This window comes from Piliocolobus tephrosceles, chromosome 9 (assembly GCF_002776525.5).
Source record: "Piliocolobus tephrosceles isolate RC106 chromosome 9, ASM277652v3, whole genome shotgun sequence".
Classification (NCBI taxonomy): Eukaryota; Metazoa; Chordata; class Mammalia; order Primates; family Cercopithecidae; genus Piliocolobus; species Piliocolobus tephrosceles.
In genome coordinates, this window is record NC_045442.1 from 15,338,118 (window position 1) to 15,410,206 (window position 72,089).

Consider the following 72,089-nt stretch of genomic DNA (forward strand, 5'->3'; position numbering starts at 1 on the left):
CAAACAAGAATGGTGAAATTTTGGCAAAAACCACACACTCCTCTCATTTTAAGTTCCTCAAAGACAAGACTGTGTTTAATTCATCTTTATATCCCCTGGAATCTGCCCACTTTAGCACCAGATTGTCTACTCCAGCCTTCATTCACAGTAAGAATTACATAAGTATTTATTTATTTGAATGAATGAATTATACTTAGGACTTTTATAGCTAAACCTAGAGCTGATTTTAAAAATTTATATGAGGTTTATGATTAATGATGCTATTAACATGTCTTTATTTCTAATATTATAATATCTCTTCTCTAAAAAATTACTGATACAATTATTTTGTTGCCAGATTAATGCAACATCTGTACTTTCTTGGAGTGTCAGGCCAAATCCATCTCTGACCATTTGTTATTACTGGAAATTCTATTGCCTCTATCTTCAGACCACTTTAGAGATGAATTACTTAATTCATGCTGAGAACATTTCATTACTTCAGGTTGTTCACCTTTCAAAGTTCCTCAGGTATCTGCAAGAATTTGTAGTTAAAATATTTCAGGGTTGTAGGTCTTAACTTCGTTGCAAATTGACTACACATTTTTATCGTTAAATCATAAGCATCAGGTGACTTTCACATTTCTGCTGAAGGCATGTTTCTTATTAGGCTAAAGCTGTTCAGTCTGTACAATTAATGGTTCATAGCACACTAAGGAACATTTATTAATTTTCGTTTTACTTGTTTTTTTGAAGGTTACTTGTTTTTTTGAAGGGGGTTAAGGGTTCTAAGATGGACTTATTGAAATTTTAAAAGGTGTAAATAGGTAAATATTACGGTCCTTGAAAAAGTGAGACATTTTCCCCTTTAAGCATGTGATTAACATTACTAATAAAAATGTCATCAGCCTTCCCTGCCAGGGTGATGCAGTCAGAAAGACATTTCGTATGTATGTGTGTGGTTTGCTTTCCATATCTAATATGACATTTTGAGAGACAATTTAATGTAAGAAAATTACTTTTAAAAATAGATTCTTGATGCTTTGTTGTTCTTATTCAATAATGCTAAAGGAAAATTGTATCTTCCTGTACATTTACTTAAGATTTTGCCTGACTACATTTGGTAGCTTATATCAGTGTTTGAGACATAAGAATTTTGTCTCTCTTATTAGATCATGTAACATGAATACCATTCTTGTTGAAGTTTGAGTTTCTGGAAAGCAGGCCTCCTTCCTATGCTTTTGTGGATAGATCATTTATCTTACACTTAAATTTGGTTTCATTCATAAGCTAGTTTCTTAAATTATTTCTTATGCTACTACTCATAGTATATGGCATTGGTTATATATAGCAAACTAATTTTGGCATAGATCAAGCAGTACTTTTTAAACAGCCATATTGAGATATAATTGGCATACCATTATAGTTCACACATTTAACGAGCACAATTCAGCACAATTCAGTGGTTTTTAGTCTATTCACAGGGTTGTGTAATCATCAAACCGTCTAATTTTAAAACATTTTTGTCACCCCCAAAAGAACTCCCACACCCATTAGCAGTTACTTCCCACCAGCCCTAAGCAACCACTAACCTACATTTTTTTTGAGACAGGGTCTCACTCTGTTGCCCAGGCTGGAGAGCAGTGACATGATCTCAGCTCACTGCAACCTCTGCCTCCTGAGTTCAAGCTATCCTCCTGCCTCAGCCTCACTAGTAGCTGGGACTACGGGTGCACACCACCACACCCAGCTAATTCTACTTTCTATCTTCATAGATTAAGCAACATTTTAGCAACACATCTTAATTATCTCAAAGTTTTGGTGATTTCATGACCTTATTAAAACTAATCAACATAATATTCGGGTATATTTTTTCATCTTTGTACAATTTTTATCTTTAAAATGAAGCATCTGGTTTATCACAATTTCAGATCCACAGTTTAATGGCAGAAGTGTTAGGTTTGCCTGTGCTGCCCTTCTGCTTGGTTGGTACTTTAAGAGCTTTACATTTGCATCTACAAAAATGCAGAAACGTTAAGTTAGAAATATGGTGAATATTTGAATGGTTAGCACGAAACATACTCACAGCAGAACAGCTGAGGCAACTGTATCGTCCTTCCTTTTTATTCTTCAGTTTCTTCTCACTGCCTCCCAACACATAAACACACACACAGACACATACACACTCACACACTCACATTCACACACACACTCACACACACACAGTAGTCAAGGTCACATTTAGTGAGCAGAATATATCCAGTGACAACAAGAAGTAGCAATACATGTCTAGTATTGATATATTATTATGCAGACTGTAAAAATAACATGTGCTGTGTATTTTGATTACATACACATATGGCTTATTTTTAAATCATAGTGGGAGTTACGGAATGTTCTCGAGAGATTAGAAGTGCTAAAGCAGAAAACAAAACTATATAAAATAGTATTCTAGGTAGATGTTTGATTCTACTGATTTTACTCATGGCATTATCAGAAAACCTAGAGATCATTCATCTAGCTAATCATTTGTTCCTCACATATTTATTGATTAATGACAACATAAAGGGCATAGTACAAGACCCAATAACAATAAACAGCTAGAATTCAGCTTCCTCGGGAACTGTTGTCCAACTTCACCACATAAAAGAGTTGTCTTTCTTCTCACAAGGAAAGAGCTCAGTGAATCATGAATCTTTTACTTTTTCTTGAAAAACCAAAGCCTATATTTTGCAGGAAAATTCAACATAATTGGTATATACCCATCTTTTTAGGTGAATTAGGCCTTAACTGACAGATAACCCACTTTGTTCTAAAATTCAACAAACTCTCAGAAAATCTTATTCCACACAATCTTTTGAATATGTCATTTGCCATTTATATTTGATGGCCTTAAGAAAAAAACTTATAAAAAGGTATTAATGCAAGTAGATAATAAAGCTGCATTCTATAAATCTATAGCAGCTTACAGTAATCATTAAAGCATGCAAAAGCCTTTCATCTATTCAAAAATATGCAGTGCACAGAATGTCTGCTAAGGTGCATGACAAGTCAGAGTTAAATATATATTAATAAATGAATTAGCTTCATAAATAATAGCCATAATGACATTTTAGGAGACAATAAGTCTGAGGATTGTCAGAAAACGGTTGATGTATGAGCTTCACGTCTCAGTGATTCTTCAAAATGAATAGGCTTTGCGAGATAGTTCAGACCCGCGACCAGCCTATTTCCTTGAATAATTTACTTGTTGTCAATTTGTACAGCCACATTACACATGCAAATTGTGCTGCCTGTGCAAACACCACTTGGAGATGATAAAAACAAATTTACGAAGGCTATAGAAGAAGGATTTATTTCACTTTCTCACCCAGGTCAAGCAATACATGTATCTGACGATTGTGTGTACCCAATTTTGTTGTAATTATATCAGCAAATTATTCCCTATAATCTTATTATTTTTAGCAGTCTCCTTGTGCTTGGGATAATTAGCTTTCTTCACTCAGTGTAAAAACAATTCAACTTGCCAGCCAGGTAGGGCATAGCTCCATTATCTGTTTTGGGTTTAAATTTATTCCCTATATTCTTGGACACTTTGTGTAAATTAAAAATTTCATAGTCCCTAATACTGTACACGCTGTTCATTCAGTGATGAATTAAGGCCCCTAAACCTCTCCGTTTGCTATTAGATATCTCACCCACTTTATATGTTAATCTGTGCTAATGAATTCCACAACCCCTAGCCACAGTGAGATGACTAAAATTATTACCACTTACAGAGATATGCCTTTTTCATTTAAAGTTCAATTCAAATTGCTCGCATAAACAGTCTGCCACACAAAGATACCTCCTATAAAGGAGAGTTACTTACCTATAAGTAGAGTTCTCTGAAGGTAGTATTATCTTTGGATGCACATTCCTGGGTCACGTGCCCTCAGGTCTGTGGCATGAGGGGAGAGAATTCATCGCTGATGGGCAGGTTTTTCTTTCCTTGGGGCCCTTCATTAGCTCTGTGGCCTGTATTCCTGAGGGTTATTTGTGCCACACCTCTTTACCCAACCAATCCTGTCCTTAGCACAACAGACCCCAAGGAAATAGTGGGGTAACAGAACCACCTAATGAGAATTGTAGGACTGGTTATCATCAACGATGGCTGATGAACCAGAAGCAGCTTCCATCTTTATAGAAGTTACCTATAAAATAAAGTGCCCAGTAACTAAAAAAAAAAAAAAAAAAAAAAAAAAAAAAAAAAAAAAAAAAAAAAAATCCAGTTTTTTTAAACATATAATATGTAATTTAAAATCTATACTTTTTTACTTTTTGCAGAAATAGCATTTTCATTACGGAAATAATACATTCTCATTGTGGAATTCTCATAGTAGAAAATACAGATAAACAAAAAGAATAAAAGTCACACATTCCCACCAATGGTCCCACCACCCAGTGACAGGCACAACTGGTTTCTGGTATCTGTTTTTACAGACTAGTTTTCTACTTAGATACTATCTTAAGATGACAGCAAAATCACTAGTCTTATCAGGTCTCTCTTCAACCCACTCCAACCAGAGGTTCTAGGACAGGATGCCTACCTCCTTTGCCCCTATGTCTTCCACTTAACTCATTTTAAGAGTGCTGTTTGCTTTCTTTCCCTAAAGTTGAGTGATTCCCAGAGTTTTGGGTGCTGAGCCCTTTGCTCCTTCCACCTCTCTTTCCTCAACAGAATATCCAAGCAAGTTCTCATCCTGCTTTAGCCCTGATTTACTCTCTATAATTACCACCTTCTGAAATAACCTTCCAGAAATGATGCAGTAAGACACAGAGTGAAAAGCACAGTCTGAGGTCAGCCCCTGGGCCAGACCTCACTGTACCTTGTATACCTGGATTGTCTCAGTGGTACAGGTGGTGCTGCCCTCTTATTGCTGCCTCTGCATTTGATCCTCACAACTGCTGTGCAAGCTGGCAGAGCAGGTGCTGTTATTCCTGTTTTGCAGATGAACATCTAAAGTCTTGGAGGTTAAGTAACTTGCCTGGGAGAAAAGAATTGGTATCCAGGTCTTTGCAACTCCTGAACACGAGACTCTCCATTTTAACTATTGCTCTTAATTGTTGCTTATGATTTTGGAACTTAAGGCAGTTGGTATGTTTTCAGTATTTCTTCTTAAAGATGGATTCTTTCCGGAGGTAAATCTTTGGAAATCTTTTTGGTTAGGGATTCAGAGCTTCATACATTATTTTATTTTGAGGTTCCTTAATTATTTATTACCTTGAGAAGGCTATTTACATAAAGCAAATATTTTGCTTTAGGAGAGTTTATAATAGTCTACCTTTTATAGGATTCCCTGCTTAAAAGTCAAAACAACTTCTTGGGAATGAGAGTTTTCAAGTCTATGGTTAAGAAAATACTCACAGATTAACTTAATTCATTATCACACCTGGATGGAGTATGATCAGGGCCCAATTTGAGTCCTTCCCACTCTGCGCTTCTCTTTTTGCCACAGGGTCACTTACAGCATTACACACTCATGCAGTTAAGATGACAAATCCCATGTGATATATAGTATGGGAATAACATCAACTTGGAGGAACATTTAGTACATTGTTTGAAAATGTGAAGCCGTCACATGGATGATAGATTGAGCAGCCTACAATTAACCTGAGTTAATATTTGGCAGAGCCGGATGGATAGCTCTTGACATCTAATCTCATGCAGAGTGCTTTATGTTCTTCATAAATAAAGAATAATAAAAACAAATATACTTGAATTCAGCATCTTCTCTGGAACACAGTGTGTTCACCTAATTGTCTTATCTCCATTTCTGAATTGCAAATGTGAGTTTGGTTGCAGCAAGACCAAGCCCAGAAAAACGTGAAGTAGGTGAGGGTGGCTTTCTGCTTCTCATCCATCCTCATTAACTCCTTTCTTCCTCCTCCCAGTGTGCCCCGGCCCCTTCTTCTTGGGTGCCTTTGGCCTGCTAGCTCTCCTCTCCTTAAAACGACCTCCCCTGAACCCAGATGGTCATTCAGTTTCACTGCAGTGCAGTTGGATAATGAAGTTTACTGTGTTCTAGCCCCCAGGATTATTTTTGTTTCGATAGGGGAAAACCTTGGAGAAGATATTTAGGGACCAGGAAGACGTTCCCAGTGGCTATCAAATGATGTTTGGCTCCAAGTTCTCAATTGTTATGCACATCTTGGTTGTAGAATTGTTGAATGCCATGTGGAAGATCTGGGTACCTTTTTTGGTTTACTCATATACTAGATGGAGATAACAAGAAACCTCCCTTGGCCGGGCGCGGTGGCTCAAGCCTGTAATCCCAGCACTTTGGGTAGGCCAAGACGGGCGGATCACAAGGTCAGGAGATCGAGACCATCCTGGCTAACACAGTGAAACCCCGTCTCTACTAAAAAAATGCAAAAAACTAGCCGGGCGAGGTGGCGGGTGCCTGTAGTCCCAGCTACTTGGGAGGCTGAGGCAGGAGAATGGCATAAACCCGGGAGGCGGAGCTTGCAGTGAGCTGAGATCCGGCCACTGCACTCCAGCCTGGGCAACAGAGCGAGACTCCGTCTCAACAACAACAACAAAAAAAAAAAAAAAAAAAAAAAGAAACCTCCCTCCTATGACTGTTGTGAGAATTCAATTAGTCAGTGCATGTAAAAGCACTTGGAATAGTTTGGCAGTTAGGAAAGACTCAGTTCGTTTTTAGATATTCTTCCATCCTCGCCCTTCTCTTCTTTCCTGGGGGAGGCAATGTGGTATAGGAGAAAGCATATTGGCTTGGGAGTTAGGTGATCCTAGGCTCAGATCTAAACTCTGCCATTTGCTAGCTATACGATCACGAGCACATAACCTTTTCTGAACTTTAATTTCCTTTAGTTTAATTGAGGGATAATCAGAGTATCACATATGGTTGTCATGAAAATTAAGTGAGATAATGTGTATGTTATGCCTAGCATGGTGTTTTGTACCTAGCAGACACACATTAGTGAATTACTATTCATGCTAATAAACACAAAAGACATAAATATATTGAAATTCAACAGCGCGATTTTTAAGCTATTGCCTCTTGTAGTCACTTAGCTATGAATGTCAGCTTGTTTGCATTTAGTAAGAGTTTCTAGGCTCATGAACCATAGGTATCATTTCCTTTCTGTAACTATTTCCCCACTATTCAAAACAAACAAATTTAAAAATCCAATAGTATATATGGATAAAACATTTTAATGAAGTACTAAGGAGGTGTTAATGAGTGGATCGTGGCTATAAAAGAGATGTAATATATGGCAAAACATGAAGTATATGTTAATAAGACCTCAATGAACAAAATAGTAAACAAAAATAAAATCTAAAAATTCTGTTAAGCAAAATTATGGAGAAAGGTCTTTGAGTTTTAATTTAAAAAATTAGCAAACATTGATAATTATTTTTTTGCAGCATCTTTCAAGTCTTATTACCACTTAAAATAGTTTATGATTATTTCAAAATATATTTTAAATAATTCTCTTTATATCAGAAAAAAGAATCCTATGTATATACCATATAAAATAATAATATATAATCTACTTTACAATAGTTTCAGAGCTGTTTCATTAAATTGGTTCTAGCTGTTTCCATTAAACTTCCTGAGTTTCCTTCTTTCCTTTCTCCATAGAATCAATGGCCAAATACTTTATATTTGTCCCCTCTTTTTCATTTTTTTCCAGTCTATGCTTGGAGCAAAAAATACGATCTTTTGTTTTTGGATTCAGGCCTATTGCCAATACTTTTTACTTTATTATGCTACAGCCAACTAGCAGGCTTCCCTAACTACAGTCCACAGGCCTCTATTAACCTGCCTTTTCAGAGTCTCCACAATTTGAACTCCACTCAACTTTCCCATTTTTCTGATGATGAAACTGAGGTTTGGGGAAGTTTAGATTGTTGAACACAGTCATACATATCTTTGTGATTTCAAAGTCCTAGGTCTTATCATTAAACCATGCTACTCTTTCCTAAACATGGCTGAACATTTTTCCAATTTTTCTAAGATGAATTTTCCTATCATATATACCTATTAAGCTCTTTACTTCTTCCTAAGGCTGGTATATATCCTACCTTTACCAAAAAACTCTTTGGAATCCGGAACTGATTACATTGCTTTCTATTTACTGTGATCTTGGTAGTTTTATTTTAACATTTATTTTAAGTTTAGGGGTACATGTGCAAGTTTGTTACACAGATAAACTTGGGCCATGGGGGTTTGTTGTACACACTATTTCATCACCCAGGCATTGAGCCTAGTACTCATTAGTTATTTTTCCTGACCCTCTCCCTCCTCCCACCCTCCACCCTTCGATAGGCCCCAGTGTGTGTTGTTCCCCTCTGTGTGTCCATGTCTTCTCACATAATAGTTTGTTCTAATCTCAATATAGCACTTAACAGTTTTTTGCTTTATATTATTTACTTCTTTCTGTATCCCCAACTAGATTTTAGATTCTTGGATGGCAGTGAGCATGTCTTTTCTGTCTTTTAAAAAAAAAATTTTTGTTTTCAGGGAAGGGTTCTTAGAATTATCTGTCATATTTAATTATCTTCCCCTTTCACACAAAAATAGTGTTCTCTAAAGTACTTTGACATCAACAGATTTTAAGTCAATGTTAAATACATGGAATTAAAATTTTATTTTAGAAGAGAAGCGAGGTTCTGTTTTTAAAGAAATCTAAGTGTGTTTTTTCTGTTCTAATGGCAATTTTTAATGAAAAACAGCAATTATTAATTAGGTCTTCTTACATAGAAAAATTTTTCTCAACAAGGATATATTCTGTATAGCTAAGAAAAATGTATGCCAAGTTTACTTGTTATTCATCATTTAAATATTCACCAAGTTCCCAGCGTCTACCACTATAGATAATACAGTTGTCAAAGTGGTACTGAACATAAAATGTAACAGTCCTTGATCTTAAATTATATAAACTAAAATGAATAAACTCTAACAACAACAACAACAATGATGACGAAAAGACTCCATGAAAAACACAAGGGATGTTTAAGGAGGTATGTAACTGTTTGAATTACAAACACACTTCCCAAATAAGCTTCTGTGTTACCAACCTTTACATACATAATAACTGTAGACTTTAGAAAGAAGCAAAATAACTGTTCTAAGGCATTGGAGAAGAAACAAAAGCAGGCAAACACTGGAGAGGTTAGATACTCAGAAGAATTGGAAGGCAAGGGATTAGTTTACCATTTTTTTTTTTTTTCTTCAAGCTTTTATCCTGAGACCAGGTCATAGCCAAAGCTGGGTAGGAAGGCTAGAAACTGAATAGAAATCTTACTTGGGGAAAGAGTTTGGGTCAATAACAGCTGCTAGAAACTGAACTGGAATCTTGAAAAGAAGCGAGGCAGAAAGGGTGAGCCTAATTTCTACATATAAACTATGTACTAATCTTTGGATGACCGTTGAATTATGCAAGTGAAGGGCAGACTTTAAGGAGCCCAGATAAGGCTAAAATAACTGAGCTTAGCTTTGAACTGCCACCTACTGCCAGGGAGACAGAGCTTACAGTTTGGGCTTAACCTAGTTAGCTGTCTGCTTAAATATATATATTATATATATATAATTTTTATATACATTATACATTTATTTATATATAATGTATACTCATTTGAAGAAGCATAATAAACTCCAGAGTTTCTACAACATGTCCATCACAATTTCTAGCATAAAGTTCAGAATTACTTGTCATATAAAGATAAAAAAACATGAAGCAGCTTTAAGGAAAAAGAAAATCAATAGAGACTAATTCCGAGATGACACCAAAGTTGAAATCAAAAGATAAGAATTTAAAAAATAATTATGCTTCAGGACTGAAATGAAAATATATTATAATAATGAAAAGATAGAAAACCTTAGTTGGAGATATAAACTATAAAAAGGAAATAATAGAAATTCTAAAACAGAAAAATAAAATATGTAAAATAAAAAATTCACTGGATGGCTTAGATGCAGAATGGATATGATAAAAGAAAGAATCAGAGGACTTGAAGATAGACCAATAAAAATAATATATTCTGAAGAACAGAGGGAAAATTTTTTAAATATATCGTTTTTTTTTTTTTTTCTAAATAGAGATGGGGGTCTCACTATGTTGCCTAGGCTGGTTGTGGCCTCCTGGGCTCAAGTGATCCTCCTGCCTTGGCCTCTCAAAATGCTGAGATTACAGGTATGAGCCACCATGGCTGGCCTATTTTAAAAAATGATCAGAGCCTCAGAGTCCTGTAAACAAATATTGAAATATCCAATATTGGAGAAAAGTAATGAGAGAATGGACTAGAGACGTTATTTGGAGAAATAATGGCTGAAAATTCCTCAATTTTAGCTATAGTTATAAATTTTGTAGTTCAAGAAGTTCAGTGAACTTCAAGCAAAATATTTAAAACATAAACAGCATATTTAGAAACACTACAGTCAAACTGTTGAAAACCAAAGATAAACAGACAGTCTTCCAAGCAGTCAGAGAAAAATGACACATTCCATATAGGGGAATAATAATTTGAAGGACCTCAAAGATTGCATCAGAAATAGCAGAGGCTAAAAGACAATGGAACAACAATTCCAGAATTCCATATCCAGAAAAATCACCTTCAAGAATAAAGATGAATTCCACTTCTACCTAAGACATAGAAAGCTACAAAGAGCATTAATACCATCCTAAAAATAAGAAAGTGTCATATAAATGACAAAAGTATAACTTTCCTTGAACCCAGGATGCTAAGTTCACAGGGCAAAACAAATAGCTATAAATCTAAGAAATGACAAGCTCCTTCAAGTAGCAATGATACGGGAGCACTGACTCACCTGGGAAAAGCATAGGAAGAAGAAACAAAGAAGAAATAGAATAAATACAAAATATCTAGAAAGGTGGTAGATTTAAATGACTACACCAATAATTACATCAAATATAAATGCTCCAGCTACAACAATTTAAAGAGATTGACAGGATAAAAAATTAAGACCCAATTGTATGTATTATCCATAAGAAATACACCTTTTTTTTTTTTTTTTTTTTTTTTGGAAACAGGGTCTTGCTCTGTTGCCCAGACTTGAGTACAGAGGCATGGATCTTGGCTCACTGCAGCCTCAACCTCCTGGGGTCAAGTGATAGTCCCATCTCAGCCTCCCAAGTAGCTGGGTCTGGCTAATTTTGCACTTTTCTTTTTTTTTAGAAGCAGGGTCTCACCATGTTGCCCAAGCTGGTCTCAAACTGCTGAGCTCAAACACTACACCTGCCTCAGCCTCCCAAAGTGTTGGGATTATAGGCATAAGCCACCATACACTTTAAATGTAAATCATATATATGTTAAGGATAAAATAATGGATAAAGATATGCCATGCAAATACAAATTTTTTAAAACCTAGAGTGGCTATTTGGATATCAAACAAAATAGACTTCAGAATAAGGAATATTACCAAGGATAAAGATGACTATTACATAACAACAAAAAGGTCAATTCACAAAGATGTCATAAAACCCCCATATATATGGGCACCTGAAAACATAGCTTCAAATACCAGAAGCAAACCTGATATAAATGAGAGAAGAAATAGACATATCCATAATAACAGTTTGAGAATTCAACATTCCTGTCTCAGTAATCAATTGATCAAGTTGGCAGAAAATCAATAAGGAAATACGAAATCTGAACAGCACAAGCAAGTTGAGCTAACTCATGTTTGCAGAACAATCCATACAACAACAACAAAATGCGTAATAAAAATCTAAAAATTATTTACATATAATAGCAATGAAAAGTTGGAAATTGAAATTAAAAACAGTTCCAACACAGTTTGTAACAATTTATAGCAGAAAAGCCATGAAACAGTTTTAAATATAAAATATGTGCATGATCATATGCTTGAAACCCCAAAATATTCATGAGAGAAATTAAAGAAGACCTAAATAAATCTAGAGATAAACTTTTCATGGATTAGAAGACTCAATAATGTTAAGACATCAGTTCTCTCCAAATTGATCTATAGGTTTAATGCAATCCCAATCAAAATATTAGCAGCATATTTTTGTAGAAACTGACAAGCTAATTCTAAAATTTATATCAATAAGCAAACAAACCAGTATAGTAAAAACAATTTTAAAAAAAGAATGTGGTTGGAAGACTGACATTACTTGATTTCAAAACACATCATAAAGCCACTGTCATTAAGACAGTGTATATTGGAGAAAGAATATATGCACAGACCAATGGAACAGAATTGAGTCTAGAATATATATAGTCAATTTGATTTTCAGCATAGGTGCAAAGGCAATTCACTGGAAGAAGGAGTTTCAATAAATCATGCTAGAACAACTGGACATCCAGGTACCAAAAAATAATCCTTGACATATACTTTGTATCATATATATAGTTGATGCAAAATGGATCATAAACCTATAATCTAAGACTATAAAAACGTGTAGCATAAAACAGAAATAATAAAATTGAAAATAATCTTTGTGACCATAAGCCAGTCATGGTTAATGGAGACTCAGGAGGCTGAGGCGGGAGGATGGTTGGAGCCCACGAGTTTGAGGTTGCAGTGAGCTGTGGTTGCCTTCAGCTATGATTATGTCATTGCACTTCAGCCTGGGTGACAGAGTAAGTTTCTGTCTCTAAAACAAAAAAAAAGAAAAAGGTTATAATAAAAAAGCAAAAAAAGTCTTTGTGTCCTTGGACAAGGCAAGGATTTCTTAGAATTTCCTAGACATAACATACGGAGCATAAACTATGAAAGAAAAAATTGATGTTAAACTTTAGCAAAATGGAAAACTTTGCTCTTTGAAACACACCGTTAAAAAGTCAAAAGACAGTCCAGAGACATCGTAAGTTATTAGATAAATTAAAATTGATACACGAGACACCACTACACACTTATTTGAACACACTTACTTTTTATGTCCATACCGAAGAATGGGGAGCAACAGGAATTTTCATACATTACTGGTGAAAATGTATAATGGTACAGGCACTTTTGAAAACACTTTGGTAGTTTCTTATGTAGTTAAATAAAAACTTATCATCTAATCCAGCAAACCCATGCCTAGGTATTTACCTAAGAGAAATGAAAACTTTTTTTATACAAAAACCTTTATGTGAGCATTTTAGCATCTTTATTTATAATTAACAATTGCTAAAAACTGAAAACAATTCAAATATCCTTTATCTGGTGAATAGACGAACTGTGTATAGCTACACAATGGAATACTACTTAGCAATAAAAAGGAACAATCTGCCGATACACGCAACAACATGCATGATCCTCATATGCATTAAGCTCCTTGAACTAGGCCAGACTCCAAAGACTGCAAACTATTTGATTTCATTTATATGACTCCATTCCAGAAATGGCAAAACTATGAGGACAGAGAATACCTCAGTAGTTTATAGGGGCTGGGGAGGGAGAAGTGGTTGACTATATATGGGCATGATGGCAACTTGGATATACTCTGTATACTGATTATGGTAGTGTTTACATGACTATATGCATTTGTCAAAAATCATAGTATATACAGAAGGCGTGAATTTATATTGTATGTAAATTATAAAATTATTCCTCAATACACCTCACTTTAAAACAGATATTTTCAGATAAAAGAATACTAAGAAAATCCATTGCTGGCAAACCTATACTACAAGCCATGCTAAAAGAAATTATTTAGAATGAAGGCAAATGAAAGCAGATGTAAATTCAGATTTACAGGATGGAGTGAAGAGCCTCGGAAATAGTAAATATGTGGGTAAGTGTAAAAGACTATTTTTTTCCTCTGTATTCCTTTAAAATACATAATAGTTTCAAGGAAATAAAAATATCTTAATGTGAGATTTACAATGTGTGTAGATGCAGTGCATACGACAACATTAAGAGTGGGCCAAGAGCTTTGAAAGGACCCACGCAGTTCTAATATTTCTACATTTCACACAAATTGTTAAAATGTTAACTTTAAGAAGCCTGTAAAAAGGATGAGTACTGTAATCCCTAGAGTGACCATTTAAAAATAAGACAACAAGATATAGATAAAAAGCCAATGTATATATTTGATCTGGTTTCGAAGGATGAAATGATATTTAGCAGGTAAAAATGAGAAATGTATTTCAGGCAAAGGAAATAGTATATAGTAAATTCCACTTACCTTACTTTTTCATTCTTAGGACTTCCATAGTTCATATTTACATCATGAACCTCACAATTATAGTACTCATGGTTTAAATATTATTATGTCTCAGACTACAAACTTCTTGAGGCCAGTTTCCACACAGTTCTTTTTTTTGCATCTTCAACCCTTAGCATAGTGCTGAGCGTTGGGCACATAGTAAGGACTATGAAGATATTGACAGATAATCTAATACTCTATCAACATTTATGGGTTTCTTAGTTTTTACACGTGAAGGAAGGAAGGAAGCTAATATTTATTAGCCACTGACTACATGCCAGGCTCTATGTTAAAGTTTTACATGTATTCTTTCATTCAGAGACATTAATCAGACAGTGGGATGTATTTGGAAGGTGAAAGTATTAAGAAAAAGGATATTAACATAGACTTCAATATAACGAATCAGGAATAATTGAAGAGGATGCCTCAAATGGGATCTGATCACTCACTAGATCCTGAGGGGGAAGGAGAGAGAGAAGACATTCTGCTCCTGAAGCCTCTCTTTTTATGAGTTCCCGGTGGGTATAACATGCCACTGGGCAGTAATGATATCCACACTTTATTGGTTGCATTGTGCTGGCATTTATCAGGAACCTCTTCTTAAAAGAGGCAGTATGTGGACAGTGGAGACAGCAGGATCTTTTGAGTCTGGTGAAACTTCCCCACCCTGGTTCTGCATGTTACTAAGCACGTGACATTAGACAAGTCTCTTAAGCTCTTGAAGTTTTAAATTTTCTTAGCTATAAAATGGATACACTAATAGCTACCTCATAAGATTACATAAGATATTAGATACAAGTTTCCTAGCCTACAAAAATGCTCAATAAGCCTCCCTCTCCTGTTCTGCTTTCTGCCTATGTACAACCTGTTGGAACCGAAAAATTTGGAATTACTAGACATGACCAATAAATAAAAAGTGTATTTCTTTGGCAACATTCTGTATTACAGAAATTTTGTTTTCTCAAATGTCAAGTCCTGTTGATATCGTAGTGTTAGTTATTCGACATATTCTTGGAAGACCAACATTGTTTATAGATGCTTCAGTTTGCAAACCTAAAAAAAAAAATCCAGATAGAGGGCCAGGCACAGTGGCTCACACTTGTAATCCCAGCACTTTGGGAAGCCAAGGTGAGCGGATCGCAAGGTTAGGAGATCGAGACCATCCTGGCTAACACTGTGAAACCCCCCATGTCTACCAAAAAAATACAAAAAATTTAGCCTGGCATGGTAGTGGGCGCCTGTAGTCCCAACTACTTGGGAGTCTGAAGCAGGGGAATGGCGTGAACCCGGGAGGCGGAGCTTGCAGTGAGCCAAGATCAGCCACTGCACTCCAGCCCGGGTGACAGAGCCAGACTCTGTAAAAAAAAAAAAAAAAAAAAAAAAAAAAAAAAAAAAAAATCCAGATAGAGAAATTGTCATTCCTTAATCATGAAGGATATCAACATGAATCCTGAAATTCAGAACTCCTTGGTTTCAGTTCTTTTGCTTAAGTCACTATATCACTTTTTCCTCTCAATGCCAAAAAAGAGGTGTTTGTATAGAAGGAAATTAATATTCTCTTTCTCAGTTTCAGCAAGAAGCACATTTATTATATGTTCAACAAAGTTGTATTCACCTTTCCAACTTAAAAATATTTAAGGGGTTTCATTATATTTTGAGAAATTATTCATCAATCAGGGATTTAGCAGCCACCAAAAAGAACTCCACGATTAATCTTTTATAATATGGGTGTGACTTATAATCTCTACACTAAAAAATTGTTAAATGTAAGGAAAAGCTGTTCATAAACTATAATGTTTCTTGGCAAAGAAAAACTGCTTTGTGTTTTTAAAGATATGGTTGAGAATTTAAATGAGAGCTACATGCTTGAAATTAGTGCCAGATGCAACACAATTCAAGCACAATTCACTAACTGCATCAGATATTTCACTATGATTTAGTAAAAGGTATCCAACAATTCTACATTTCATAGAAATCTCACAAACACAAGTATTTCATTCACAAAACTCATGGCTTGGCAGGCTTCCAGGGCAGGAATTTGCTGGAAGAAAGGTAAATTTATTGATTAACATAAATCAAAGGACTGACATTTTCCCTAGAAAACTGACAAAACAATAATATTCAGAAACTGAAGTTCTTACAACCAGAGCGATGAGAAAAGTCTGAGCTATTATTTACATTTATTATAGGCATCCAGTAACGTGATAAACAATTAGGTAGTTAAGAATTCTCAAATCAGCATTGAGAAACTTAATTTTAAAATGTTAGATATTTTTGAAATAGGATTTTCCAAAAACCTTTGCAATGAAATCTGGTGTTTGTAAATCTTTGTAGTAGTTATAATTACATGCCACCTCTCTCCCTTGCATTTACTAATATATGCACTAAATAATGAGCATTCTTTGATGGAATCTATATAGAAACAATTGAGTTTTACTTTTTGTTTTTGGTTTTCTTTTGAGATGAAGTTTCGCTCCTGTCACCCAGGCTGGAGTGCAGTGGTGCAATCTCAGCTCACTGCAAACTCTGCCTCCCGGGTTCAAGTGATTCTCATGCCTCAGCCTCCCAAGTAGCTGGGATTACAGGCATGCACCACCATGCCCAGCTCATTTTTGTATTTTTAGTAGAGATGGGGTTTTAGCATGTTGGCTGGGCTGGTCATGAACTCCTGACCTCAAGTGATCCACCTGCCTCGGCCTCCCAAAGTGCTGGGATTACAGGCGTGAGCCACTGTGCCTGGCCTCAGATCATTCTTAAATATACAAACATTAATTCCTTCCTACCCCATGCCTCAGTTCTTCCCCCTCTACTATCTCTTTTCCCATTCTGGTTACACTTCCACCATCAGCAATTGTTACGAGCTGAATATTTGTGCACCCCTACAATTCCTATCTTAAAGCCATAACCCATAGTGTGGCTGTGTTTGGAGATGTGGCCTCTAAGGCAGTAATTAAGGTTAAATAAGGTCAGAAGGGTAGAACCCTGATCCAACAGGATTAGTGTCCTTTTAAGTACAGAGAAAAGACACTAGAGAGCTCTCCGAACAGTGCACTCAAAGAAAAGGTGATGGGAGCATAACAGGGTGAGGGTGGCTGCCTACCAGGCAAGAGAAGAGGCCTCAAACAAAACAAAACAAAACAAAACAAACACAACAAAACCTACTTTGCTGGCATCTTGATCTTGGACTTCCCAGCATTTAGAATTGTGAGAAATAAATTCCTGTTGCCTAAGCTACCTTGTCTGTAGTATTTTGCTATGACAGCCTGAGCAGATGAAGAGCAATTAAGAGGCCTGATGCAGTTACAACAGCACTCTTAGGCACACCTTTTTGTTAACTGTTTAACTTTTTAAAGATTTGGATTCAAGGAAAATCCTATCGAGAAGCTGAAGAGATTCAGCCAAAAGAGTTTTATACAGATCCTTGACTCATTCAGCCTTGCTTCTACTTTAGAATCAGAGGATGTGAACAGGAAGATGGACCTCAGTGATCCTAACCTGTTGATTCAGGTTTTACTATGATGCTGGGGTTATATAAAACTGCTCTCTAAACTTGGTGCATCTTCTAGAAGATGTTGGCAGTGAGGCAGTGTAGCGGATAGTTGAGTAATAGGTTTAACCATCCGTTGATGCGAAATTGAGATATATTACTGAGTGCAATGCAAAATTTTATGCACATTTAGCTTTCTTTGAAGGAAGACATTATTGGTAATGTTAACAGCAAAAAACAGCTGAGATTGAAAATTAGCGTGGGCCAGGTAACATGTTGTTGTTTTTTTTTTTTTTTTGAGACGGAGTCTCGCTCTGTCACCCGGGCTGGAGTGCAGTGGCCAGATCTCAGCTCACTGCAAGCTCCGCCTCCCGGGTTCACGCCATTCTCCTGCCTCAGCCTCCCAAGTAGCTGGGACTACAGGCGCCAGCCACCTCCCCCAGCTAGCTTTTTGTGTTTTTTAGTAGAGACGGGGTTTCACCGTGTTAGCCAGGATGGTCTCGAACTCCTGATCTCGTGATCCGCCCGTCTCAGCCTCCGAAAGTGCTGGGATTACAGGCTTGAGCCATCGTGCCTGGCCTCAGGTAACATGTTAAAGTCTTTATGTGTACAGTAGCCTCCCTTATCCACAGCGAATACCTTCCAAGATCCCCCAGTAGATGCCTGAATCCTGGAATAATGGCGAACCCCATCATATGGTTTTTCAATCTGATAACCAAGATGGCTACTAAGTGACTAAGAACCTGGTGGCATAATAGCATGCATATATACTGGACAAAGCGATGATTCACACTGCAGGATATTTCATCAGGATACCCAGAATGGGATTGCAATTAAACATTTGAATTGCTTATTTCTGGAATTTTTTACTTAATGTGTTTGGACCTTGGTTGACTCCAGGTAACTGGAATCAGGCTAAGAGAAGCCACAGATGAGGGAAGCCTACTGTATTTTCTTTCTTTCTTTTTTTTGAAACAGGGTCTGGTTCTGTCGCCCAGGCTTTTCTTATACAATCATCACAAAATTAGCAAATAGGTACACTTAATGTGATTCTTATTATAAAACAGATTTCGGAAAATGCAAATATTTCTAAAATAGCCTTATTCCCATCCCTATCACATAGGATATTTTATCTTCTTCGCAGTGGTTTTCTCGTTTTTGTTTTTTGTTTCCTTATTTTCTATGTTCCCCAAGTACCCCCTTCAGGGCATAACACACTGCCTGCCACAAAAAAGAAAAAAGAAGTTCGGTAAACTTTTGGTCCAGTCAGCGCCATCACCAGATGGTACGCGCCACGAGGGCAGGAGTCTGCCCGTTTTCTGCTAACCAGAGATTGGCATGATGCCTGGTACAAAGTAGACACCCAATAAATAGGTGAAGAAAGAAAAAATAAAAATAAAAAAAGGAAGAGAGGGAGGGGAATGGATGAAATGAATGAAGACGTTTGCAGAAGAGCCTAGAAAGAAAGCACTCTGCAACCTTCTCCCTTCTGGTGGCATCAACTCTTAGTTCAAGGTCTATGTCAGCCCTTTCCTCGCCCAGACGCATTGGCCGACAGCAGGGAATGAAGAAAGAAGAAGAAGAAGAATGAAGAAAGAAGAAGAAAGACTTTTTAAAAGTCTTTAAAAATGTTCGGAAGAAAGAAAAAACGGCAAGAGAAAAGAGAGAAAAAAAAAGAAAGGAACCACCTCCTTCGGACGGACTAAAAAGGCACGCCCCACGCGGCCGGTTGCCAAGGCGACCCTAGGGCCAGAACGGCCCCAGCCCATTGGCTGAGACGCAGGAGCCAATGAGAAGGCGCGATGTTGACGGGGTCTTAAGATGGCTGCTGGGCGACCCTTTCCTGACAGGTGAGTACGGCTTATGGAGGGTTGGTTACCCGCCGGCTTGGGCTCCGGCATGATGAGTTGGGAGGGCCTCTTGCCAGCAGCCGAGGGAGGCGGTATGGGCGGCCTCATAGCTCCTCGGCCGAGCCTCCCAGAGCAGGCTAGAAAAGCCCCCGGCCCGGGGCCGTGAAAGCGACGGCGGGGCCACCCTTAGCCTTCCTCGGAAGGGGCGTCGCAGCCGCCTCCCCAGCCTGTTATGAGGGAGGGTTTCTCCGTCCCACTCCAGTCAAAGTGAGAGGGGATTGAGGAGGATTCCGATAGGGGAAACAGGCTCATGTTTACAGTTGCTGTATCCCGGAAAACAGCTCCAGTTAATGGGACTGCCAGCGGGCTAGACATCCTTCGCTGGAAACTGCGGCGCTTAGTTCTGTGCCCGAGAGGGGATTCTGCCTGTTTTGGGATTGGAGTGGGGCATTGCCGCCAGGAAGCCTGCAGAATTCCCGGTTGTGCAGCCAAGCAGGAACAGGTGTACCTTACTAGACCCATCCTCTTGCAATCTTGGAGCTTGTAAGTATTCTTACAGCGGAATCGACTTAAAATGAGCCTTGAACTGTTAACTTGGTTTATTGTCTTTCCATGCAGGATCTTGGGTCTGGGAAAATGTTTTTCAGGCCAAGTAAACGAACACTGTCTTTAATTAAAACAGTTGCATACATGCAAAATCTTGCTAAATAAGTAGGTTTTCTGGATTGGCCGATTGTCAACCTAAATTCGCTCTCAGGCCTGTAATTCAGTTGTCCTTTCTGTACCTTTTTTGAGAAAAGGAGCACATTCATTTCATAAAAGTAAATAGGATATTTACGTTAATGTTGATGTTAACATGCTTGAAAATAGTAACCATTTTTAAGTCACCGACACTAATTATGATGTAAATTACAATCTTCAGATTGTTAAATGTGGTGGCTTATAATTAGTATGTAAGTGAAATTAATTTTAGATCAGATGAAGTTCAGGCTTCTGGGATTACTTCTAATCAAATACAAAATATGGGAAATAAGCCTTATATGATGAAAATGGAATTTAAATTCTGGAATAGAGACAGAAAACATTTACCCATCGAGCTGCTCAAATAATGTCTTTTGAGTTTTGGTTATAAGCAGCTGCCTGGTTGTCCAGAAAATATGACATTATTACTCAAACCTCTGACTGTGACTTTGACTTTGATGTATGTAACTTAGCATAGCATCTTACATAGCTTTCTGTACTCAAAAAGTACAGAGAAAGAATTCTTAACCACATTTAACAAGTCTGTGATTATAGGCTAAGATCGTTCTCAGACCCAGTCTCAAATCCTTGTCCCCGCTTACAACTCTGCCCTGTAAAAGTTCATAATCCAAAGCCATGGGGCTGTTTTTGTAAAACAAGTGGATCAAAATGCATTAGGCAAGTCAGTTATCCCATCTGTAAATTGGGGGCGGGGCGGGCAGGGGAGGGGCAGATATAGATAGTAATTCCTAGTGGAAGGTTTGTTGTGAAGATTAATGGTAAACCAAGGCCTGCCACACTGTCTGTATGCCATGTGTAGCAGTGACTTGCTTTGTTTCCCCTTTCTGGTTCTTGTGTTTCCTGTTGTAACTAGGGTTCCTTCCCCTTCTCAGTGTCCTGAAGTGTACAGCATCTCTCTGAAAACATTCTCTTGGCTGAGTTGCTAGGTAGAGGAGAGAAACCTTATCTACTGGGATACTGGGCTCTAATCAGGATTGCAGTCCTGGAGAGAATGGAGTGATACATCCAGGAGTGAGATGACTCTGGGCATTTGGGGCACTTACAATACCAAAATCTTAAAGAGACACTTTAGAGCTGTAAGACATCTCAAAGATCATTTGATCAAACCTTTATTTTATAGCTTAAGAATGGAGGCCCAGACAAATGCAGTGACTTTTAATTATGTTGCTCAGGACTAGAAACCATCTTCCAACTTTGAAAACTCTTTTCCCCTGTAATCAGTTCACAGTCTAGAACAGTTTTTATTGTAATTTGATTTCTCCCTGGCTGCTATATTTTGAAAGATTGTGTCTACTAAACCTTATTTATGAATTTTTTTTCTGATAAAAATCAGGCCTATAACTACTATTGAACCTCTGATTATCATGTGGTGAAGAATAGTGCTTCACTAAAATTGTCTTTTCCTGTAACGGTGAATGGTACTGTCTCACTGAGGGGAAAAATAAAATAGTTTGGACTTTTTGAAATTAGCTTAGAGACTCTTGTTACTATATTCATACTTAGATTAGGAACTACTGAACTGTACCCTGTTTTTGAGTCATTGTTATCTGACCAAGTATGATAACTAATGACGATGGGTGGTTTTCAAGGACAAACAGACAGACAAAAAAACCCTAGTTATTCAGACTAAGACAATATATAAATATTTTCAGTTCGTGGCAAATTGTGTTAGCCCAGGACTAAAGATGTGTTCTGCATAGTACACACAGAAGGTCTTTGAGGATAATTATGGGATGGAATAAATCTTAACTCTAGAGGTGGAGGGTGTGTAAAATGAAGAAGGTGATATTCAAAACCATAGAGAGAAAAAGGATTCTGAGTCATTTACATTTTCCTTGGGGCGAAAATGATTAAATTGAAAATTATTTGGGTTGCAGGGTAAAAAAAACGAAAGCTTATGAATTAATACGTTGGCTGTTACATGGACTTGGCTATAATCTATAGTAAAAAGATTTAAGTTTCTGTTTCTCTGATATTCCACGTCTCTTGAGACTGGCTGAGTGAATTTTCACAGTTAAAGGGTAACTTGGGATTATCTGCCTTAAAATAAAGAAATATACTCTGAAAGACATGAGTAAGAGACACAGATAATCATTCTCCACAGCAGCCAAAAGAGGAATAACAGGAGGCCTAACATGGTACCAGTTGGAAACTTTGTGAATGACAACTATATGCTATGAATAGAAAGGCTATTTTCAAACTTGAGTCCAAAGCAAAAGTCACTAAGCAGCCACTCCATATTGGCTTATCTGTAATTGGGCTGCTGCTTACACGGGCAACTCCATTTTGCAGGCTGCACAGTGAGTGGCAGCAGTTATCCATGTTTATCAGTGACTGCTCAGTCTCCCTTGTATTTGGCTTTTTGAGAGTCACGGGAAAATGGCACATGACTTTAAAGGTTTTCAGGAGTGGAGTTCACAAACTACCTGATTTGGATTTTGCCTAGATTTAGAGGTGGATTCCACTTTTTTCAAGCTATTTTAATTTTTTTTTCCTTTGGGTACACTCAAGAAATTACCATACCAGGCAGATGCCATATCAGCAGGAGCTAAAAATATATAATTTTGAGAAAATTTAAAAAGCCATAAAAAATGCCTAACTACTTGAAGGCTGATTAGCAACAACAACAGCAAAAATCTTGCCTTCTTCAGGGCAACTGAGACTGTTCCCCAGAGGGAGATATGTTTGGGTGCCCAGAGCATAGGCTATCACCCTGCAGAGATGCCAGAACAGTGGTTTGGTGGAAGACCTGTGTCACTGCCCACTGGAGAGTCATATGTATTTCATGAGCAGTCACATCTGAAGTCCGGGTCAAGGAATACTTGGCTCAAAAACTGAACAGAAACTTGCCATGTGTGTAGATGTCATTTCATGAGGCTAGGGATTTTTGCCTGTTTTATATACTTCTGTCCCCAGAGTCTTGAAGAGTGTCTGGCACACAGATGGGCATGTAAAACATTTTATGGACAGGAAGGGAAACAGTTATTTCTAACATAGACTCCAGTGATGCTAAGAAATCCAAACCTGGAATTTGTTACTCTTTTAAGTCCTTAAATGATAATGAGCCTAAAGGTATATTATGTGCCGGTGGCCAAATCATACTGGAACTTATTACTGCTTCCTTCCCCTTGCTCTCAGAACAGGAGAAATCTTTTTCATTAATAGCATGATACCTATTTTTCAATATTGTCGTATTTTACGTGATGTCTTTTGTGCTCTCAGAGTATCTCAAGAGTACTTCTGTCCCAACTTTAAAAATCCACAGACAGGTTTAGGGATAGATCTGGGTTTTATGGGGCCTGGAGCTCATATAACTTTGGGTCCCTTCGTTTAAAAAAAGAAATGCAAATTCTGAAAGTACAGTACTTTGAAAGGACCTGTGCAAATGAGGAATCTTGGAGCTTAGGTTACCATTATCTTCCTGGTAATTTGCCCTCATTTTATTGCTCCATTCAGAAAACTAAACACTAATATTTGTTACAGGCATTTCACCTCAGATTGTGACTATCAAGGAAGCAAATGATGGCATCGGTTGCTAAGTGAGTGCACCACAATTATTAGAAACTTCAAAACTATCTTATGAACCCAGTCACTCATAATAGAAATGATAAAAATGTAATACATGGCCATAGGAATAATAATAGCAAAGAGAACTTAACATTTATTGAGCCCCTAGGACCTCCTAAACACTATGTTGAGGGGCTTATCTCATTTAATCCTCAGAATAACCCTATAAGCAGTATAATTATCCCTGCATTACAGATAAAGAAATCGAGGGTCAGAGATGTTAAATGATTTCCTCATACTACTAGTAGTGGCAGAGTCAAGATTCTAGTTGGAGCAATTAGATGCCAGAGTCCTTCCTCATAAAAAGCCAACAGAATATTTGGTGAGGATATTTCAGAGAGCCAGCAACTGATGAGGCTGGACCAAAGTCACAAAAAGTAAGATCTGATTCTTCGGACCTGGAAGGAAGTCTTGAAAAGATAACATAAATCTGTTATCGCAAAATCCCTGATGTGTTTGTCTCAGAGAGAATGGTGGTGTTTTTTTTGTTTGTTTGTTTTTTAACTAGGTTAATCACAATATGGGACAGAAAACTGCAAAACAGATTTCCGTCCTTCCATTTTATTCCTTTAGGTTGATAGGAAATCATGAGCAGTACAACCAGCTTTTTTATTTTAAGCATCTTTTGAAGGAACTGGTTTTGACTCAATATATGTGCTAAAATAGACTGTGCCATGGAGATCAATAGTGAATACGTACTTGAGTATTATACTTTTAGCAAATGATAACAATTTTGCTATTTTAAGACGTTTTATTAAACTTAATGGTTCTCTCTACCAATGGACTGTATAGTTAATGCTAAATGTTATCTTGAACTTTATCATTAGTTTCCCAAATATAGTATTGTTACTTTAAAAAGCTGTACATTTTTGTTAAATTGTTAGGATTATATTTCATTTAATATTATTTTAGCAAACAATATTAAACTAAAAAGTAGGATATCCTTTTTACTACCATACCTTCCTACAGCTACTTACATAGCTTAAAAATTTTCCTTTAGTTGTTTTCCTACTCCTTAGACAATACACCCTCTGGAAGCTTGGTCCATTGAATATAGGTGAAACATGTAGTCTTATTCTCTAATTGGTATAGCTTCAAATATGATATTTTAATCCTAAATTGCTTGCAAAGTATGTTTTTAGGTTTTTAACATTCTTGAGCAGTGTGTTACTGAATTTCATGTGTTTTTTAGACAGAGCTACTCATGTATTAGAGAATTAAGGCTCTATTTTCTTTACCTGTAGGTGTGTGTTGTAACAAACTTGTTTAAATAGCTTTTAAATTTCTAAACTTTTTTTTTTACTTACACAAGTGAAGATTTTAATTATTTTAATATGATGAGTTCATTCTATACCATCTTAGATGGAAAAAAAAAAAAAGTTTAGATGGACTGTTCCCAAACTATTGTTACAATTATTAGGCACCTAGAATGTCTTCTAATGGTCTTAAAATTATTTCTATGGTTATTCTACATGTGTAAATTAATCTTTTTCCTCATAGAAGAAAAGATGTGGAGTGGGCTGCTACCTCCTGGCCTAAATGAAAGTGATGCTGAGTCAAACTCTGAAGATGAAGCTACGTTGGAGAACTCTGGACTTAACTTACAGGAAGATAAAGAGGATGAGAGCATCAGAAAAACAGAAATCATAAATTTCTCAACAGATGAACCACAAACTGAAACAGAGTCAAATATAAATGCCTATGAAGAGTGTCCTTCTGGAATTCCCGTAGATATGTGGAATGTAGGTTTTCTCTGAAATGCTCTTGCTACAGCCTGTGCATGTACACATCTCTCATTGTGTCTCTGCCCTGGTCAGAATGTGCATGTGTTCTTGGGACTTAACAGGGAGGGAGATGGACTCAGAATGCTTTTACTGTTCTCTGAGGCATTGGCCACTTAGATACTTGCTTTTATTTTGTTTTGTTTTTCATAGAAAGACAAAGGAAAAAAAAAAATACAAACCCAAACCACTATGTAGGATTAGCTGTTTGCCTAGCGTGGTACATGAGGAGTTTCTGTCTTTATTTTATCTTTTATTTATCTTTTTTGTTATCTACATGAGCTTCACTCTCAAATTATGAAATGACTTATTTCAAAACAAGTGAATATCAAAACTCAGGTTGTGAGTCTCAGAGAATAGAGCATCTCAAGAACTGACTACCATCATTAAATTGGTATCTTTTTACATGCTGAAATATAATTGTTTTATTACTTCATTATTTTTTAAATGCATGTTTTTCTGGAAAGTGTATTTGCTTCTCAATATTTTTTTCTTTTACATAGAAATTTCAAGAATTGCATAAAAAACATACTGAACAGAAAAGCACAACCTCAAGATTCAGAGGGAAAAAAAGAAAACGCTCCAGAAAAGGTGTTTTGTTTTAATTCAGGTTGTTAGTCGTGCTAATGCTAAATTGTGACTGAGTTTAACCATTTTTTTAAAATATGGTTTTGAAATTAGTGAAGTTAGTTTGTTTGTTTTTTAACTAGGTTAATCACAATATGGGACAGAAAACTGCAAAACAGATTTCCGTCCTTCCATTTTATTCCTTTAGGTTTATACATGCTGAAATATAATTGTTTTATTACTTCATTATTTTTTAAATGCATGTTTAAAAATGTATTGACACTTTGTGAATTCTTTTCAGATAAATTGAAGAATGAAAAAGAATCTCATGGGTAGGTGGAATTTAAAATAGTTATATATTTTAGGCCATCGTAGAAATTGTTGAACTAATTGTTTCTGATCGTAATCAAACATATATGAACTAGTAATTGTAGTATAATTGTAGCAACCAATTAAAAACAGCAAAAGTAAAGACAGTATATATTGTATAAAATAAAACTTACTATCTTCTTTTAGTGAACCGTCCTCAAATGAAACCCAATGGAAGGAGCTTACTCAGTATTTTGGAGTCAATGATAGATTTGACCCACCTGTTAAAAGGAAAAAAGTTGAGAAGGTAATATCTTTGTTATTGCATCTTATACCAGCTAGTAGGATACGTTTGTGATTAGCCTTGCCTAAAGTGCTTGTTCTCATTAATTCATTCAGTTAAAAAGTTAAGATGCCTACTACGCACCAGAAAAGGTGCTAGATAAGTAAATAGTTACAAATTATTAAAAAATTGCTAAGAGAAAGAACAGGCTGTTGTGAAAACATTAAAATGGGGGCTGTATTTTAGCATGGATGGTCAGAGAAAGCCTTTCATAGAAGGTGCCATGTCACTGAGACCTGAAGGATGGAAAAAACTGTTTATATAAAGAATGCTAGCGCAGAGGCATGGGTAAAGATCCTAGAGAAGAGTCGTCCTGGGACATTCCAGTAATCGTAGGAAGGCCAGCCTGTCTGGAATGGGATCAGTGAGGAGGAGGGTAGCCCACTATATGATTATAGAGGCAGGCAGTCACTGACCAGATTGTGTAGGACCTCAAAGGGCTCAGTAAAGAAATGGGTTTTATTCACAATGCAGTTGACAGTCATAAAGGCTTTTAAGTCAAGGGAATGACATGACCTATGTTAAAAAGATTCGTATGACTGTTACCTGGTGAACTGATTGTGAGACAGCAAAAATAGATGAGAACAGAACAGTTAGGAGACTTCTAGGCATAGATTGATGATGGATTGAGCCAGAATGGTTCTGTTGAAGAAGGAGAAAAGTGGATGGATTTGAGGCATATTGTAGAAGTAAAATTAATGATATTTGCCTCTGGATTGCTTGTGAGGTGATAGGGAGGGTTTGAGGCATGTGGAAGGAAAGAGGACCATTCAAAGCTTTGGCTTAAGCAGTGGTGTGAATAGTGATGTTACAAAGAGAAATTTGGGGAGGGGAAAGGATTGAGAGTGGGACCTAGCCAAAGTTCAGTTTGGGACCTGAGTGTTATTGGAAAGCGGGAGCAGAGTAGATGGTTAGTATAATGAGGTAGGGGCTCAGAGGAGAGCCTGACCTTTAGATGCACATTTGTAGTTGTCAGTCTCTAGACATACTAATACTTAGTAGAGGCTTGTGTGAATGAGTAACTCACTTATTCACACAGGGAAATGTTGGAGCATGAAAATCAAGTGCTTAGTGCTAGAGCTGGAGGCACAGGGGGCTAATTGAAGCCCAAGTATATTGTATCCTGTGTGTAATAGACAGATGCCTGTTTCATGGATCATTGCTATAGACTATTGTGTGTACCTAGAGACCTTTGTCATTTTCTGATCCATCTGTATTTCTTCCAAAGTACCTCTGATTTTAAATCCATCATTGCATGGTACTGTGTCAATGAGGGTGCACACATTAAGGAACTGTCAAAACAGAATTTTGCTGTGAATTTTTTGATTCCAACTTTGCAAAAGTTTCTTAGCATCCAAAAACAGTCCCTGGAACTTTGGGGAATTGGAACCAGAATCTCTTTCTGCCTCAACTAATTATTGCTCCTGAGCAATCTCATTTTTACAAATGTTCAAGCAGGTGCAGAAATGCTAAATTTCTTGCAAATAAAAATCACTGGTACAGTTGAAACTAAAAACCAGGTTTCATGACAGCAGTCTCAGTTTCCTAGGCTCAATGCAGAAGGGGTGATAACTGTTTGCAAGTGTAATTGCCATTCTCTTGTGATGCTGGTGGGCCGAGCAGTGGCTGTGTGATGGGAGATGCTCTTGACTGTACCAAATGTGTTCTAAGGCATTAGGGAGGAGGACCATGCTGGCGCCCAGGTCCGTGTGTTATCTCTGGCAGACCTGCCATAGGGTTCCAGCTGCTGGATGAATTGTTCTTTTGAGGGAAGGAATGGTCAAATATTGGTTCTATTAGGAAATATTTTTTAAAATTTTACTTGTGAATTAGATGGTCTTTGAGTTTCACTTGTTTACCATGTTTGTTATGTTTTCTCATAACTATATTGACATTAAAATGTCTAAATTGCTTCTTAGTGAAGTTAAAGCCATGAAATGAACTTCCTAGCCACTCTAAAAAGTAGAAACTTAGACATGATTTTTTTTTTACAGTCTATCTTTATTAAAATTTTATTATCCTACATATAAATTGTACCTTCTTGATACTGGCTAGATGCCAGGCTTACTCTTATTCATTGTCTAGGATTTGGAGTTTGTATGGAGTTGCTTTAATACAGGTTACTAGGATTCTTTGCACAAAATTAAACAACTCAATTTTAGGAACCAATGTTCTATTTCACATTATGCATTAATTGTGTTCTACAAGGAAATTATAACCCAAACACTATTTTGAAAATGAGATCTCTGTGTAAGGGAGACTGCTGTAAGTCCTTTTGTAATTGCCCATTGATCTGTTTTATATGTTTGGGTTTTCTTAACCTTAGATATTCATCCTTATGATGATAATCATCTTAACAGTAGATACTCGTCCACATAAATTACATCTAGCTAAGGAAGTTATAGTGGTTTTCTAAACAAGGAGCCTGAGCTAGCTAGGCTTCTATCTGTCTAGGATTTTTCCCGCATTTGATATTCCACAAATAAACCCAAGCATAAGAGGAAAGGAAGGACTTAGTGAAGCCAGATTCTTTCATATTCTCTTGGTAGTTCAGTATAATTGCATGCCAGCAGGTTCCCACTCATTCTTTGGTTTGGGATCGTTGGTTTAAATGGCACTCCTTTGGCTGTCCTGCTAAAGTTTCTACTGCAAATCCAACAGAGTAAATAAACTTTAAAGAATATCCACATTGGAGATGCTGAGATAAAAATTAAATAAATGTAAATCCAGCACATAGTAGCGACTGCTCATGAAATCTAGAGATGATCATGAAAATCTGTGATGCAGTTAGAACAAAACTAGCATAGATATCCATCCACTATTTTATTTCTCTGGAGCAGAGGCTGATCTGTTACCATATCTGAGAGAACCTTTTTATTTTGTATTTGCTCAACCCTCTAGAATGGTAAAACAAAACAAACTTCTTAATCTGTGTCTATCATGCAGTGTTTTTTCCCCCCCCTTTTTTCTTTTTTGGAACACTGCCAAGCTGAAACTGTTGCTCAACCAAGAATGTCTGTTTACAGCACTGCTGTCACCTGCCTCTCAGACAATGCAGAGGCTTGTATTTTTTAAACATAATCTTCCTAATATCCAAAGCTGTTTTAAAGTGTTCTTTGTATTAAATACAGCTATAATTGTGTTTCTGGCAGCAGTTCTGGGACTTACTAGTAATTCTGTAATCATAGCATAATTATTTTGAATCTGTGGGAATTTCTTTAGAATAAATTTCACTCATTAATTTCACTATAAATGTCTCAAGTATTCTTTAGTTGAATCAGTTTGATTAGTCAGCAGTCATTATTGAGGTAGTTTTATGTATACCTAATGGATACTTTTTGGCATGAAAAACCAGAGGTACTTTATTAAATGTTAGAGTAATTGTACAATGTCTTTGATGGATTTTTCAAGTTTTTTTTATGAGAGGAAACTGCTGTTGTATAGTGTAGTTTTTTTCGAACTTTTTTTTTTTTTTTTTTTTTTTTTTTAAGCAGAGTGCTTTTTCCAAACAGACTCTTAACATGGTTCTCCAATACATAGATCAGTTAAAACTCTGGTTTCCATGGGTGGGTGGAGGGAGGAGGTATAGGAGAGGGAGATTTAGGGGTGTGGTGAGAGAGGTATGAGGAGTGTTGAGGTGGTACCATGAAGATCTCCTGGTATCAGTTACAAACCATTGCCTCTTGGTTCCTATGTGATTCCTGTGGGGTGGGTTGATAGGACCAGTGTTATTCTCATACAGATAAAGAAACCGAAGCTCAGCATACTTTGCCTAAGAAAACAAACCAGGTGAGAAGTGAAATGAGACTTTAAACCCAAGTCATTTGGTCCCAAATCTAGATTTTTCTGAATGGGGTTTTTATTTACCTGACTCATATGATTTTTTTTTTTTTTTTTTTTTTGTTTTTTGAGACAGAGTCTTGCTCTGTTGCCTGGGCTGGAATGCAGTGGTGTGATCTCAGCTCACTGCATCCTCCACTTCGTGGGTTTAAGTGATTCTCCTACCTCAGCCTCCTGTAGCTGGGACTACAGGTGTGCGCCACCACACCCAGCTAATTTTTATATTTTTAGTAGAGATGGGGATTCGCCATATTGGCCACGCTGGTCTTGAACTCCTGACCTCGTGATCCGCCTGCCTTGGCCTCCCAAAGTGCTGGGATTACAGGCATGAGCCATCGCACCCAGCTGACTCAAGTGATTTTAAGTAGGTATGATTATATATATATATGTAAAGTTAACAAAGTTATAAATAAATACATGATTTACATTTACGTATGAAAGTACCTCTTCTCCTCTCCCCCACTGCCCTTCTTTATAAAGAGATTGCCTTATTTTTTCTTAGATATTTAGGTTCAGTAATGCAAACTTCAGTGGATAATTCATTTGTGTTAAGCTTTAAAAATTGAATATATTAACCAAATAAATATTTAGTAGCAGAATTTTCATATAAATATATTGTGGTATAGTTTGACTTTAAAAGCTTTAACCACATATGAAAAGTTATTCTACATATGCACATATAGATGTTAGCCCACAATGTTAAACCAAGTACCCACACATTTCTTAGATATTTGTAGTCCTATCTTCTTGACATTTATGGTAAAACTTTATTAATTGGCAGTTGTTGCCTTGTGGGTTAGATACTTCGTTTAGATGAATTTTTCACTTGTGGCCAAATTGCCATTCCCAGGTTTGTGTTGAGATATATCGTAAATTATGTTTTGATTCTAACCAAAAGGCAACTTAGAAGCACACCAAGGCGCTGCAGGCTGTCAATAGCTCCTCTGTGCCTCCTGCCACTCCTGTAGTGTGGAAGACATCCTAGATAAGTCAAATAAAGGCTACTCTTGAGTCTAGCTTAAAACTTTTCAAAAAACCGTAATACTCAGACTCTAGTTCATGAGACTGTTTACTGACCAAGTTGACTGCTTGAGTCTTGTACTTGAGTCTGAGCTTGAAGAAGGATGATACAGTCTGTAGCCTTATAGAGATAAGCCTTCTCTTTTGTGATAATGGTATCCTGATATTTAGGTTTTATAATAGGAGCAGCTTATTATTTATTGAATGACTACTATATTCTAAAAATGTGGCTAGGTATTTTATATATATGTTCTTTGACTCATCATAATCTTGCAGAGAATGTGGTTTTATTCTCATTTTATTGCATGTGAGATAACTGCAACCCACAGAGGTTTAGAAACTCACTCAGGGTTGCTTAATTCATAAGTAGAGGAGCCAGTCTGAACCTAGGTCTGACCCTGCCAGCTGTGCTCTTTGTGAGCTGCTATGAACTTACAGTCTTTAAGGAGATGGGAATGTTTTACTAAGTGTTTTGAGTGTATTTGGAATATTCATATGTTCTTATGGAAACAAAGTTTGTACATGGAACCAGGAGTTTTTCAGACCTAAAAGAAGCTATTACCTTGTATTTAAATAAATTGCCAGAAAGAGAGATAAAAGGGCTAAAAACAAAGTTGAAAATGTGATAGAAATCTAGAATTTTTATTTCTAGAAGGGTTACTCATTCAAGCCAGTCTTTTCATTACCTTTGAGGAAACAGAGGCTTATGAGTCAAGTATGTCATTTACCCAGAGCTTTGACCACATCTCCTGTCTTCCAGTCCTGTGCTCTTTCCACTGTAATATGCTATTACCTTTAGATTCTGCTCTGTATGGCTGGGGGAATGGAAAGGCTTAAGAATGGAAGCTGTTAGTGAGCAGGTTGCTGAGATGAAAGGTTGGAGCAGGTCTAGGTTGATTGCTTCCTTGCATGAGATTGGATAAGTTCTGAGTTGAGGTATCAGGCTATGCAAGAATTTGTAGTGCAAGGAAACTTGTAGTTTGATATTAATGTTTTGTACAAATACATTTTGACACATACAAATATGTGTCAGTGACATTTGAGGCGATGCCTAATATTCTGCACAGGAAAGTGAGACTGTTGTATTTACATTTTTTAAATAAAATAACTATTTTCAATATAAATTAAATAGTAAAGCTCTAGGTGCAGGTACTATTTTAAGCTCTGTGAGCCCAGGATGGAGAAGATACTCCCCATGCCCTTGAGGGTACATATATTCTAGTACCAGGATAGATGCATATATAAATGAGTACAATACATGTACCTTTTTTTAACCATAGGGGCATTATTACTTCAATATTACTGTTGCGAATTCTCTTGGAAGCTTCTCAGAGTAGTTGTTGTGTAATAAATGTTCCCAGTTTGAGTGGGGTCCTTTTAGAATGAATGCAAACATGGATGACTGCAGTGTGAACATCAGCTCAGTAGCACAGACTGAATTAATGTCTTCTATGTAGAAGGAACTGGGCTGGATTCTGAGACACACCAAGCTGGTGACACACAGCCTGCTTCCACTGAGTATAGGACCCACGAGGGGAGAATACACAACTCGCTGTAGTGTGTCAGACAAGTTAAATGCTGAAGGGACACAAGGTACAGCAACAGTACAGTGTGGAGAGCCTTGTGTGGGGTTTGGGGAGGGTGATGGGGTCATAGGAATGTAGGGCTGGGGAGCTCTACGTAGATAGGGAAGGTAACATTCGACGTGAGCCTAAAGGAATGATTAATATTTTTCCAAGAGAAGCACATCAGAGGCACAGGGAACATTAAGATAATGGTAAATGTGGCCAGAGATTAAAAAGCATAGCATTGCTGAAGATGGGGCTGAGAAAGCATTTGGGGACCCCTTTGTGAAGGGAGTGGGGTGTTATTCAAAGGGAATATGAAATAATGCTTTAAGCTGGGTAATAATACCTGTTTCAGAAAGAGAAGACTAGTTTGGAGATTGTTATAATATTCCAAATAAGGGATTGCATGCCCCTGAAGAAGCACAGAAGGAAGAAATGAGAGACCTTTGCCAAAATAGAGTTCAGATAGGAGCAAGGGGTTGGAAGCATTGAAGATAACTGAGGATTTTATCAAGGGTGACTATGGAGGAGGAGAAGCGGGACAGCAAGTAATGGGCTTGTTACAGACATCATGAAATTGAAGACCTTGCCTTTGCAGGTCTTCAGTGTGAAGATGATTAGCAAGTAGCTGGAGATGTAGGGATCGGTACAGGGGGAAGTCAGGTGTATTTAATTATTTAGAGAACGCCACCAGCTCACAAAAAAGTAATTGAAGCTCCAGGACAGAGTAGAGTACTGGGGAGGGTGAAAAGTAAGGAAAAATATGCTAGTCAGAAACTTGAGGAACACTGTGATTAAGGGACAACCAGAGGAGATAGTGGGTAGTTTTGAGAAGGAGGACATGGCTGGCTGTTGTGGCTCATGCCTGTAATCCCAGCACTTTGGGAGGCTAAGGCAGGCATATCATAAGGTCAGGAGATTGAGACCATCCTGGCTAGCACGGTGAAACCCCGTCTGTACTAAAATACAAAAAATTAGCTGGGCATGGTGGCATACGCCTGTAGTCCCAACTACTTGGGAGGCTGAGGCAGGGGAATCGCTTGAACCCAGGAGGCGGAGGTTGCAGTGAGCTGAGATTGCACCACTGCGCTCCAGCCTAGTGACAGAATGAGACTCTGTCACCAAAAAAAAAGAATAAATTAATTAAAATAAAAGACACAGTTGACATATATTTTAGCATGCATCAGAATCATATGGATTGCTGGGCCCGTAGTCCAGAGTTTTTCCACAGAATTTGCATTTGCATTTCCAACAAGTTTCCAGGTAACGTTGATACTGCTAGTTCAGCACTTGAGAACCACTAGCTTAGAGTTTAGTTAATAATGGTAATTGTGGGTTGCAAGTTAGGAAGAAGAAGAGGATCTAAGAAAGGACTGAAGGACTGTGCCAGGGAATGAGGTTCCAGTAAAGGCAAAGCAGATGCGTTAGGTAAAAAGACTTAGGGTGAGTGGAATTCTACTCTCAGGGAGTAGAATTCTAGATTATGAAGTTTTGGAAGTGGAACTTTCAGGCAGTGTCTGTAACATGACATACGGCAATCTTACTCCAAGTGCACTGATATACAAAGAGATAAGGAGTGTGTGCCTGAATGTAACTCAGTGTACTACTTTCCTCATGGAGAAATTCTAGTCCCCCACCACCCCCAGCAAAAGCCATCTAGACAAACTGTTTTGTTGTTGTTTTTAAGAGACAGGGTCTTGCTCTGTCACCCAGGTTAAACTGCAGTGGTGTGATTATAGCCCACTGCAGCCTCAAACTCCTGGGCTCAAACAATCCTCTTCTGTCAGCATCCCTAGTAGCTCTGGGACTAAAGGTGTGTATCAGCACTCCTGGCCACTGCAAAACTGTGTTTAGTCATGAAGCTGATTTGTATTCTGGCACGAGCTCCTTATCTTTACATGGACCGAAATAAATAGTTCATGGGTAGGCACTGTGTACAGACCAGACGTGGCCCACAGGCCGTGACTGAAGCGGCACTGGCCTAGAGTATAGATTTCTGAAGTGCATCAAGTTAGAGGTCCCAGGATGGTGTTTGGACCATTAGGAGAGGAGTTCTGTAGAAATGGAAGAAAGGGATGTTTCTGGAGACTGGTAGAAGATCACAGGACAAGAATGGGAGGTGAGCATTAGATCCTTATGGCCTCAGGACAAAGACTATGAAGCTCTGTTGAATGGTCTCCAGCTAAACAGGAAAGCAAGCAGAAAAGTCTGTTGCCCTTGCAGGTATTAAATACTTAGGTGGGGTCTGTGAGAAGGAATCATCTTCTGTTAGCAATAGACATCAGTGACAACCTTACTGGTCTTTGTTTCTGTAATCTGTTTAGGCAAATTATGTTGTTATTTTTTACATCTCATCTCAACAAAGGCTACACAGGAACAGAATTCTCTCAGTTGACTGGCATAATCAAGCAATATGCTGATGGAAGAGACATTCTTAGGACTTCTGTTATTAAATAAGGAGAAGTCTGTAAGAGGTAGAGTATTAACAGTGAATGTGGAAGTTAAGAGACTAGATAAGACATTGTTGGGATAAAATTTGCTTCTAAGAAGCATATATTAGACCATATTTTAAATTTTTTATTATCTGTAGTAACTATTTTCACAAGCTAGAACTGCAGTTATTTAAGTCTAAGCATCTTTTTATAAATGTGTGATGCATTCTACCCTAGTCTGTTTGGTAATCCCATGAAAATATTAATTATAATTTCCTGAAGTATCTTTAGTAAATAAAAACATATACATAAGAAAATAAAATCAATCTTATGTGTAATTTTCCTCTGCTGTTTAATATTCAGCCTAATGGTCATAGTCAAAGACTATGGAGGCTATTGATTGAAAGTCTTGAGCTATAGGAATGGGCAGTAAGAAAAGAGACAGAAGAAACTTGTGGTTGAGAATGCAGGCTCTGAGCAAACCTGAATTCATGTGATGGCTTTACTACTTACAGACTGTGGCTTTGGCCAAGTTCAGGAGTCTCAGGCTCTGTTTCCTCACCTTTAAAACAGGATAGCATTATTATTCATGGTGTTGTTATAAGAATTAAATGAGCCGTCTTACAGTACTAAGCCCAGAATCTGCCACGTAATAAACACTCCATAATTTTTAGCTATTGTTGTCATCAACATTATTGTTGTTATTAAGGAAAAGCATAGGCTTTGATTCACAAAAAATCTGGATTTGCATCTTATTTTTATTAGTTCAAGAAGTTATATGACCTCAGGTAAGCCATTTACTGTTTCAGCCAGTACCAATGGGAATGGTAGCAGCTACCTTCTGGTGTTACTGTGAGAATTAAATGGTCTACATGTATAACACATTCAGTATAATCCTGTGACATGGTCTTGGCTAGCAAATGTTTGCTTTTCTTCCTGCCCTTAATTTTAGGTTTCTTTTCTTTCTAGTCAGGCCTTGAAAAGAGGATAGACCAGGCTGTGGAGGAGTGGAATATTGAGAAGGCTGAGGAACTTAGCAACCAGCTAGCTACTCGAGAGGTGAGTCAAATGGGTTACACATTTTCTGTGTTTTCAAATTTTCTAAAATGAATGTGTATTCTTTTTATGATCATTAATAAGTTCAGTATTAAAATATTTCATCTAAGGTTTTCCTTTTTGTCCATTTTCTTCTCTCTCATTCTGTCATTTAAATCATTCTGGTCTAAAACTCTTGCTAGAAATAATCCATGATTGATACTGAACCTTAGATTTTACCTAGATCAGAGAGGTTTGTTTCAGGTATGATTAAAATGCTAGCTTTCTTTTCCATTTGCATCTTTAACTCATTTGAACTCTGAGGGCAACTGTGTATTCTAAGGTCACATCCCTCAACCTTTTCTTAACCCTTGGTAAAATGCTTTCTTACTGTTTGCTCAGCACATCCCCCCTCAGCCCTAAAGAATTTTGAGTCTTTTTTCTTTTTTTCTATAGTGTAAAACTAATAGATATATTGGGTATTCTTTTTCCAAGTACAGAAGACCACAAGAAGATTCTGACTTATACTCCTGGAGGTGGGGTGTGGGCAAATTCCCCCAGTTGAGAATTAATATCAGTATAGATTAAAGAGCTCATATTGGCAGGTGTTTTTATTATTTTTGTTGTTTTGTAATTCCTTTTTTTCCTTTCTAGGAAAAAATTTCCACCCTAGTCTTTTTTAGTGCCTTGATCCTTCCCTCCTTCACCTCAGACTTAAACTACTCCATAGTGTTTTGTTACATAGAGAGCATCATGGGTTATCTGGGTAAATTACTGGCCACACTTGCTATTCTGACTTGCAGGTGGACTTTTTATCCTAAACTGAGACGAGAGATAACTTTGTGATTTCAGCAAATTCTTCTATGGAAGTACTGTTGCACTCTTCCATCGTTAGATCTGATGTAAAAATATCTACTGTGGATGGATGTTTGTTGTGATTTTTGCATTTTTCGTTTTGTTTTTTTTTTTGACTGCAGGCTTTAAGTATCTTGTGAATTTTTTGGCATAGGGAAAAACAAGTTCAGAAAGGGGATTCAGAAATTATATTTTTTTCTTTAAACCTTTTAAAATCATTTGTCACATTAAATACTTCTGTGTATAATGTGTGTGAATGTGTTTGTGTGTGTGTGAGAGAGAATATATATTAATGACTAATGTAAAGGAAATTATAAAGCTGTGGACTTAATTTAGGGAAATAGTCAAGAAATAACACAAATTGCAGTCATTTGGCCTTTCAGAAAATAAGCTGGCATTTTATATAAGGTATTTTTTAATTGTAAAATGTGCGTAACATAAAATTTACCATCTTAATCATTTTTAACTGTGCAGTTCAGTAGCATTAAATACATTCACATTGTTATCCAACCATCACCATCTTCCTCCAAAGCTTTTTGTGTTGCAGAACTGAAACTCTGTACCCATTAAACTCTGTACCCATTCTCCCCTCCACCCAGCCTTGGACAGCCACTCTTCTGTCTCCATGAATTTGACTGCTATGGGTATCTCATATAAGTGAAATTATTTAATATTTGTCCATTTGCATCTGGCATGTTTCACTTAACATAGTATCCTCAGATTTACTCCATGTTGCAGCATGTGTCAGAATTCCTTTCCTTTTTAAGGCTGAATAATACTCCATTGTATGCACTCCTTACATTCTGGGTTTATATTGCATTTTGCTTATGTATTCATCTTTCAGTGGACACTTGGGTTACTTCTACCTTTTGACCATTATGAAAAATGCTACTATGAATATTGGTGTACAAATATCTGTTTGAATGCCTGCTTTCAGTTCTTTTGGGTATGTACCCAGAAGTGAAAGTGCTAGATCACAAAGTATTTTCACTGTTTTTTTTTTTCTTATAAGATACAATTCTCCCCTTCCCATCTTATAAGTTCTTGTGCGTACAGTTTAACCATTACTCTATTTCATCTCTAAGGCAGCCATATTTTGATTCATTGAGTATAGCTTTCATTGTGTATAACAACATTTTATTAATCTATTTTAGAATTGAAAGGTACAGGTATCTCATTTTAATAAAGTGAATTTGAAAGTGTGTTGAATGGTGCCACAAACTCAGTAGGATTTCAGTGTTAGTTGTTATTACAGTGGCTTCTTCAATATGAATAAAGTAGAAGTCCTTCTCCCTATAATGAGATCTGTGCTGAAAATCGTCTTTAAAATTCTATTCAACAAACATAGTCTCTTTTGTTTGTTAGTGAGTAGACTCTTTTGGCACTTGAAACTGTTATTTCCATAGAAAGGCTTTTAGAAATAGTGGCTTTGTTTCTTGACCAGCTTGGAAGTATAGTTACTTCTAAGTATAGTATATACTTTCAAGTAATTGTACTTGAAAGTATAGCAAAATTATACCAGTAGTATATCTAATCTCCAAATTTTGGATAGTTGACCATGAAAATGTCGGGAAATGGTGGGGAGGGGCAGTGCCTGTGGGGTTGGAAGAGACTCCAATGCGTAGATACCTTTCTGGCTCTAAGGATGGGGGAGTATAGTGAGGAGTGGCTGAAGATTTAAGGGAGCTTTCAGGGACTGAAAAGCACACAAGGCAGCAGTAACCAGTCCCTAGGGATGCAGAAGCTGGTGGAAGTCTGGTCTGAATATCTGCCTCATTTGGATCAGAAACAGAACCTTCTAGAGAACTGATACTTAAATGCATTACTAGTTATGATGAAGTATTCCATGTCCTGCCATATGTTGAACAAGTGTCTCTTGAATCCCTTTAACAATTCTGGAAATGTGTTACCAGTTGCTGTCAGATGCTGGCTGCTCTGGAGTCTGTGAGATAGTTCCGAGTAAAGTGTAAGACAGGCGCATAAGAAAAACCAACAGAGACATAGAGTATGGCTGCCCTATTGTTCTTCGAAATGGTATGGATTTTTTCTCTTCGCTGGTCTCTTCAGGATCACAGGACTTAACAAACTGGTGTCCTATTGCCGTTACTTGTCCATTCTTCCTTTTGGAAGATCCCAGAGTTGCGTATTGTGTGATCTCTTCCAAGTAGCAAGTGACTGACCAGCAGAATCCCCCAAGTCAGTCAGTTTCCTCAGAGTTTGCTTTGCTAAAGGAAGAAAAGGTAAGGCAAAGCCTAGTCTTCAGGGTTAAAATGTGGACTCCGTGTGATCTATGCACAACTGTCCATCTTTTTATCTTTTTCTGCTTATTAGTACCCCCATCTGAAACAAGGGGAATTCACAAAGAAGCATTTATTTTACTGCAGGTTCTATGTTCCTTTTAGTAGAGTTAGTAATGCTGAAGTTTTGAGTTGAACACATTTTACTTAAAACAAAACAAAACAAAAAAACAGCATCCTTTATATTTTGCAATTATTTCAGACTTTCAAAAAATTGAGAAATTTGTAAAAAGATTTCCTATTTACCTTTCCCTCAGATACCGGAAATACTAACATTTTACAACATTTGACTTCATGTTTTCTAGTTTGACATAATTTATTTAAGTTTGCCAGGTGTCCCACTAATTCCATTTATAGCAAAAGAAAGTTCTTTTTCCTGGTCAATGACTTTGCATTTTGTCATCATGTTTCTTTAGTTTTTTAATCTGGAATGTTTCCTCAGTCTTTCTTTGTTTCTCAGGACCTTAATATTTCTGAAGAGGCCAGTTACATTGTAGCATGTCCCTTACAATTTTGATTGTCTGCTGTTTCCTCATGATTAATTTTAGGTTGTGCATTTTTGGCAGGAAAATCCTGGTAGTAATGTGTGTTTCTCAGTGTCAGCGATCCAGAGACTCATGCAGTCTCTTTGTCCCTTTCCTGATGGTGTTACTTTGATTAACTACTTCAGGTAGTGTCTCCAGATTTCTCCACTGTGACATTATAATTTCTTCCTTTGGAATAAATAAGTATCTTGTGGGGAGTTAGGAGATAATCTGAGACTGTGTAAATGTTCTCTTTCTCATGTTTTTCCCGTTTGTTTTAGTGTCCGTTGCTGATTTTCTTGCTTGTGACAGTTTTTATTATGGTGACTGCCAAATTCCTTTTGATCTTTAAAATATGACCTCATTGTACTTTTAATCGTCACCTGGCAAACTAAATCTAAAACTTGGCTTAAGTGAGCTATTGGATTATAGAATCTTTTATGTGTCTTCGTTAAATTTCTCAGTAAATGTGGACAATTGGGATTTGGATAAAGTTTTCCTAAATGATGCACTGGGTTGGTGTAGGGTCACCATGTGACATTCTGCCCACCAGCAGTTGCATGTGCACTCTGTCCTTGTCTGCCGCGTTACCATTCACTGCAAGCTTTCCTTCTATGTGCAGTTTGAAGCTGTTTGTCAAAGCATACAGAACTAGTGCCTTAGAGGTTTCAGACATGTGAGTTTCCTTTGAGGATATTAGGATTCAGGATTCTTTTTTTTTTTTTTTTTTGTCATGCTGCAGTTTTAGAAATGGTAATTGTATGATGCTGACTAGATGTTTTCCATTTTTTAAGGGCTATTTCGTGTCACACTTTTTGACAAATGAGATTGCTTTAGAGATACATGAGATTTTTCAGCACTTGTAAATGTAAGAATAGTAAATGTTTTCCTCAGTGTTCTTTTTATGTTCATACAAATAAATTTATTTGATGTGGGATTATAGCATTCTTTTAATCAGATTATAGCATTCTGATTAAAAGAAAAATAATTTAGGCCCTGTTCTTTGCCGTGTATAAGTGGAAAAACATCTGGAAAATGTTTGCAGTTCAGACACAGGCATTGGAAAGATACTGATGTTACTTTCATTAAGCACCCGTGAAGAATAATCAAAATGGAATTTTTGAATGAATAGTTTGGTTTGAGATTTAATTTTACATATTTATCTCCTTGGTACCAATCACTGTGGATATGAGATGGGATTTTGAGAACTAAGTGTGAGTTTGGGGACAGAAGCCCTTTATGAATTAAATGTATACGTGCATGGTAGGTGTCCTTTTGGAAATCAGGTATATTGGTTTTCATCAGTACCGTTTTCTTTTTTCAAGCAGCAGTGACTGGGACCTGCTGATAAAGCCTTTGCTCAGAGGCACAGATCCCAGAGTTCTTAAAAGCCTTTTCCAACCATAATAAGTGAAACTAATTTTTGATGTATAACATTTATAAGCCTATGAAACCAATGGGGCAGCATCAGTATTGAGAAAAATGAAGCCAAAAGTAGAACCATGTCTGAGAATAGGCCTTGAAAATAGTTCTTAAAAAAAAAAAAAAAAAAAAAAAACCACAGACACACAAACGGTATTCCAAAATAAGACTGTTAGTGTGTTCCTGTTGTGATAGAGCAAGAACATAGTTTTCCAGAATCATGTTCTCTTGAATTAATGATGACATTAAGATGTGTAGAATCTGGTTTGGGGGGATGACTCAATCATGTTCACATGTTTGAAGCCTAGATTTTGCCATCATCTTTGGTTTTATCATGTAATGTGATTGAGACTGTCCCTCCTGTTGATTAAATACTTTGTTAAAAGTCTTGGAAGAGAGATGAAATAGAAACATATAGTTGGGTTTGTGTCATACTGATGAAACTATTCTAATTTGAAATATGTGTGTGTGTGTATATGTATAAAATACACATTCAAGTATTTGAGCATATTTGTTAAACTCAGACTTGGTTTGATGTACATTCCATTCATTGATAATGATCATTGAAAATGCCACGCTTTCATACTTTCTTTTCTTATACATTATGTTTATTAAAATCTAAATCATACCAATTTATAGAAAACAATGGAAACAAATACTTTAAGAGTGCTAAAGCCTAGATTTAGCTAAGGAAACAGACTTAACTAAAAATTGTAATAAATAAATTATTTTAATTTAATTTTATAAAGTTTATTTTATTTAATAAATTAATTTTTTATTATAAATGAAGTAGAGTGCTTAAAATTTTGGATTTTAAAATACGGGTAAAGGTAATAATGTTAAAGAAGTTGCTGCTTACTACTGATTACTTAGATTGAACCTCACATAAAAGGGAATTTCTCTCTAGGCATCTTCATGTTAGCCTGCTGTAGATAAAAACCAACTTGGTTTGGCTGCAGAACAGTGAGTGTCCGCCATCCAAAGCATCATACCTATTGCTCAGGTTGATTTCCGTTATACCTGTATAGTGTGATGGCAGAAATGAATGGGGAAAAAGAGGTTGCCTATGAATTTCATTTGAGCTTTTTTATGCCCTTAAAGATTGTGTTTTTTCTGTAAATAGCTGAAACAGGATGGTCTTTGACGGCAGAGTAAACCTGACTCCTTGAAAACACCAGAATTTCATGTTGTAACATTATAAGTTTTGCACAAGCTACAAAGAGTAATCATATTGGTTTTTGATGATTTGCAAGGCATTTAATATAATATTTACATCTGAGATCCTATGGTTATAATGCACTGCCATCTTTGTTGAATCTAAAACCCTTTGATTTAGAATCATGATACGATAAAATTTTTCATATTTTAGAGCTCGTTTTTTGAACTTATAAAAAAGGAACTAAGGCAATGACTTTAGCCTTTAGTGCTGTTGAGTTTAATATTATTGAGTATGTAACCACGGTGTATCACAGGTAGAAATGATAAATATATATATATATCTCATTTTAATGGTACCCTCTTTATAGATGTTGTATTGGCAGAATGAATTGTGCCAGGAATTGAATTTTAATTTTATTATAAATGAAGTAGACTGCTTAAATTTTTGGATTTCAAAATACAGGTAAAGTTAATAATGTTGAAGTAGTAATAGTTTGTCAATATTTCAAGAAGGTAGGAATGGCCATTTAAAAAAAATAAAGTTTGAATTGTTCAAGTTTTATTTTATAACTAAGTGAATTAAATGCTTTCTAAATTTGGGCAGACTGTTAATTTGTAGCCTAAACTCTGTAAAGCAATTGCGTAGAACATCTGAAGGCATTCTCCTAGAAGAGGACTATATATGTACATTTGAGGAGACAGATTTTTCATTTTATGTTAACATCTGAGAAGTAGTCCTTTCTCAAAAGTGCTGTGGATGCTGTAGCACTTGCTCTAATATTCAGGAGGACTTTTCCAGTCATTTGTGTTGTTAGCTTTTGGTTTCCTTGAGAGGGTTCGACTACAATTCTTCCTTTTCATTTCAGTTATTAGTTTTATGTAGATGCAAGTGCTGTTACCTTGGTGGAAAAGGCGCTTGAAGTCCCCTCCCCCTGGGGGAAAAAAAAACTCTCCCCAAATAATACAATTTTGATCAGAGTACCTGGAGGGTTATTGTATCTGGAGTTCAAAACATTTGTTTAAATTTTGAACTAGAGATGTTCTCAAACTTAAGTTTAAAGTTACCTCTAGTCAATGCCATTATGTTTGCATCAAAAAAAAAAAAAAAAAAAAAACTGAAAAAAAGTGAATTGAAAGACAATGTTATAGTGAAGCAGATCTTTTTTCTGTTTTTGTGAATACTTTGTGTAGAAATGTCTTGACAACCATGTTTCTGAGGTAAAACGGTTTGCTCAGATACGAAGCTTAACGGTATATTCCAATTAGCTGTTCTAACAATTTACCACTGGAACCTGTGACCCTGCGGAAAGGTTGCATGTCTTTTCTATTGTCTTAATTGTGATTTCTAGCCACTGAAGACTGAGTAAACATAGTAAAAATGCATTAAGTATTATATGTATTTTAAGGGTTTAAATTTAATATCTCCAAATCAACATTTTATTTTTATGGAAAGGAAGTTATTTCTTTGCTAGTGTCAGGGATGTGTATGACAAATATAATCTAGGTTTTGCTGTAAAAGCAAATGGTTGTTTTTTTTTTAATGATTATTTCATACAGAGTCATCTAATATCTGCACTCTCCGGCAAAATATATTTTATGTCTCTTTCAAATTTTACTACTGTGCCTCCTGTCCCTTACTTTTTCTTTTGTTTGCTTATTATTACACTTTCCAGTAAAGCAGTAGAGTTTAGGAGACCATTTTCTTTTTGGTATATTTCACTAATCAGCAATGAGAAAGAATCTAGGAGACTGGGAAGGGAAAAAACCTCTCACCAAATAGGCTTGTGTTGGTCAGCAGCTAATTCGCCACCTAGGGAAGGTGGGAACTCTGCCTTTGGGAAGGGTATGTGTGTCTGTTGAGGATCATCTAGAACTCGCTCTCATTCATTAACTTTGGTCATTTTTCAGTGCTTTTTAATTTAAAAGTTCCTCTGTGTATCATTTTGCATTCCGCATATTATCGGGGGGGGGGGGCTTTTAAAGGGCTGTTTTAATTCTTTGAAGCCTTGTTCTCCTTAGTTCTTACAAGTAATTCAGCTATTACGTGTAGATCAACAATTAGCAAAGTATATGGAAAATAAGCTGTGTCTTCCCAAGTAGGAGAGGGCCTGGATGAATTTCTTTACATCTAGTTTAAAGATATGTTTGTTCCCATAAAAAATTGTGCACAGCCGTGACATTGCAGCATTTTAACATCAGAAAAATAAGGCTAGTGTTCAGTGATGGTTTTTTTCTCTAAGGTTTTTAGGTGTGCTCATTCAGATCTCATTACATTGAGGATGTTTTCTTTTAACCTTTGGGGTATGATTGGGTGATCACCTCGAATGGCATCCCTTATGCTCTCCTTTAATTATGTTTATCTGTGCTTTTAACTAACCTTAAAAGATTTCAGATGTTACAAGTCTAATTAAAGAGACAGACAAAGCACAGTTTATACTGTAGATTTTTTCTGCAGTTCAATTAATCAGCATGTTTTCTCTTTTAATTAAAACCATTTTAGTAAATTAAAGCCCACAGCAAAACACATATATAATTTGTTTGTAATTAGCTCTTAATTGGTGGTAGTTGAAGCTTAGCACCCTTGGTTTCTTTCTTCATGATTGCCATTTTATTAGCAGCCAGTCATTAATTAATCTTTTTCTAATTAGCTTATAAAACTGTTGATGGCACATTATTGTAAATGTGATTTTAAGTTCAAAGCTTGTTAATAGGCTTTCTTACTTAGAAGAACAGAGATAAAGAAATTGCTGAAAACAGTACCACAGTTCTTTAAAAAAACTGTCTTTCTTATGGGGACTGTGTAAAGCATCTAACAGCTTATGGTTAATTTTTTAATGCTTTTTTCCCTTATGAATAGCATAAGTTGCTTGAATATAAATGTCTGTATCCAGGAGTAATTTCAACAGTAGAACATCTTCTCCCTCCTTTGGAATACTGTAATCCACATATAATTTGAAGCCTTAATAGTCATCATTAAAACAGGTGTTATGTAAATGATTTCACTATGAAATCAGAGTTGAGTATATGAATCATATATGCACATATGCACACATATATGAATATGTAGATATACACATATGATAAAAGATATTTGTATATATATCTGATGTGTTTTAAAAACAGGATTTGTTGGGTTATGCTTTGAAATAAAGTGATAGGAGTTGTAGGTATAAAAATAAATGATAGCTGTTTATACAATTGTACATACATATAGATATATGTAGTACACAAACATGCAAACATATGCAAACCTGTCCATGCACATTTTAAGGTGACAGTGAAATTAGGTTATTTTTTAGAACAGAAAATGATTTGATTTAAAGAAGGAGTTAAGTGACTGGATATGGCCTAGCTTATTTGCTTCACCAGGGCTTTGGCATCTCAGGTGTGACCATGGAGGGAAAGGTACCAGTTCAAATGTAGATGTCTTGAATTTACTAGAGCACATACCATATTGAATTGTGGTTTGAGTGAAACACATTGGTCACATTGTATTCTTTGTTGAAATATACCACCAGTTTCTTAAAATTCCTTCGCTGCATGGCATTCTGAGCTGTTTTTTAAAAATCAATCTTGGTGCAGAGTTTCGAAAGTTATTTTTTAAAAACACAGTATTACCAGTCATTGAAAGTGCTTTTTCTTATTTGCTTCTTGAACTTTGTACATTATTTCAACTTTGGCTATTTCTTTGCTTGTTTTTTGGAAGGCATTTTATGATGCTATGCAAGAGACACTAGAAAGGGATAGCTGACAAGGAAAAAATTAAAAATTGGATAAAAAGTAAATGAATAATGTCATATTACTAAAAAGATGAGAGGCTAATTTGTGCCGACTTTTTGCTAATTTTGTTCAAGCCTCAAAATGAGGAGCTGTCACCCGTTCTGTGTAGCACTGATGACAGTGCCAATGATCCATGAAATAAGCTGCCGCTGGCTTTGTTCTGATAAGAATGAACAAATCTGCACAATGTTCGGCTCCCAGAATCTCATTTTCATACTTGCATGCAGGCTAAAAGAAATAAGCTGTTTGCAGGCTTGATTAATCAGACATTGGAGGGGTTTTTGTCTCTTTGATCTCTTTCGTCTCCTAGGTAACTTGCTTGACATTAATGTTGAGCTTGAGTAAAGACAATCAAGAATTGTCGACCAAACTGATATAAAAATTAAAGACCTTAACACTTTAAGTACTCCAGTAATGGTTCCGCTTTACTTCAGAAAACATCTGTTTTCATTTAATTAAAGAACAAAAGAGAATGGCATAAATATTTTTCATAGAGACCTATTATTCCATAAAAAGTTAAAGTATGATAATTGGTATTTTTAAATAAGTGCCTTGAAAGTGTTCAAAAGGGAGGAAAACTTTATAAATCTGTTACAAGCTAGTAATTTTGAGATGAGTAAAATATATTCTGAAACAGATAAGAAATATACAGTTATGCTAGATTAAGCGGTTTGAATCAGATGCTTCAAATGATTATCAGCAAACTTTATAATGACAAGATTTTGCAAGAAAAACTAACTTTATTTTGAAGTTTGTCTTTTAAAAATCTGTACTATGTTACAAGGATGTGCCATTATATCTATTTTACAACCCAATATGATTTACACACGCTAAACCTGTAAAATTGAAAGGAATTAAAAAAATGTCGCCGTGCATTTGCTTGAGGTTATGCAGACGCTTTTACAAATCTTCCAAGTGGCTGTAAAGATGAATGCCTCAAGGGTCCAGCCAGGGCCCTGCTTTTCCAACCAGCTAAAGCCCTTATCTTAAATCCAAGCAAAGTACCATTAATCTTTTTGAAAGACCTTTTATGGCTTTTAATATATCCCAAATTAGAACATTTTACACCCTTGGTTCCTGAAATATGGTGATAAAAAGCCTTTAGAGCTTAATTTTCCTTACTGCATGCTCTGACCAATTTGCAGTTCTTTGTGATAATGTTTAGACACCTTAATTAAAATGCAGCAAAATATTGGATGTTCTATATGGAAAATGCTGATACTTTGGCTACACAGACAAGAAATTTTGTATATATTTTTATTCATTTAAAGAACTTTCTTTCCACATTGTGTTGCTATAGTTATCTGATGACCCAAAACCATTTTTTAAATATAAAACCATTGACCAAGGTTTTGTGATGTTTACATTGAGCATGAAGATGCATTTTTCTTTTTATAGAAGCGAAAGAGGGATTCTTTTCGGCCTATTTTATTTGTTTGTAATACTGTAACACAGCATGATATTCTTTTATATTCTGGAACCCAGGTTAGTCATCTCGACTGGGAAACCATTTCTTCTCAACTGCCTGTTTCATAGAAGGTCTTATTATCCTTTTATATTTTCGGATATTTTTTCTTTCTCCACAGAAATAAGTGAGACACATTCATTTTAATTATATGAAGAACACAAAAAGGCTATGAGTTTTCATCATCATTACAAGCTATAAGATTTCTTTCTGTGGAAAATACATAGACCAGGTTTGTTTAGTGTTTTATCAGCTGAAGAATATTTTAACCTAAGCCAAGGTAAAATACAGTTAGAAAATACACCTTTTATAGGATCAGGTCTGTTTGAAAGTGTTGCCTATGTACGTAGTTGTTTATTAAGTTTACAAAATGATGGAGCTCTCTCATGTGAATGGCTGTTTAATATGTTCTAATGAATTATTTTTAACAAGCATATACTGTATTAAGGAACATATACTGTAAGTATTTACCGTGATGCTGGTTGTGCTGGATTAGGCCTTAGCTTTGCTAGAGCACTAAAAGCTTTTACATTCTTAGAGTACATGACATGTCGAGGGGAAGAGTCTACTGAAGTCAAATGACTGCATGCCCAGACATAGGGATCTGCTCTTTGGCTTGGTTTGATTGTCCTAACCAGGACAACCATGTTGGGAAATTCCAGTGAGAAAAATATAAGCCATGTCTTAATTGACAACAGTTTTAAAAAATAATTTTCTCACATTGTTAATGTGGTACATGGCAAATATGGCTTAGATAATTTTTGTTTCTTACAGTATAGTCTTAGTTGAAATATAAGAGAAGCTAGCTGAGTGGGCCATTTTTGGTGGGTGGTTTTAGCAAAACTGAATTTGCATTTGATAGGAATGGAGTTAATGGAAAAAATACAGATTTTTCTGTTTTACTTTTTGGCGATGGGGAACAGGAAAGAGACTGAATTGTCCACTTGAATGTTGAGAGACCTATATGCATCTTAAACACAAGTAGCCAGCTATGATTTACAGCAGAAGATAATTTATTAGGTATATTTACTGCTCCCTTCAGAGCCTGCTGTACCTCCACATTTCCCAGCCCCCTTGTATTTAGTTGGAGCCATGTGAGTAGTTCTGACCAGTGAGCTCTGAGCAGAAATGATTTGTGTCACTACTGAACTAAAGCATCGAAGAGCCATTGTAAGGCCCTCCAGCTCTTGTTCCGCCATAATAATCCTGAAAGCCATATATTGAGATGCTGGCATCACAAGTTAGAGGAGAGTCCTGCCCGTCCACAGGGACTTAAAGCGAGACAAGAAATAAAAGTTAGCTAGTGAGAGTTGGGTATTTGTTGGATACTGCATGGTTGACTAGCCTAACTAGTTGACAGGTGTTAACTTGATTTTTTTTTTTACATGTATGACAAATGGATAGTTTTTCAGTGGATAGGAATTTCATCTTAATGATAAATTATGCCACAGCCTCCTTCCAGAGTTTCATTTTCTCCTGGGATGATGATGATACAGGCTTTTGATTCTTAGCCTTTTTTTATTTGTTGATTTACGTGGACTTTTCTACAATAAAGAACTGGAAATGAAAAGAGAACCAAAAGAACAAAGCCAGTACTAAAGCAGTCAAATGTAACTGCCGACTCCTTCTCCCCAGCCCCACAGTTTGAAAACAACCCATTTTGCTCAATGCTGTATCTCCAGCACCTAGAACAGTGCCTGGCAAAATTATGCATTTATGCCTTTGTAAAATTTGTTGAATGAATGTTATTCCTTTGAAAAAGAGGAGGACAACAGTAGCACTGCTAAATAGGGATTTGAGTTTTGGGAAGACACTGAGGTCAGTCTGCTTTACAATGAATCATCCTTTCTTCGGCACCTTTCCTATTGATGTTGACCAATTTGGCACTGTAGTTCAGTTGTCAGCTTCCTTCCGTTTGTCTAAGTTCTTTATATATATGTTCTTAACTGTACTGAAAAATCAAATCTGTTTTTGCCCTCATTTATAAACTACAGGCAGTGCTTGATTTCTACTTGTCGATTTCATCCTAAAGGAAACTGTTCTCCAAGATTAAGCTGAAAGACATGTCAAGCGTGCCAAACCTTGCTCTCCTAAGTTTGCTTCTTTGCTTACACATGTGCTCAACCTCCTGCCATGCCTTACTATTGGCAAGCAGATCCCTAGAACTTAGGCTTTAACCTGTTGACTTTCGAGTGGCTTCTACGTCATTTCTTCTTTTTTGCAAGTCTGCCTGTCTACTAATATGCATCAGTTGAGTACAAGGGATAGAAAAGGCAAGAAGCACCAAAGAGGTACTTAGTTTTTATTGTTTAACCTGGGTTCTTAATGGGTACTCTTGAGCTGTCCACATTGGTGGGCATTTTAAAAATAAGAGCACACTAAAAGTAGAAGATATCATCACAGTGCTTATCCTGGAGATACTTGCTGGGGGAACAGCTCTGCAGCCGGAGTGCTGTGTAGAGCAGAGTGTATAACTGAAAGTTGAAGGGCTGGAGAAACAAGGACTGTTTTAGATTGAGTTAAAGAAGATTCTGGGATGGGGGATTTCACTGTGAATGGACCTTGTAGGACTGGCAGATGGGTGTAAGGGGGGCACACATAGAGGGCCCTGCACAGGGGACACTTTAATACTTTGGTCCTGGTGCCCAGTCTTTTCACCTTAGTACCCCTGATATTCTTTTTTCTCTCAGTGAATTAAAAGCTGTTGCCCATCATACAAAGTGCATTTATGAAGTAGTAATTAGCTTTCCCATGTTTTATTAATCACATCTGTGACTGCCAATCAGAGCTTCTGATCAGCATGAGATAACTGGTGTGACCATACTGAGTTGCTGTAATTCTAGCCCAGAGCAAAGAAACTTGATGTCTCTGTCAGTGTCTGCAGCCTTATCAGGGGTAAATTCCTGTTCAGCCTACTGCAATGCTGAAATAGCTTGAAGATCCTCATTACTACCTTTGTGGACCCTCGAGGGGCCTCAGTGTGAGAAGGATTTCCATCCAGGAGACTGGTATAACTAGGGTAAAGGGTCTATTGGGAATCACGGGAGATACGGGTCCTATCTTTGTATTCATTATACTTTGAGAGGGACTGAACGTAGAATTTCTAATTTCTAGACATGGCTTTCTTACCCATAAGTTCTCAATTATTTGTATAAATGTGATTACTGTATTAGCTGGAATATTTATTTTCACTTTTTTTTTCTCCTTTGTAATTCTTAGCTTGGTGTAAAAATTGCCAAAGCAGTTGCCTGCCACAACTTTGTAAAAGCCAAAAAGGAGGTTGAAAATTCACAGGCTGCCCGAAAAAAGAAGAAACTCGCATGGGGGTGAGTTTACTTAAGATTTTTAGTAGTAATTCTTCTGACTTCATAGAAATTATAGAAATTCTGCTAATATATTTTGTGATCTACTTCATGTATAACTGTTACTCATTTTTTTTCTTTGTTGAATGTTTATCAGATTATAAATATGGAGGTGTTTCTTCATCCTGTTTAATGTTTATTTTGTAATCATTGGAGTATGTGAAAAAATTTTGTTTGTTTTGCTTTGGTCTCTAAACGTGTTCAGTGAAGTATTTTTTTATTTTAAGAAATAAATTGAGATTTTTATGTTCTTCATTTTAGGTTTGAAGCAAAGAAGAGATGGGAAACCAAAAGCAACATGGGATACATGTAACTTGCCAGAGTGCTTCAAGACGTTTGTAGACTGGGATGCTCAATTTACTGAGAATGTTTTCCTGCCTGTGTTAATACATCAGAAAATTGATAGCACTAAAACAAAAATAAGCATAAAATTTGGGATTTTGATTATCAGCTCTTTTCAGTCTTTCTTTAAGGACTTTGTCCTGTTGAAGTGAATAAAATGAAGCATTCTGTTATTTGTATAAGAAATGTAAGAAAAAAATATAGAAAGAAGAGGATAGGATTTTGTTTATTTATTTGTATGGATGGACCCTCAGCATAAAATCACTTTGGGCGCTTTTCATTCATTTGGTTTAGCATGGCCAGTGAGCTTCTCGTACTTAATTTTTTTTTTTTTTTTTTTTTTTGAGACAGAGCCTCACTCGCTCTGTCACCCAGGCTAGAGTGCAGTAGCACAATCTTGGCTCACTGCAACCACTGCTCCTGGGTTCAAGTGCTTCTCATGCCTCAGCCTCCTGAGTAGCTGGGATTACGGGCGAACGCCATCACGCCCAACTAATTTTTTTTTTTTTTTTGTATTTTTAGTAGAGACGGAGTTTCGCTGTGTTGGTCAGGCTGGTCTTGAACTCCTGGCCTCATATAATTCACCTGCCTCTGCCTCCCAAAGTTCTGGAATTACAGGCATGAGCTACCATGCAGGCCTTGTATTTTCTTATCTGTACCCAGTGTAACTACACATTTACTGGAACTGTGTTTTTAAGATTGATAGTTGTTTATAATGGATTAGTTGTAAGTGCCAAAAAGTCTCAGTTGATATTATCTTTACAAATGACTTGACCTTAATGTTATAAAAGTAGTTACTTTTTTTTTTACTGGAGGCAGACTTGATATTTCAGAATTGCATAGTAAAAGCAATTTATTAATTTTTGTGTACTTTCAGATAAACTATTACAATAAAGAAAGGGGCAGAATATAGTATTTGGAAGATGATTCAAATTCAGCAATGCCTAGAAATGTCTTCCTAAGTATCTTTCTCAGCCATGTCATTCTTTAAATTATGAGATGGTTCTTAGAAGAGAAAAATGGTGTAATTGTATTAAACAGACAATTATAACTCAAGATAATATAACTTCGTACCTTCTAAGAACTGATTTGTTTGGTTTTCCTCCCATTCCCCATTCTTCCTTAAAAGATTGAATGAATGAATGAGCCGAATGAGAGGATTGGTAACATGGGAAATCATTTTCATTAGATGTACATTTCCTGGTTCTAACAGGAAAGGGGCTCAGGGAAATCATAAAACAAGCAGGTGAACAAGACCAGGTGTGTTGGCACCTGCCTGCTCAGTGCCCAGCAGAGGTAAAGAACCACTCAGCATAGTTTTCGTCAGTTCACCTCTTTTGTCGTTGTCAGAGGTTTCCTACCTGTCTGATATAAACCTTCTCTGGGTTGATAATATAACTTCAGAAACATATAAAATGAATCATGATTATAATTATATTATTGTTATTTTTAGACTTAAAATAGTAACAAAATTTTATTAATTTATGGTGGCACATTTAATGGCTTTTTTTCTATGTTCTGGAATAAGAGAACCTAGCTACTATTTAAGCATCCAAAAATCATATCTTGCTTTCACTTAGTTGAAAAAAGCCAGCATAGAGAAAGCAAAGCAAAGTTTTAGAAGATTATGTGTCATACTAATTCAGTATCCAGACCAAATGTTGGAAAGTCTTATTTTATGATTTAAGGAAAGTCTTATTTTATGATTTAGTATCCCTTGTTCCATTTTATAGATACGATCATGTAAAACTTACCTACAATATTCATTTCAAACTGCTAAATTAGGTAAATACAGACTTTTAGTATAGAAACCTTTCCTCTAAAAATCTATTATGGGGGAAATATTCACTATACAATCCAGTGGTTTTGTCTGAAATCCTAAAAATGTTATTTTTGAGCAGGCGAGTGGTATAGATATTCTCACATTGGGGCCCCAATATGGGCATTTCCCTTTGGCTTCTGTCTCATTTTTTTTTTCTGTTTCTACTCCTTAGAGCATTTAGTGACCAGTGACCCCTGCAGGCATGTTGCACTTCCCATATTGAGGCCTTGCCGGAGTGGCCTCCTGTAGGGTCTGACTTGGAATCCTGTCTAGCCAAGGAAGCCCTTCTTCAGCCTGCTCCAATGCCTGTAGTTGCCCCCTCAGCGCCCCCTTGGGGTTCTCCTGTAGATGGGAACATTTTAACTAAGCGGAAGGCAGGCATTGCAGCAGAATTAAGTGTAGCGGGGGCTCATTTAATAAAGGAAGCCACGTCTCCCAAGTCCTCACTCTTTTCGGGGCATGGGTTGTGGAAAGCTCGAAAACATTATGTATAGCAGAAGAAGGGGTTGGAGGGAAGATTTGTGGGGAGAGGTTGTCTTGGGTTGGCCCTGCTGACATGTCATTTGAGAGCAGTTTTATCCTTTCTAATAGCAATTACGCATTTTGCTCATAGGAACATTATTCCTTGAGTACACATGCTGCTCAAAGGATGTAGTCATTTGTCCATTCCATTCTAGTCATAGCAAAATAAGGATTCTTTTTGGATCAGTAATAACTTTGGTTCCTAAAACTTCAATATGTGCATTTACTACTACCAGAATGCCTGAGTTAGATCAGTAATGTAAACGTCAGTTATTGTTCACTGAGATTAATATGTTTCAGGCCATTGGGTATGGAATTAATGGAACGATGATTTACTCTTTAAGTACTTTAGGCTAAAACAACTTACTAAAGAGTAGTAATTTTGAGCTTTACAGCACTGGTTCTGAGAAGTAAAGTTGGCAGTGCATTCTTGTTTGGGAGCCCTCAGGATGTTTCTGATTTTCAGCAGAACATTTTATGTCTTTCACCGAAAGGAGAGATTGAATATATAATCTTAGGTTTGCTATAATTAGTTCTGATGACAGAGTTAAATACCTCAGCCAAGACTGTAAATCAGTACGTAAACAGGTTTCTGCAACGGATCATAAATCTCAAACTCCATATTTTAAACACACTTTTTTTTTTAGGCTGACAGATAAGGGAGCAGCAGGCTAAGGATAGGAATAAAATGTTACGTGAACTTTTAAGTCACAACTTAGAACTCCCATTAAAATCTTCTGATTTTCTTTATACCTTTTGTCTAAAATATTATCTTTTAACTATTAGCTTATTAATAACTTTAATAAGACAAGTTTGAATTTAATTCTCAAAAAATGAAGATATAATTTATAAAATGTCCAAATTTTTGGTAAGACATTACTTTTTAAGAAATGTGTATCTTGCTAAATATAAAACATTGTCTGAGGTTGTTGTTTAAGCAAAATGAGAACTGTACATTATTTTTTAAGAGATGATAAAGTTTGAGGAGGCAAGCCGATGTTATGTCAGATCTCATTTTGAAGTTAGTGAAATCTAGTCTAATCCAGAACCAACTGAATCCAAGTTTTCCATTTTGGCAGAAGTTGCTTTTATTTTTAGTATCTGGCAGAGCAACAAATGCTTTGCATGTCAGTTTAATATTTTTTCCTGCCAACTGTTTATTCATTGGCTTAAAATTTACAGTCTACTAAAGTCTTAGCTCTGACTTTCATGAAACAAATAGTAATATTTGGACAAAATATGTACATGAAAATCTTTTTCCAGAACCAAATGTAGATTGGTATTTGTGACATCAGTGCCTTCTAGCATGGTGACGGGTCGAAAAATACTTTGAAAAGTCGAAGGCTGTGTAAACCCACGGCAGTACATCTCAAGTGATTTTTATTATGATGTAATCAGAGTATCTAGGTTTTCAAATTTAAATTAGTGGGTGACTTTATGCTAGAAAGTAGAATATGTGTTAGAATAAGTTTGTCAATATATATTCTTGGCCTTTGTAGGATACTGAGACAATAAGGTGCATTTTTCATTTTTGAGGTTGGGGCGCTCTATAGATTTTGATAAAATGTGCAGAACTGCAGAACTGCATGCTTTAATCTTTATTATTTCATCCTCCCTCCACACTGCTTGTTTTAAAAGAAAAAAATACCTACACACATTTTCTAGTGTTACTGCTGTAATCAGCACAGACTTCCTGGAAAGGGATTCCTGCCTTCAGTAAAGGACATGACAGCATGTGGCCAGTGGAGATTGCCACAAGGAAACTTGGAAAGGCATCGAACCATTTTGCTCTAATGTAAAAGTGAGGTGTGTTGTCTCTTTGGTATCTCCTCCTACTCCATTGTGAGTATTCTGGAGGTGTCTGTTCCCTTTCCGGAATTTCTTCAAATACAGCGATGCTTCAGAGTAGCTTCCTGCCACATTGGCTTTCATGATCTCAATCCCTGGAACACAGCTATAGGCTTCTGGGAGACAGTTTATTAAATACCATGCAGAATGCTATGTTTTTAGAGGTGCATGTAAAATCAAGAATTAGCTGAGGAATAATTATCTTTTTATTAGTAGTAGTAGTAACTCATTTTTAGAGTCAAGTAAAGTTTGTTTTCCAGGTGAGATGACATTTTTAAGAAATTGAATTTAAGTATGTGCTTTAATATCCGGACCAGGTTTCTCAAGGAAACAGAATACAAGGGAATGAAAGGGGAAGGGAGAGTAATGCCCAAGAGAAACCTCAGCTCCTAAGTGCTCCCCTGCCAGGTTTCCCCCGTGCCTGCCCACTGGCACCGTCCTGGCAGCTCCAGCCCACACCCCATCCTGGGCCCTGGGCTGCCTCTCGCTGAATAGCTGCAGGGGGCCTGCTATGTGACAGGTATGAAATGAGGTAATCTTTTTCCACCTCTAATTTCTGAAGGGTGTGTCTGTCCAGTTTTTACTTGTTCATTGAACTTAAAGCCTTAGAAACCAACAGCTACAATACAAGCTGTAATTATTGATGTCTGTTTCATATTCATCTGTAAGTTCTGGCATGTGATCAAGAAGTTAATATATCACTTCATCTTCAGGCTGAATGTGTCTCAGCTATAAAGGTTTTATTGTTTGATGGATAACATACAATTATGACTGCCCACAATAAAAAGTGTTTTCATTTGTAAGATGGGTGATACCAGAAGTAATTATGAATGTCACAAGGAATAGTGAAACGATGAAGCTTTGCGTTTCTTTGAATTGCTCCCTACATAATGCCCAAGGAACGTTTACTGAACGCCTATTATATGTCAGATAAACTAACGCTCGCAGGTGAAAAGATGAATAAGCACAATCTAATAGGAAATATATGTAAGCCATGTTTTGAACAACTCAATTTTCAGGTGGGCTATTAGAAAATCAGTGAGTTTTTCTTTGCTGAATACAAAGACCGAATCTACATATAAGAAGTAATGTAGGCCGGGCGCGGTGGCTCAAGCCTGTAATCCCAGCACTTTGGGAGGCCGAGATGGGCGGATCACGAGGTCGGGAGATCGAGATCATCCTGGCTAACATGCTGAAACCCCGTCTCTACTAAAAAATACAAAAAACTAGCCGGGCGCGGTGGCGGGCGCCTGTAGTCCCAGCTACTCAGGAGGCTGAGGCAGGAGAATGGCGTAAACCCGGGAGGCGGAGCTTGCAGTGAGCTGAGATCCGGCCACTGCACTCCAGCCTGGGCGACAGAGCGAGACTCCGTCTCAAAAAAAAGAAGTAATGTAAACTTAAAAATTTTAGTTACCTGAGTATACACTTACTCTACAGGTTGCTGAATTTCCTAGGTAGGCAGTCAGCTACAGTGGCTCACCAGCTTAGTGACTAATCCATACATGCTCACATCAGAGTGGGTAGGATCGATTCCCTGACTGTCTCCCCTGGAGATGAGGAGCATTGGTGGGGTTTGACTCAGGAATTAATGCAAATATTTGTTCTGCACGTTACTCAGTGATTTTAAGCTTAAAGTTTTCTTAGACTGCATTAATGTGTCCTTTATTTTAGCTTGGGTGGGCCACGGTACCTGCCCATGTTAGGGTAATGCTTGCTACTACTACAAATATGTCCCCCAAAATATAATGACTCAGGCACAATACAAGTTTATTTCTTGTTTATGAGACAAAGGAGGATGTTGCTTGCTATCAACAGGGGCTCTGCTCTGGGCTGTCATTCAGAGACCCAGGCTAACAGCGACTCACTGCCTTCTTTTCCTAGTAATCCTGGGTGTCCCCTCCATGCCAGTCAGCTGGAAGGGAAAAGAGCTTGGAAGAGCACTGGTGGGAAGTTACGGGCCTGGCTTGGAAGTGGAACACATTAGTTCTCACTTCACACTGGCTCAGACTTCCTTCCTTCATCACACTAACCACAAGGGAGGCTGGAAAATGTAGACTGGGAGGAAAGAAATTTTAGTAAATAGCTCGCGGTATCTACCACATTGCCTCAATCACATGTGATGAAGTAGTAACTTTACATTTTGCTGATGTTGAGTAGCACAAACTACTATTTGTGATTTGATGGAGTCATTTTTACTTGGGTGTGTTGACAGAGCTGAGTCAAAGTAGCCACTCATTACCATGTAGTGGGTGTGGTGTCACAGTGTGATACCTGCTGAAAGAGCACTGCATGCTCAGTCAGTGAGGCAAAGGTGGTGCTGAGTATATCATGAAGGGCTGTTGGGACTTTACCAGGTAGGCGAATAGAAGCGAGTACGTCCTAGGTAGAAGGAACAGCGTAACACATTTGAAGTACAGCAAGGACTTTAGCAGCGGTCGGGGAGAGAATGAGAGCAGGGAAGTGGAGCAGCAGAAAGAGATGGCGTTGAAAAGAGCTGGCCAGAACCAACTCACACGCAACTTTGAGAGATGCTGGGGAGACTGGACTTGTGCAGGGAAGAGTTGGGTGTCTGTGGATGGTGATGTGGGATGAAGAAGGAAGTCAGCAGGCTTTTAAAGAGTAATGTTATATTAGTAGTTCAGTAATACTGAGTTAGACATTTAGTATTTAGTAAAGTAGGTCATATTTATACTTGTGTCATGGTACCAGTGGAATGCCATGGCAATGTCAAATGGACACTTGTATGTAGCAATCTGGAGGTCAGAAGGGGGAGAGGTTGCAGAGACAGGTTGAGGAAAGAGGTCTTAAAAGGTGGCACGTCAACAGGAACAAATGCCGCTGAGCTGTCAGGCAAGATAATGGTGGAGAGGGGCTGTTGGAGTTTGTGTCAGATGGCACTGGTGATCTTGGCCAAATCAGACATCCAGACCCGAATTGCAATAGATGGTGCGATTGCAATCTTAGGTTGGATTCCTAGAAGCAGTGCCTCAGATCTCGTGGAGGTGATTTGTAAAAGTATGCACTTCAGGAAACATTTGTAAGGGAGGGAGCAAAGCCGATGAGGAACAGGAATGCCTGAAAGGGGTAAAGCCTTGGCCTTGTGCTAGGGGGATAGGGCTCTGTGAACTGTGCTTGTGGCAAAGGAGTTGGTTTTTTCTTTTTCTTTTTTTCTTTTTGAGACGGAATCTCTCTCTGTTGCCAGGCTGGAGTGCAGTGGCGTGATCTCAGCTCACTGCAACCCCTGCTTCCCAGGTTCAAGCAATTCTCCTGCCTCAGCCTCCCAAATAGCTGGGACTACAGGTGTGTGCCACCACGCCCAGCTAATTTTTGTATTTTTAGTAGAGACAGGGTTTCACCATGTTGGTCAGGATGGTCTCGGTCTCTTGACCTTGTGATCTGCCCACCTCAGCCTCCCGAAGTGCTGGGATTACAGGCGTGAGCCACCGCGCCTGGCTGGAGCTGGCTTTTAAACCCTCTGTCAGTCTGTCAGTCAGTCAGTGCCTGCACTGTAGTGCAGGCCAGCATTTTACATGGAATTAAAGGAGGGATGGATGGAAGGGGTGGAGGATACATACCTGGTCCTTCCAGTTAAACTATTTAATAAATAGTCATGCCTGAGAATATAAGCCTTATAACTACTGTTATTGTTCTGTAAATTTTTAAAAAACACTTTGAGGATTCATTGTTATATATGCTCCTTGCCTTGGAGAGACATCTTGGTTCTACATACATATAAATGTCTAGCAGATTGAAAATCTAAAATTCTTTCATTACTCTTTCCATAGAGTGCTCTTGCACTGTTCCTCTAAGAAAGCCAAAGACACATTATACTTGTTTTATAGATGAGGAAATCAAGGTGCTGGGAAGTTTAAGCGAACTCTACAGCCATTCATCTAGCATAAAAGGGCTGATGTTAGAACCCAGGCCAGGCCTTTGCCTCTTCCCCACCCCATTCTGGTGGTTCTTGAAGTGTGATCCATGCCCACCTGCAGGCAGAATCACTTGTTAAAAATGTAAACTCCAGGGTCCCTCTCTGGGGGCAGGGCCTGGAATTCCACATTTTAAAAAGCTCCTCTGTAATTAGTGCATACAAAGAAGACTCATTGTCTTGGAACAACACTCGCTTCTAACATGGGGAGTCTGGGATGGGAAAGAGGAAAGCAAGCCAGTGCAACTTGCACATGTCTTATCACAAACCAGAGGGAGGGAGGTGCCACGTGGTATAAACACTGAGTCTAATGCTATTAACATAAATGCTCATATTCCCAAACAATGTCTATACTAGTACATTACTTCCATTTTCCAGAAAACGAAAGGAAAGTTTCCATGTCAAAGAACTCAGTTGGAATCCTCGCTTGGTACTTGCTTCCTTGCCAGCAGTGCTCAAAAAGAGAAAAAGAAAATCCAAAGTCCATGTACACAAAAGTTCCATTCCCGATGGTGGAGGGCTTAATTAAAGTCCTCAGATGTTTCTGTGCACCTTGGAAAGCATTTTTATGAAATTATATATTACCAGAAGTGACTCCAACAATTCTTGCAGTTAAAAACCTTGTAACTCATGCAGCTCCGTCAGGAGCAAGCTGCCTTTTTCAAGATTTGGTGTCCTGCTTCCTTTACCTCTGTAGCCTATGGCAGTGAGGGCTGCTCAAGGGCCTTCAACTGCCAGGATGGCACTAGAGGATTTTCCAAGGTTAAGGTCAGATAACAGAATCCGGAAGAAATGGATCCCTCTTCCTGCATTTCCTTTTCTCATTCTTTCAATAAATGTGCATCGAAGGCTTGTGATGTGTCTGGCACTACAGCAGGCACTGAGGATGCCACGCTGAACAAAGCAGCTGGATCTTCATGGAGCGCATATTCTAGAGGGAAAGACATAATAAGCAGACTCTGCAATGTCACACAACATCACCTAGGAAATGTAGAGATGCAAGTGCTCGGGCACCAGGCCAAACATGAATTAACTGTGGTAGCAAGACCTTGTGTCTTCTGATGGGACACTGAAGTGTGAGAACCACGGGACTCCCATATGGTGATAAACTATGGAGAAAAAGACAGGGCGGAGGCAGGTGTGTTGCTGACACCAGCAAATGTTAGAATAGTGAAACTGCTACACCCCTGGACTATGAAGCAAGCCAGATTTGAATCCCAGCTCTGCTACTTAAAGGCTGTGTAACCTCCGGCAGGCTACTTAATCTCTCTGTACCTTGGGTTCTCCTTCTGAGAAATGGAGATAATAATAGTAGCTAGCTGATAGAGATGTGAGGATTAAAGGAACTAATGAATATGAAAGTGCTTAGAATAGAATCTCACACATAGCAAACAATATACTTGTTGGGAGACAATTCTCTGGACAATTCTTGCATTTCTACACGTCTTGGAAGCAAGGCATTAAGTACGCTTTTGTTCCAAACTATCTTTGCAAGGATGTTTGTATATAACATCCTTGGAAGACTGAGATAGTGTCTCACTCAAGAGCAAAGAACAGACATGCTTACTCCCATTACAAAAGATTCGGTTTCCTAACTCAGAGTTCCTGCTCGTGAATGAAAGCCCTGCAGTGTACAGGTGTCCTTTGGCCCTCTTACTGTCGTGCTGTAGGAATCAATGCAGAAATGCTGATAGCTATTTCTGTTGTGAGTAAATGTCTGAACCGAAAGTCTGGTGTCTTCTACCAGCACTTGTAAAGCTGGCCAACTGACTTGCTAACTTGCAAGTAGGGTGAAATCTCAGACCCTTCATAGTTCTTGACAATTCTGTGAAAGTGTGTGTTTGTTAGTTCTACTGTCATTATTATTCCACATTACTTGCCAATTTTCTGGAAGAAACAAAAATGTAACTCATGGCCCTAGCCTTCAGAGAGTTCCCATTTGAGTCAAGGGGGTTAAATATGCAAAGATGACACAAAAGATATACAGTAGCAGGAAAACACAGGCTTTGGAATAAAACTTGGGTTTGAATGTAGGCTGTGGATGCTCGCCAGCTATGGCAACTCTGTGCCTCAAATTTCTATTTGTAAAGTGCTATTGCTAATAATGCTTACTTTGTGAGGTTGTGAACATTAAGATAGCGCATGGAGAGAGCTTAGCACAGACCTGGCATGCAGTAAGCACTCAGTTACCATTACTGGTGTTGCTCTATTGCTTTTGTGCTTAGGATATAAGCAGAGAGCACTTTCTCTCCCCTCTCTGGGTCTTTAGGGAAGTAAGGCCCCAGTACTGTACTTCCTTTCAGGTGGAAGCTGCTTTCCTTGGAACCACCAAACCCCAACTCAGTATGTCCCTGGATTCTGCCCAAAGAATTCCCCAGGGCTAAGCTCCTGTAGGTGGGTGGCTAAAGGACTGGCTTCGGAGTCAGACAGCTCTCAGTGCATGTATTCTTCGAGATTTAATATGATATATAATGCTTTGAAGTTTATATGGTTGTTTTTGATGATTTTATTAATGTGCATAATAGTCCTAGCACACAATATGTGTTCAGCCAATGTTAATCGGTGCCCACGGCTACAACACCATGATTTAATGGCCCATTCAATTTTCATGACTGTATTCCTAGGGTATTTCTCAATGACTCATACATGGTAGGTGTTCAGTAAATATCTGTTGATTTAATTGGCTTGAGTGAATGAAAGAAGCAATAAGTCCTTTCATCTTTTCTTTCAAGATATTTCTGCATTAAGTCATCCTCAGTATATTTTTTTGAAAGCCAAGTTTTTCCCAAAGCTCTTCATTTCCTCACCTCCCTCTCTGCCACTGGTTTTTCAGCTGCTGGGGGCTACAGACCCTCTCTCTAGAAAGAGGGACATGTGAACATAAGCACTGCATTTTGCACACAATTTCCGTGGTTCAGAGACCACCTGAACTTTTCCCTCTAGAGGACCCTGCTTAAACACTTCCATTCCAGGGTGTCCAGCCCATTGAGATGGCCAAGAAATCACATCCCACTCATCTCCCCAAAATCAGCAAGCTGTCATGGACCGTCCTCAAACACAGTTGCTACTTTGTTCCTCTAATCAAGCCCACACGAGACCCACTTCCAATCTACTTGTGATTTACGGGTAGCAAAGGATTAAAACAATTCAAGTATTTTAGATTCCTATTTATAGCAGAATTGTGGTTTTCGAAACAAGCTAATGGAAAAATTGTTAGTAAAAATAGGTTCATTCAGTCTTATTGATCATGCTTGTAATTCTGAAGATTCCACATGTACTTTTTGTAACCATATTTCTCGTCTCTTCCATTCTCTAGTTGTGAGAAAACCCAGTTGTCCAATAATTGTCAAACTTCCCTTGGCCTTAGGGAATGAGCATTCAAGACCTTTCTGGGCCAAGTGTGGTCGCTGACTCCTGTCATCCTAGCACTTTGGGAGGCCGAGGAGGGAGAGTTGCTTGAGCCTAGGAGTTCAAGACTAGCCTGAGCAACATAGCAGGACTCCATTGCTACAAAAAATAAAAAATTAGCCATATGTGGTGGTACACCCCTGTAGTCCCCAGCTACTCAGGAGGCTAAGGTGGGAGGATTACCTAAGCCCAAGAGGTCGAGGCTGCAGTGAGCCGTGATTGCACTGCTGCAGTGCAGCCTGACCCTGTCTCAAAAAAAAAAAAAAAACAAAACAAAAAACAAAAATACAAACAAACCCTTCTGGAAGCAGAAAGGAGGAAGTTTTCCAAAACCGTATCAAGTACCTAGCTTGACCTCAAAAAAACACAGAGGCAGAGTTGGTAATTGATTGACAGGAAGGGCAGCTCAAAGCAGGAAATGGAGAATGGTATGAAAACACTTAAGCAGTATTGCCTAAAGGAAGAACCTGAAAAGTTCAGCCATAGATTTTCTGAGAAGATGAAAGTGTAGGTGTTAGCATACTCAAGAATCAGGCAGAGAGTTTTCCCCATTTGGAAGCTGAAAAAGGAATGATCTGCTGCCCAAGACAAGAAAATGATATGGGCCCAGAGGGAACTGTCACTCACACGTACACTGTCCAGGGGGCCGGAGAAGGTTTACAGCCGCCATTTTGGCTTCTCTAGAGTGAAGCAGCAAAGCAATGTCTACTGGTTGCTAGGCAACCATTAGCCCATCGCTGCCCTTTTCCATTAAACATTATCTGGCTTTTTAGATTGTTTTAATTTATTTTCTTAAACAGGAAAGGTAATGCAACAGAGAATTAACGGTGCAACCTAACAATGAAAAAGCATTTGAGGTTCCCAAATCAGTGAAGGCTTTGCAAAGGTTAGATCAGTCTTGGGTGGATGCCGAAGATAGTGACAGTTGACTGAAATCTCTTCCCCAAACATTTCATCACTGGTCCTCATGTTTCCTAGTGCCAAAAATAATAACACTGTGGACATAATAATCTCTGAACATTGTAAAACGTAGGGCCTGGGATCTTTACAGTGATCCAGTTTGAGTAATCTCTGTCCTCTGCTACCACCTGCTCCAAGCTAGATCTTGTCCTGAAGCAAGTTTCTCTATTGGCAAAGAGTGGTTGTCAGAGGTGGTAGAATGGAGTTCTAACCCTGGTCAGCTTTGCAGATCGTTAAAATCATGGTATCCAAAGAACCTGAGCTTAAATACATGGAAATAACACCTGTTTATGCAAGAAATGCTTTCTGACACATAAAAATGAAAAGTAACTGGTAGGAGCGAATAAGCATCTTTATTCAGATACACATTGCATTCGGATTTTAAACATACCTAATGACTTTTAGAACAAGAGGACACTGAGGTACCCAGCAAGAGGGTGGGAAATCAGGATGAAGAGAGTTACTGCTAGCCTGTCCTGCACCATGCACACAGCCTATCTTTTTAAATACCAGTGGATTTCCTAGGGTAATGAGAGAAAAGAAGGCCTGGGCAAACCACATGTCTGCACGGAAGTTCAAGTCCAGATCACTAAGAGGCCAGTGAGGTACAGGATTATGGAGGTGTCACCCAGCCACCAGTGGCTCAGGGGACCTGTTGAGGAAGAGATTGAAGGAAAGTAGATGGGTTAGTTCCATGGACTGGGGCTCAAAAATTTAAAGCCACACATAACGTTAGCTCTCTCACTCCCACACACATTTAAGATAAAGGAGATGGCAGTGTTGTGCCGCCCGGAGGATGGAATACGCAGACAGCTAGGTTTCTATACTGGTTCTGCTTACTAGTCTGATCTTGGGTAACTTTTTTGGGTCATTTTTCTGTAAGTGAGGGCAATAATAACTACTTGGTCAGGACTGCTGTGACAATTCAGCAATAAAACATGGTCAGTTGCAGTTAAGTATAATAATTATTATTATGACTTTATTGTTGCTGTTATCACCACCTCCACCTCTAATACTGTTCCTGTACAGCTAGAGAAACACTGCCTTTGGTTGCGCCTTTCAGATTTGTGTTCTTTCAGGCTGCCTTTAGTGCTCTAAGTGCAATTTCATCTGGATAAGAAGAGTATTGATATATGTTGCTCAGGGCCCTTTAACAGGAAGGGACTTCAGGCTCAGCTGTACCCAACCAGATACCTGGCTTGTGGAGTAATTGACACCCTACAGGCAAGGGTGGACCAACTTCGTGATCGTGATACCTGCCAGGGTGTGAGGCCCAGTGTGACAGGTGTCAGTTTCATAGTCTTTGCAGATCCTGACATGTACTGAGATAGAAATGCCATTTTTTCCTATGTGCCTAACACCATGCTAAGTACTTCTTATGCATTATCTTATTTAATTTTACAACTCTGTGAAGCAAATGCTATTATCCTTATCTTGCACACGAGGAAGCTTACATGCAAAGAACTTACACAACTTTCCTAAGACCAAACCCATAGTAAATGGCAAACCCAAGGCCTGAAGCTCTGCTAGACCCTTAGTAACACAATGGTCCCCGGTGTGTCCAGTGGGCCATCTGGTAATGAGAAAAAAGAAGGCCTGGGCAAACCACACATCTGCACGGAAGTTCAAGTCCCCGTCTTCTGAGAGGCCAGTGAGGTATAGGATTATAGAGGCCTCACCCAGCTCAAAGAATGGCAGCTGACAGTGGCAGCATACTTAGGACATGAACTCCCAGAAAACCAACAGGCCCCTTCTAGTGCAGCCAACAGGGATGGGAGACATGAGATGTGCATTTGAGCACTGTGGTTGCCCGGGGTAGAGAATAGGTAGATGAATGAATTAGGAGAAGGAGGAAAGTTTGAACCAGAGGAATTTGGTTGTCTAGACTCAACAAAATGAGAAGAAATGTATTCAGTTATTTATTCATTTAAGACACACTTAGCCAGGGACTGTACTAGTCATGGGGATAGAATGGTGAGCCAAGAAGAAGAAGAACAAGAAAGGAGGAGGAGGAGGAGGGGGAGGGGGAGGAGGAGAAGGAGGAGGAGGAGGAGGAGAAGTCTTTTCTTGTGCAATCACTTCCCTCTTGTAGCTTACAGTGTAGTGCTAAAGAAAGATGTCATCAAAGAATCACCCAGACGAATAAAAAATCTACCTGGGATAAATGCTGTAATGGAGTTTGTGGTTTCAGGAGGGAGAGTAAGATGGTGAATGTGACCTGATTGGGGAGACTTCTCTAGAAAGGGAGAAAGTGAACTAGAACAAGAGAGTGTGTAAGAGGGCTCTGTGCAGAGGGAACAGCCTCTGCAAATGTCCTCTGAGGAGAAGGAGGCAGGGTACACTTAGAGCTTGACCAAAGCACTTGCACAATGAGTAGAGTTTGTCAAGTCCACACAGTGTCCAGGCTCGTGGATCCCAGGGCTGCTAATGGGAGCAGGTACAGCATGTGTGCCCACCCTGCCCCAGATTCCCAACCTGCTCCATTGGGAGCACTGCTTGTGGCCCTCAGCCTTTCTACTCACCTGTCACCCACTCTGAGCAGCGTCATTGAGTCACAGCCTCTGTTTCCCTCTATTGTCAAAGAGCTTCTACTTAGAGCTGTTACATCTGCTATGATCCGCCACTGCTCTAAAGGGAACCATGGTTCTGAAAGAGGCTTCACCAGGTGGAAAAACCATCCCTAGGAATGCAGCAGCTTGACCACTGACCATACAAGGGTGCTTCCCATTCATTCCCAGGATGACCAGGCTACCCTGGCCTCAAACTCCCCCTGCTGGATTCTGTAGAAGGGTGAGAGTTCATTGGCCTCTGGTGCCATGCAGACATGTGATACTTTAGGAGGGCATGGTTACAGCTTAGTGAAAAATCAATCCTATTATTATCATCATTTTTTATCATCAACTAGTTAAAAGGACATATGCCAGAAAATTCCTGAGTAACTATGAGCATGATTCAGTTGAAGATCTATCGGCAAAATAATTTTTGAATAATGTGATACTAGCTAGCAAATATAAAAACTGTATCAACTTGGTCACTGTAGTAAACTACCCAGAGCATGGATATAGAGCCCTTCCATTAGAGCCGAGCTTTTCCTCCAATTTCAATTTTTAATTAAAAATTCGTTGCTTTGAAAGATATCTAAACACAAATTCCCCTCATTTTGTGGCGTATAAGAATTTTGAAATTGGTGCATTGTTGTAATAATCCCATTCAAATGATTCTATTTTGTTAGGAAAGGACAACGTGTTTTTGATCTGGAGAATTTTAGGAGAATTATAGTTGAGGTTTTCAAATAAATCAATATTTAGGGGTTCCTGCCCGATGGGAAGTGACCAGAGCTGTCAGTGCTTCTTCACAGAGCCTTCAACTTATGTGCTGTTTGCCATGAGAGTCCCAGCCACCCACACCACATGCTCACACATGTTCCATGTCCCCATCGCAGGGCGGTAGTGCTGCCACTGCCTGGGCAGGGCCCAGGGGCCACGATAGTGCAGGCTGAGGCCACCCTGAAGACTCCCCATTTGGCCACAAAGAGGTTTTCCTGCAAGGCCAGACTATGGGGAGGTTGCCAGAGTCCGAGTCTGACCCCCAGTTGTGCAGATCCAGCCACCCGGCCTTGCCAGCGTTTCAGGGGTATTCCCACGCAGAGAAGCTGACTTGTGCTAACTTTACTTACAAGAGCCCAATTTATGTAAACAAGATGCTAATTGATTAATTTACAAGACGACACAAAACTCCCCAGGGAATTGGACTCTTGCATCCATGGATTAGCAGTCTCCTCCTGTAAGAAAATGACACAGGAGGCCCAAAATCACAGTCAGCTTTCTTTAACCATGATGACTCCCTTTTCTAAACTTCAGCAGACCCCTCGCCCCTCGACCCACCCGGCACCAGCACCACCATTCTTATGAGTGCATTCTTCCTTTTTCCATGCCAATACATTCCATCAGATTCGTGTCCTCTGGGCCTCTCTAAAGTGACTTTGCTTGTCTGTTCTCCCATCTTTTAGGCACAAAATTGGAATTTAATCCTCTGAGACTAACCTATTTTCAAGTTGGTGGTGGTGGTGGCCATGTGGAGACTCCTTACTGATGCCTTCTGGTACCACCTCCAATTGATGTACATAGTACATATTTGTAGCATGGTTTTAAAATGACAGTCAAAAATTTTTATTGAGTTTTAATATATATACAGTAAAAGTAATCAATCTTAAGTGCATAGCTTGATGAATTTATATATAATTCCCATGAAACCACCTCTTCCTGGATCAAGATATTTCTAACATCTCTTCCCAGCCAATCACCACCTCCACCCAGAGGTAACCACCATTCTGATCCTAGAGGGTTTTGCCTGTTCTTGCACTTCATATCAATGAAATCTTAAAGTATGAGGTCCTTTTGTGTCAAGCTTCTTCTGTTCATCTTATGCTTGTGAGATATACTCATGTTGTGTGTGACAGTAGCACTCATTTATTTTTTATATAGGCAAACCAACCTTATTTTCTAATCATACTTTATTAGAAAATAAGCTTATATATATATATTTGGTAAAATTAATTGAGGAATTTAAAATTATGATGAGCTAACACGTCTGTTTAGAATTTGTGTTTCATTCATAGTTCTTGAGCTTTGAATCACATGTACGTGATGGCTTTCACTCTAGACTGGAGACTCTAAACCCAAAGCCTTCAGGGAACAGATAGATAACATAAATCACATAAATGAGAACGTGGTTGGAGTAGGGATTGCTAGGCCAGGTACAGAGGCCTAGTATTACCAGGTCTTCTGTTTTAAGGAGAAACCAAATATACAGATTTGTATAAAACCTCACTAATTCTTTACTTTAAAAATTTTGCAAGAGGACTGTTGTTTTAAATTTGCTGGTATATATAAACAATCCACAAATCTGTTAATTGTGCCTATTCTATTTTACCCTTTTCCTCCCCGCTAGGCTATTTGCTTCCTCATTAAACTAGTGAACTCCAGAAGATTGTGATGATGATGGCAACATAGTTCTTAGATTTCTCCAAATCTCCACATTAAAGAAAAAATAAAGTCGCAGCAACTAGACATCCAAACCACGAACTCCAACATTCAAGTGGTTGCGGAAAACCCTTTAACAACTTCGAGACCTGCCTAGAATTGTCATCTCTTCAGGAGAAAGCAGAGGTAAGCAACAGGGCATCTGGGAGATCAGAGAAAACTTCCAAATAGCCACTAGGTATGTGCTGGAGAGCAGGATAACTTCAGAATAGACACCAGGTATGCACGGGGAAGCAGAGCAACACAGTTTGGGAACAGGTAAAGCTGAATGGGTGGGTGCAAGACACCTGCAATAAAGCCTTTAGGGGGTGGAGCAGCCGGGCCACTGTGAACTCTCAAAACAGAGTCCTGAAAACTGAGAATGAAATCAAAATGAGTAGACTAGGGAGAACACAGATGAAGAAGGAAAGGGAAGGTCCTGGGTACAGTTACAGAGGGAAACAGCCAGAAATTCACAGAAAGCAAGCCAGCATATTTATTCACTCACATGCACACACACAGAGAAAGAGAAAGAGAATATTCAGAACTCTGTGAAGTTGGAAAAGCTTATTGAGCCAATCTTCCCTCTTAAAAGTTTAGGAAAACTAAAGTCACATGTAGATAACAACAAAAACATGTCATATAAAGTTAAAAGAGAATAAGGAGCCGAATGACATTCCTACAGGCAGTGAAAAAAATGTAAAGCTCACAGAAATTGTAACGCACCACTTCAAAACAGGCTAAAAGACATTAGAAAATGACATGGGCTGTGAAAGAACAGCATAAATCAGAATTAGAAAAACTCAGGAATGAGGCAGCAGAATTCGAGAAAAAACTACAAAGAAAAATAATTTTAGAAGAAGAGTAATCCAGAAGGAACAGACAGGAAATAAATGGCAAATAATATTTTAAGAGAAATAGGGAAGGAAAAGGAGAAAAATTTCAAAATTAAAAAGGAAAACAAAATATAGATAAACAGAAGCATCGAAGAGGATATCTAATGCAAGGAAACAGAGCAACTACTAAAAACCCTGCTTCAAGCACTGTTTTCAAAAATCAGAAAGAAAATGATTTGAAAACGCATGTTGAAAAAGCATGCTATGTACCTGAGAGTGTTACCCAGAATAATGAACACAAAACCATACTGTAATGTAATTACTGGGTCTTGTCCAACACCAAGACAAATTGTAGTAAACTAGTAAAATTGCTGGTAAAGAAAAAAAGCAATCTCTAGCAAAAAGCCTGTAACTTAAAGAGGAAAGAAAATTAGTTATCGTCAGACTTTTCAAGGCAATGCTTTGGGTCATAAGAAAATACAGTAACAGAGTGGCATATTTAAGATACTCAAGAAAATGTGAGCTAAGGATTTTAATTTATCAAAACTGATCTTCAGATACAAAAATAGTTCATACATGAACTATTATTATCATGTAAATATTCAGGGAAAATTATTCCATGAAGTCTTCCTAAGGAATCTAGTAAAGAATGAACTTCAGACTGAAGAGACATTGATATGATCTCTCCATTCCCATGGAGACTATGTCAGACATGGTCAAGACTGCTAGTGAGCATTCTATACATGGAGACGTGTGGAACTGAGAATAAAGAGCAAAGGACATTTGTAATAAGTACTAGCTACATGATCTGACCATATATATATAGTACAGACAAAAAATAGGAGTCAGGGGGAATGAGGAGTATGCAGGACTAAATCCTGGCAAGTTATTAGGGAAATGTAAATCAAAACCACAATGAGACATAGTCACTTTAATGACTATGATTAATAATAATAATAATAATGGACAATAACAGGTGTTGGTGAAGATGTGAAGATACTAGAACCCTCATACATTGCTAGTGGGACCATAAAATGGTGCAGCCACTGTGGAAAACAGTTTGGTAGTTCCTCAAAAAGTTAAAGAGTTACCATATGACCAAGTAATTCCACTCCTGGGTAGATACTAAAAGAACTGAAAACAGGTGTTCACCCAAAAGCTTGTGCATAAACATGCATTGTAGTATTATTTGCAACAGACAAAAGATGGAAACAACTGAAATGTCTGTCAACTGCTAAATGGATAAACAAAGTGCAGTATATTCATACAATGGAATACTATTCAGATATAAAAACGAACTAAGTGCTTATGTATGTGACAACATTGATGAACCTTATGCTAAGTTAAAGAGGCTTGATACAAAAGGCCACATATTGTAATGATTCCATTTATCCAGTCCAGAGTAGGCAATTGCGTAGAGACAGAAAGTAAATTAGTAATGTCCAGCGGAAGAGGAGGCAGGTATGGGGGAGTTAATTACTAATGAGTACAGGGCTTTTTTTTTTTTAGCGGGGATGGAAATCTTCTGGGATTTTTTTTTTTTTTCAGTGGGGATGGAAAGCTTCTGGACAGGATGATGGTTAGACAACTCTGTGGAATATACTAAGAATCACTGAACTGCACACTTTTAAGATGATGAATTTTATGGTATGTGAATTATATCTCAATTTTAAAAAGTAAATATTGACAGATCATAAACATGACAGCTGAGCTTACATTACTCAGCTATTGGTACTGTTGTTTAGGCTAATGTTTTGCAGACATGGTCTATGACCCACCTGAATTGAATCACCCAAGATAATTGATCAAAAT

At 37.8% G+C, this 72,089-nt stretch overlaps 1 protein-coding gene and 1 long non-coding RNA gene across 7 annotated transcripts; one reads left to right on the forward strand and one right to left on the reverse strand.

Moving 5' to 3' along the window:
- Nucleotides 1–2,495: 2,495 nt before the first annotated feature.
- On the reverse strand, nt 2,496–4,619 carry LOC111550709. The gene is made up of 3 exons (XR_002734160.1): nt 4,569–4,619; nt 3,851–4,172; nt 2,496–2,702 (listed from the first exon to the last, which is right to left on the reverse strand). It is a non-coding gene; the product is annotated as an uncharacterized LOC111550709 (long non-coding RNA).
- A 14,767-nt stretch (nt 4,620–19,386) lies between these two features.
- FAM204A (family with sequence similarity 204 member A) lies at nt 19,387–56,927 on the forward strand. Of its 6 annotated transcripts, XM_023224338.1 has the most exons (10): nt 19,402–19,503; nt 19,845–20,046; nt 23,749–23,804; nt 25,333–25,574; nt 26,117–26,204; nt 26,482–26,512; nt 26,697–26,796; nt 36,662–36,751; nt 51,448–51,554; nt 51,852–56,927. In XM_023224338.1, the coding sequence occupies exons 4-10, from the start codon at nt 25,341–25,343 to the stop codon at nt 51,901–51,903; spliced, it is 702 nt and encodes a 233-aa protein (XP_023080106.1). In that variant the 5' UTR covers nt 19,402–19,503; nt 19,845–20,046; nt 23,749–23,804; nt 25,333–25,340; the 3' UTR covers nt 51,904–56,927. The 6 variants fall into 6 exon arrangements, with proteins under 6 accessions (XP_023080104.1, XP_023080106.1, XP_023080105.1 ...); XM_023224337.1 differs by lacking the exon at nt 23,749–23,804; XM_023224339.1 differs by lacking the exon at nt 23,749–23,804 and having other exon boundaries at nt 25,336–25,574.
- The last annotated feature ends 15,162 nt before the right edge of the window (nt 56,928–72,089 follow it).

Excerpts from the sequence above, each read along its gene's own strand:
- FAM204A (XM_023224336.1), top strand. The coding sequence starts at position 19,443 with ATGAGAAGGCGCGATGTTGACGGGGTCTTAAGATGGCTGCTGGGCGAC. Across the intron at positions 19,504-25,332 it reads GGGCGACCCTTTCCTGACAG|AAGAAAAGATGTGGAGTGGG; the intron begins GTGAGTACGGCT and ends TTTTCCTCATAG. Across the intron at positions 26,205-26,481 it reads AAGAAAACGCTCCAGAAAAG|ATAAATTGAAGAATGAAAAA; the intron begins GTGTTTTGTTTT and ends AATTCTTTTCAG.